This window comes from Typha latifolia, chromosome 9, assembly GCF_019914945.1.
Source record: "Typha latifolia isolate L0001 chromosome 9, TyphaL0001v2, whole genome shotgun sequence".
Taxonomy (NCBI): domain Eukaryota; kingdom Viridiplantae; phylum Streptophyta; class Magnoliopsida; order Poales; family Typhaceae; genus Typha; species Typha latifolia.
In genome coordinates this window covers 6,866,325-6,938,413 of record NC_133094.1, presented here as the reverse complement: position 1 = coordinate 6,938,413, position 72,089 = coordinate 6,866,325, and the positions used below count along the sequence as shown (strand labels likewise).

Here is a 72,089-nt window from a genome sequence, read left to right as displayed (position 1 = left end):
AGAGAAGAGGAAGAGAAGAAGGAGAGAAGGTGAGGGAGGAGCTTATGGACCCGGGCCGGCGGGGAGGGCATCGGCCGCTGCTTGCTAGCCAGCGGCCAACCTCTCGTCGGCGGCTCGGCTTCAACGAGCTCGAGTAGGGCAAGAGAGAGAGAGAGAGAGAGAGAGAGAGGAGAGAGAGAGAGAGAGAGAGAGAGAGAGAGAAAAGAGGGAGAGAGAGCTTCTCATTGGTGGCGGCGGCTTCGAGAAGGTGGCGGCGGGCCGACGTCGGCGACGAGGAGTGCGAAAGATAGTGGAGAGAGAGTGGAGTGAGAGAGAGACTGAGAGAGATAAATAGATAGAGAGAGAGAGAGAGAGAGAGAGAGGAGGCGGTGGAGGGGGTTGCGGCGCGCCGGGGCCCGCCACGGCCAATTGGTACCAGCTCGTTGGCTGCGGCAGCGGCAGCGGGCACGTGGCGCCCCCACCACGCAAGCTGCATGCGCAGCTTGCATGGGCACGAGGCTGGCCACAGTGTGGCCGATCGCGTCGTGCCCATAATTTATTTATTTATTTTTTTTTTTAAGATTGGGTTGTTACAACAATGGTCTAGTATGATGATGATATATAGAGCTGACATTAATGACTCAGATGTTGAGAAATGCATATGATTTTATTATCATTTGATTACCTGATTGTTGAATGGTCAATATACATCATATATGGTTGCATTTGATATCATAGCATGGTCATGGTCGGCATGCATCATGTGACATATTTGAGAGAAAGTTATGATGATAGTATGACATGGAGATTTGTTTACTCATTGTCGAGGATTATATACTTTTATCAGGTATGACATGTTATCTACTTTTAATTTATATATTGTTGAGGATACATTCATATATTCATTCATGACATGATGCTCTTTCTGATTCATATTATTCAGTACATGATTTACTCTTTATTTGACATCACTAATTTGGGGTAAGGTCTATTCACTGAGCCTTTTGCTCATGACTCTCTCTCTCTATTTCTTTTCTTACCCCTCAGATATGTGGTATGTGATAGTGACTGATATCTTGATAAGATATTTGGCTGCCATCCACATACTTATAGATGATAGCCAACAAGTCCTAATAACAATAAGTAACCCTAATTCTAGAGTATTCCCGCCAGTCGCATATGATGGGTTACAGTATCAAAAGATCGGCTATGGAATGATTCCAACTAGATCTGGAGATTGTACAAGAATCAATCCGCGCAATCGTTGGAAAATATTCATCAAATATTCTTCGGTAGTAAGAAAATTATGAAAAGTGGATTAGATTTGTAACTTCCTAATCTACAACTTTTGTATTTACGCCCTTCGCAGATTCGAACTACAATTGGGATGAAAATACGAAATAACATGGGGTGATGTATGGGTATGGAGGTGAAGGTAGATGGTGGATGTGGTTAAGAGATGTAGACGAAGGGAACGAAGTGGTAGAGATCCCAAAGAAGAGGGGTGTCTTGACAAATGAGGGAGACTAGAAGTTAGGAAAAACCTTGCCAACGGTAGAGGTGGAAGGATGGTGAAGAGGGAGAAGGGAGAGAGACTAGAGAGAAGATAGGAGGTAAGAAATTAATAATCCAATTCCATAATGAATTTGGCTGCCATCCACATACTTATAGATGCTAGCCAACAAGTCCTAATAATAATAAGTAATCCTAATTCTAGAAGATTCTCGCCAATCGCGTTTGAACTCACCCGAACGCTTTCGAACGCACAAAAGACGTTCTCCATACATGCGAACGTGATGCAAGCATTCCAAAGCGGCATTCGAACTTGCCCGACCGTGTTCGATTGCACATTATGCATTCTCTATATTTTTGAACTTGATGAAGGCGTTCGCATAGGCGTTCGAACGGGACTCCACCTGCGTTTGAACGCGACCTATAAGAATTTTATTTTAATGAAAATAAACAACCAATGCAATAAGAAAAGATCCTGACAAAGTGTATCAGCATACTTGCTCAATCTGTCAACCACCACAAATATAATGGAATAACTACGTACCAGCAGAAGACCCTTTATGAAATCCATGGAAATGTCTTTCCAATCTGATCCGGTATAGGTAAAGGCTGTAGTAATCTGGTCGGTTTCAATGTTTTGCCTTAGCCCTTTAACAGACTTCGCAAGCACAGACAAAACTCTTCACATGTCACCTCAATCCTAGCCACGTGCAACTCTGAGATATCCTCCTATATGATACGATCTTTGCTCTCATTCTAGCTTGATACGATCTCCCCGTTTGGCCAATGCTCGATCTATCCCAATTTTCAAATCTGGACAGAATTTGACATGAACTTTGGAAATAGATCCCGAAAGGTTCAGCCATCAAATTGATGCAAAAATTTGATATGTTGTAACCCCAGAAAAGAGTTTTCCAACAGATTAAGTTTTAGGCGAATCGGATTTTGGGATCTTAAGATATCATCCGATTAGTGGACGAACATCGGAAAGTCTGTCTTAGGATCCGTGGATGGAGGCACAAAATCCTTGGTGATGGTGGAGGTTGGTGGACCGGCGTTAATTGGGTGGCACCGGTGAATAAATGGTGGTGGAAGGGTTAGGGTAAAGTGATGGATAGATTGGAAGAAGGGGGAGGAGCGGGCCGCCTCTAAGAGACTAGAGTGATTGGCCGATCGAGGGAGGCTAGAAGCACCGACGTCGGACATCGAGAGAATGGGAGAGAAGAAGACGAAGGAGACAAGGCAAAACTCAATTCATTTAATAATGATTCCATGGTTGCCATCCACACCTTTAGAGGCTAACCAAATATTTCAAAAATGGCAATTATTAACCCTAAAATAGAAAATTTTCGCCGATCGCATTCGAACGCGCCCGATCGCGTTCGAACGCATATTTTGCGTTCTCTATATTTGCGAACCTGATGTAAGTGTTCACAAGTGCGTTCGAACGCACTCCATCCGCGTTTGAGTGTGGCATTCGAATGAGCGCGATCGCGTTCGAACGTAAATTTCGCATTCTCTATTTTTGCGAACCTGATACAGGCGTTCATAAGCGCGTTCGGACGCACTCCATCCATGTTCGAATGCGACATACAAAAAACTTATTTTTCTATAAAATAAATACTAAAATAAGAATGAAAGACACCCCTAAAGTTTATCTATGCTCGAGATGTCATCAGTGAAGTCCGAATTATATCAATCCACCACACTTCCATACACCTTGTCCTCAAGGTGACTCGAGTCAAACTTGTTGTGTTCGGTGGGTCATCCTCAGTCGAGCTTGGATACTGGTACTCCTACTGGCCCAAGGTAGAATTCAGGTCCATCTACATTGAGTCCACTTGGTCTCGGGTGGTCGAACCAATTAACTCAATGTCAATTCAGCAATAGAAATCTAGTGCATCCGATTGCGCTCGGGAGGTCGAGTTAGATGTAGTTAGTGGATCCAAATTAGGTCCTCCCAGTAACTCGAGTTAGGTTCAACTAGCCAAACTGACTGTTGGTTGTGCTCATAATCGTTCTACCCACTCCATGAATTAGGATCCAAGTCAAATGTATCCTAGTATAAGCAAACTCGACTTAATTTAAGTAGAGGGTTTTTGATCATGTCCCTTATTTGACTTAACTGAGTCCCAAGTCCAGAGATGACTCACACTTGACTTGACCCCTTTGGCTCTTAGGTCCAACCCAGCTCATGTCTAGCAACTCAACCTGGTCATGCCTAACCATGTAGCCATCTTGAAATTCTAACCACTTAGGGTTTTCAAAATAATTTGAAATCCCTAGTATTTCTCCCATAATTCCATCTCCATTAGTCGTTGCCATAGGAGTTGCCTTGGCACTGGCAGCCTTGGCTGAGTAGCGACCACCTCCAGTAGTTCCTTTGGCAAGGTTCCCGATAGTGTGGCGGCAGTCGGCGGCGATGGAAGGCCGAAGTAAGCCCAAAAATTGAAATCTTCATCTCCTTCTTCTCTTTCCTATTGCAGCCACGGAAAGGAGCCTTCGGCCGTCTAGAATATGAAAATAGCTGCCAGTGATGTCCCTCTTAGGGTGGCGGCAGTTGACTGCTATGGAAGGCTAAGTTTGACAAAAACAAAACCTTCATCACCTTCTTCTTCATTTAGTCGCAGCCATCGCAGGAAGCTTTCGGTCGTCTGGGTGAGAAAAGCAGCAACCCACGAGGTCTTTATGGGGCTATCAGCAGCCGGTGCTGCCATGGGTGGAAGATTGTGACCTTCTTCTTTAAGTTGTAGCTCGGCGGGGACTTGCAACGTCATCGCCAGTGACGACGCTGTCGCGGTCAACTATCGATTGACCGAGAATGGTGGAAGGTTGCTGGAGGCCATACACAATTTCTTCCTGGTTGCCAACTCGTCGTGGTTGCAAAGGGAGGTGGTATAAGGCGGCCCAAGTGCCGGAACTCATGGTTCTAAATCATCTCCCTCACCACTAATGAGGATTCCTAATAAGGGATATTCAGCGGCCATGTGTGGTCTTCCTCCATTCGATAGTGGTTTGTATGATACATTTAGTTAGGATCTTTTCTTACTGCATTAATTGTTTATTTTCACTAAAATAAAATTCCTGTAAGTCGCATTCGAACGCAGGTGGGGTCGTGTTCGAATGCCCTTGCGAAGGCCTGCATCAGGTTCGCAAATACAGAGAACGCATATTGTGCATTCGAACATGGTCGGGTGAGTTCGAACACCCGCGTTCGAATGCCTGCATCGCGCCGCACATACCAGATAACGTCATTTGGTGCGTTCGAACACGATTGGGCGCGTTCGAACACGATCAGGAGCATTCGAACGCGATTGGTGGGAATCCTCTAGAATTAGGGTTACTTATTGTTAGTTGGACTTGTTAAGTAGCATTTATAAGTATGTGGATGGCAGCCAAATTGATTATGGAATTAGTCTATTGATTTCTTGCCTCCTATCTTCTCTCTAGACTCTCTCCTTCCTCCCTCTTCACCATCCTTCCACCTCTAACGTAGGCAAAGTTTCTCGTAACTTCTAACCTCCCTCATCTATCAAGTCACCCCTCTTCCTTGGGTTTGTTCCCTTCGTCTACATCCCTTAACCACATCCACCATCCACCTTCACCTCCATACCCATCCATAACCCTAATATCCACTCCACCCGTCACCACCACCATCACCCATGTTATTCCATGTTTTTATCCCTACTACAATTTGAATCTCTGGAAAATTGTAGATCGGGAAGTTATGAATCCAACTCAATTAGTTTCGTAATTTTCTGAGTACAGGAGAATATCTGACGAATATCTTCCCATGGTTGCGCGGACTAATTCTTGTAATATATTCAGATCTTGAAGGAATAGTTGCGTAATCCTATCAAATGGTATCAGAGCCTATCAAGTGGTATCAGAGCTTAACAATTGGTATCAGAGCAGGCGAACCTCAGACCTTCATTAATGGTTGAAACAAGGAAGATGACATCAACAAGAACATCGATGGAGAGCACATCGACAAGAGAAGACTCAATCCACGATGACCCTAACCGTGAGGCCGATTACTTTGGAGCGACCATGGCAGGACCGAGTCAACCAACTTCAATGAGTGCAAATATGGATGAACTTAGGAGCATGTTCCATACATTGATGTGTAGAGTTGACTCAATTCAAAAGGATCATAATGATTTCAAGAAATATGTCATGAATCGATTTGATTCGTTATCTCCTCGACGATGCTCGGATTTTCAAGAACGACCAGCGGTGGAACCTCATCAAACTGATACCCTACAGGTCCAGGTGTGTCATGTGAGTTTCAATGACCCCCTGTTACCTATGCCTATACATCATTCCCCACATCCATTGCAAAACCTAAGACCGACGGTGGTGGAACCCGAGAGGCGTGCGGCACCGGTGTGCTTCGTCGATGAGGAGGATTGGTACTTTGAGGATGAGGTTGATCCATTTGGAGATGGTGATGGACGTGCTCGAAGATTTAGAGAAGGGGATCAACTTGCACAAAGGTTTAGACCTAAACCAAGGATCTTTCGCGAACCCGACAATGCTATTCAGGGGAGAACCGCATGCTTGGATTTCCCAAAATTCCAAGGCGGTGATCCAACAGATTGGGTGTTTCAAGTTGAACAATATTTTGATGGTCAACGTACTGCAGAAGATGCAATGGTGCAAATGGCAAGCTTTCACCACCAAGTAATGGCATTGCATTGGTATAGATCGGTTATTCGTGGTGGAGGATTTATCGAATGGGCTGATTTTTGTAGGAGGATTACACGCAGATTTGGGACAGCGGCATATGAAGATTTTGCTGCCAAATTAAGCAAGAGAGTTCAAAGGACGACCGTATTGGAGTACCAAGCTGAGTTTGAGAGACTTAGTAGTCGTTGTGAGCCACCTTGGCTCGAACAGACATCGATAAGCACATTTATTTCAGGGCTTACGAGAGGAGATACAAGCGGATGTTCGTGCTTTATGTCCCACTACTCTTGAGGAGGCTTTTGAGAAGGCCGTGAGGATGGAGCAAAAACATAATGCTCTAAAGATGGCAGCGAAAACCAATTGGGGCAACTAAGATAGGCGGTTTGCACCTAGAACGTCGGCTGGAAATTCTGCGGCTTCAAAAACAGCGGCTGCGAGTACTAGACCATGACCACCTTTGAGACCTTCTTCCGATGTTAGAGGAGGCACAAGACCCCCCGTTCGAACTCTCACACCTATTTAGGTGGAGGAGCAAAGAGCGAAGGGCCTTTGTTTTCGATGTGATGAGTGTTTCACCCCCGATCATCAGTGTTCTAAACCGATCGGGAGTGTCATGCTTATAGATGGTCCTGAGGAGGATGATGAGGTTGTTGATGATGGAGAGTGTCCTGAGGAGGTCATTGTGGAAGGCATGGAGGAAGAAATCCAAGCTAAAATATCGATGCATGCATATTCGGGTACTTCCGCGCCGAGGACGTTACGAGTAGACGGACTCGTTAGAAAGCATTGTGTGCACATCATCATTGATTCGGGGAGTACACACAACTTTCTAGACGAGTGGTTAGTGAGGAGATTGGATTTGGATGCCGAACCAACCACGAGATTTGACGTTGCAATTGGAGACGGCATGAAGATTAAGGCGGAGAGTTTGTGTCACCGAGTCAGTATACGGGTCCAAGGGCATGACATCATTGTGGACTTCTATCCATTGATGCTGCGAGGAGTAGACATTATCCTTGGTACTCAGTGGTTACAGAGTTTGGGACCCGTCAAATTTGATTTCCGGAGCATGTGGATGAAATTTAAACAAGGAAACAAAGATGTGCGGCTAGATGGTGTTCGGTCTTTGCTGATTCCTGCGATGCAGCCTATGATGGGGCTGCCTTGTGCATATGATTTGGCCTATCTTCTTTAGTTAGGACTAGTAGGAGATGAGCCTCAAACGAGTTCAGGTACCACCAATGAAATGTCTAATTTATTAGGAGCCAAAGGTGAGGCCATCGCAGAGTGATTATAACCAAGGCTGCACCGTCGAACGTGAGGCCATATCGGTATCCACATGTGCAAAAAGAAGTTATCTCAAAAATGGTAGCCGAGATGTTGGAGCAAGGTCTCATTCAACCAAGTCATAGCTCATACTCATACCCCGTGCTATTGGTATGAAAAAAGGATGGGACGTGGCATTTTTGTGTCGACTATCGGGCACTAAATGCTATTACCGTTAAGGATCGGTGTCCTATTCCGGTTATCGATGAGTTTGATACACTTAGTTAGGAATTTACAGATCTAACCCAATTACGAATATTGTAGATTAGGAATTTACAAATCTAACCCAATTAGTTTTGTAAGTTTCTAACTACGGAGAATATCTTGACGAATATTTTTCCACGGTTGCACGGACTGATTCTTTTAATACATTCAGATCTTGAAGGAATAATTGTGTAGCTTATCTTTGGTTCCAGATCTTATCAAAGTGGTATCAGAGCCTATCAATTAATTTCAGAGATTATCAATTGGTATTAGAGCTTAACAATTGGTATCACAGCTTAACAAATTAGTATCAGAGCAGGCGAACCTCAGACCTCCATTAATGGTTGAAACAAGGAAGATGACATCAACAAGGAGACCTATGGAGAGCACACTGACAAGGGAGGACTTAATCCCTAATGATCCTAACCGTGAGGCTGATTCCTTTGGAGCGACTATGGCAGGACAGAGTCAACCAACGTCTATGAGTGCGAATATGGATGAACTTAGGGGAATGTTCCATACATTGATGCATAGAGTTGACTCAATTCAAAAGGATCACAATGATTTGAAGAAATATGTCATGAACCGATTTGATTCGTTATCTCCTCGATAGTGATCATTTCAAGAAGGACCAGCAAAGGGACCTCATCGAACTGATACCCCACAGGTCCAAGTGCGTCATGCGAGTGTCAATGATCCCATCTTACCTACGCCCACACATCATTCCCCACCTCCGTTGCAAAACCCAAGACCGGCGATGGTGGAACCCGAGAGGCTTGCGGCACCGGTGCACTTCATCGATGAGGAGGATTAGCACTATGAGGATGAGATTGATCCCTATGGAGATGGTGATAGATGTGCTCGAGGATTTAGAGAAGGTGATCAACATGCACAAAGGTTTAGACCTGAACCAAGGATCTTTCGCGAACTCGACAATGCTATTTTGGGGAGAACCACACGCTTGCAATTCTCAAAATTCTAAGGCGGTGATCCAACGGATTGGGTGTTTCAAGTTGAAAAATATTTTGATTGTCAAGGTACAAAGGAAGATGCAAAAGTCCAGATGGCAAGCTTTAACCTCCAAGGAACGGCATTGCATTGGTATAGATCGGTTATTCGTGGTGGTAAATTTATCGGATGGGCTGATTTTTGTAGGAGGATTACATGTAGATTTGGGATAGCGACATATAAAGATTTTGCTGCCACATTAAGAAATATGGTTCAAAGGACGACTGTATTGGTGTACCATGCTGAGTTTGAGAGTGTTAGTAGTCGTTGTGAACCACCTTGGCCCGAACCGACATTAATGAGCACATTTATTTCTGGACTGCGGGCTGAGTTTCAGGCAGATGTTCGTGCTCTTTGTCCTACTACTCTTGAGGAGGCCTTTGAGAAGGCCGTGAGGATAGAGCAAAAACATAAGGCTCTAAAGATGGGAGCAAAAACAAATTGGGGCAATCGAGATAGGCGGTTTGCACCTAGAACTCCGGCTGGAAATTCTGCTGTTTCAAAAACAGCGACTGTAAGTACTAGACCATGATCACCTTTGAGACCTTCTTCCAATGTTGGAGGAGGCACAAGACCCCCCATTCGAATTCTCACAACTACCCAGGTGGAGGAGCGAAGAGCGAAGGGCCTTTGTTATCGATGTGATGAGCGTTTCACCCCCGGTCATCGGTGTTCTAAACTGATCGAGAGTGTGATGCTCATCGATGGTATCGAGGTGGATGATGAGTGTAACACCCATGTTAAAAAACAAATAGCGCATGCACCATGCGCGTGCACTCTAACCGTAAAGCACGCGGTTAGCGCGTGTGCTGACTTCTTCTTCTTCCTTCCTCCACCTCTCGTAGTTAGTTGCGAGAGGTGGGAGAGTGTTAGGTTTTTATTTGTTGGAAATTGTGTACAAAATATTCTAAGTATATTTTTTCATGTATATGAGCTTTACACAAGTCTAGAATATCTCTGGTTTGAAGAATTGCAAGATTATTGGAGAAAAGCCGTCGAGTTCACATCGCGTTCGAACGCGGGTACTGCGTTCACACAGATTGAGAGCTGCGTTCACAAACGTGTTCGAACGCAACCTGAAGAATTCAAGCTGTCGCGTTCGAATGCACTCGAGCCCGTTCGAACGCACCAACAAAGTTTAAGAATATTGGACTTTCGTGAGTACGGATAAGATTAGGATTTGGCTCTATCTTGTACTTTCGTGAGTACGGATAAGATTAGGATTTGGCTTTATCTTGTACTTTCGTGAGTACGGATAAGACTTGGATTTGGCTCTATCTTGGAGATCATATATAAGGATTATGATGCCCTATCTTAAGGGTGGTTGAGGAAGCATTATTGAAGGAGACTTCTTGAGGCTACATCGGTTCTTCAACTAACAAGGCTCTTCTCATCTACAAATCTTAATCTTTCGTCTTAAGGGTTATCTAGACGAAAGATCAATCTCGAGGGTTACTGAGGTTGGACTTCAATCACGAGAAGCGGTGAATCGTGGGTTCTAGCGAGCAAGACTGAGAGGAACAAAGTCGTTTGGATCGACGGGTTGTTTTGTGAGTCAGTCTTGTAACTGCTACTATTCTAGTGATTGGTTTTGATCCGAGTTTGAATCTGTGGTTTTTTTCCCTTTGGGTTTTTCCACGTTAAAATCTTGGCGTTCATCTCTGCTTTCGTTCTTAATATTTCTACGGACTTTTACTTAAGTGAACGAGTGATATCATTGCCTAGTATTTAGATACATACTTGTGTCTAGAGATTTTTTCAATTGGTATCAGAGCAGGTTCTCTCACCTTTGAGAGAGATCAGATAAGCATGGATTTTCATAGAGATGGACCATCATCTATTAGACCTCCTATCCTAGATGGATCAAATTATGGATATTGGAAAGCTAGGATGAGAGCTTACTTGAAGTCTATAGATGAACGAGTATGGTTTGCTGTTGTGAACGGTTGGAGTCCACCAATGTACATGGTGGATGATAAACTTGCTCATAAATCGATAGTCATGGGATAGGTCAGACTATGAAAAAGTTGGATGGAATAGCAAGGCAATAAATGCAATTTTTAGTTGTGTTTCCTCGGAAGAATTTAGAAGAATTTCTACTTGTGAGATAGCAAAAGAAGCTTGGACGATCTTAGAAACTACTCATGAAGGAACTATGGTTGTCAAACTTTCTAAACTTCAGAGGTTGACTACTAGTTTTGAAACTCTACGTATGGAGGAGAATGAGACATTTGATGAGTTCTATGCAAAGCTGAGTGATATAGTCAACTCTAGTTTCAACCTAGGAGAGAAAATTCCTGAAAACAGAATTGTCCGTAAGATCCTTAGGTCTCTTCTTGAGAGGTTTCAAGCGAAAGTTACAGCTATTGAGGAAAGTAAGGACATCGATTCTATGAAAGTTGAACAATTGGTAGGAAATCTACAAACATTTGAGTCCAGCCTTTCAAGACCGAGAAAGTCCAAAGGGATTGCCTTATCCATAGTTGAACAAAGTTTAGAGGAGTCTGATGATGAAGGTGATTTAGATGTTGAGATGTTGACTATGTTTGTCAAAAAGTTTAATAAATTTTTTCGGAAGCCAAATAAGTTGAATACTGAAAAACTTAAGAAAAACAAAGCCTTTGTGAAAAAGAAGAATACTGTGAGTTCAAATACAGGTGGTACCAACAACAATGTCAAACAGAAAAATAAGAGTTATGAGAATAAAGTTCAATGTTTTGAATGTTCTGGTTTTGGTCACATAGCACAAGAATGCCCTAATCGCCTTAATAAGAAGGGTAAAGCTATGAAAGTTACTTGGGATGACTCAGATGAATCTGATGATGATTCTAGAAAAGACAAAAAAAACTTTGTAGCTTTTGCCTCTTCTCTACTTAATATTGATTCCGTTATTGATACTGATAGTACAGATGATCAGGATATGTTACCAGCTGAAGAAGATGAATCTGAAATTCAAAAGGCATATAATGACCTGTACCTGGATTCGTTTAAACTCAAGAAAGCAATCTTAGACTACATCAACGACTCAAGGTAATTGAACCAGAAAGAATTCAATTTGAGGAGAAGTACAAATTGGAGCTTGAACGTGTCAAAGACCTTTCTGAACAACTTGACAATGCGAAAAATAAAATGAAGGCTGATGAAATTAAACTAGAGCGATTGAATAAGGAAGTGACATTTCTAAAAGGGAAGAACAAACTTGATGAGATTCTAAAAGCTCAGATCTCTGGAAAAGACAGGTATGGTGTTGGATACACTGGTAATTCAAATAATAACAAAACTGTCTTTGTTTCTGCAGGTATATAAAAGGAAGAATACCTAAAGCCATCAACCGCATTTAAAAAGCAATCCTGGATGAATGCTTCTAAACTAAAGTTGAATCTACAAACTAGTGAAACTTTGACGGTACCAAAGGTAAACTCTAGTCACACTCCTCGACAAAAGGTGAGTAGAAAAAGGTTTGTTCCGACATGCTATCATTGCGGCATTCTAGGTCATATTCGACCTCATTGCAAACTTTTGCAAAAATCTAGAAGTGCTTTTATTTATGGGATGAAAACAAAGGCCATATGGGTCAAGAAAAGTGATTTGAAATGTTATGTTGTACATACTGCCTTAAAAGCTTTAAATTCTTACTTGTGGTATTTAGACAGTGGCTGTTCAAGACATATGTCAGGCGACAAATCCTTATTTTCTAATCTTGAAGAATATGAAGGGGGAGTTGTGACATTTGGAGATGGTAACTCATCCAAGGTAATAGGTAAAGGAAAGGTAAGTACTCCAGGTATTCCTTGTCTCGAAAATGTTCTTTATGTTAATGGCTTGAAAGCAAATTTATTAAGCATCATTTAATTTTGTGATAAAGGTTATGAGATAAAATTCTCTAAAAATGATTGTACTATTCTAGATCATGATGGTAATGTTATATGTTTTGGATCTAGAACAACTGATAATTGCTATGTTGTTAGAACTTCACATAATTTGAAATGTAACAAGACAAAACAATAGCACTAGAACATGTTGATACGGAGAAACAGTTGGGTGATTTGTTTACAATACCTTTGGATTTACAGAGATTTCAGTATCTTCGTACTTCTTTGGGGATTTGTGCTTTGGATTGATTTGTGTTTCAGTTTGCCAGTTTCTTATCATTTCGTTTCATTTTTTTTAGGTTTTATTTTACTCTGAAATTTTCTTTGGTTTTAGTTTCAGATTTGTCGAGAGTTTTTTTTTTTGGTAATAAAATATAAAAAAAAATCACTCCTAGATTCAATAATATACTCTTGACATATAAATATGATTTTTCTTTTGATTATGAGTTATTATAGTCAATTTTGTCATCTTGTAGTATATTGTATCATTTTTGATTTATTCACACTCTCGACTTCTATGATAATTATACTGAAATTAATGCACCCATAACGTGCGTATATTCTTGTGTGAGTATGACATTATGAAATTTTTTTTAAATAGCTTACTATTGACCTTGATTTGCACAGTTTGACCTCATGCTTAGTCATCACAAACGTGTTTATAAAAGATCAATGAAAAGGGCTACAATGAGTTAGTGTGAAAGCCATCTTGTTGAGAGTCCAGTTTGACTCAGTACATTGATTGCAAATTAAATAAAATTTTTGCTACTTGTGTATATATTCTCGCACATTGTTTGATTTGTACTATAAGAAAAGGGCTACCTACTCATGTGTGAAAGCCATCATTGCACCTATATGGTTTATGTATAAAAAATAATACAGGAAAAATTCCTGTTCGGTTATGGCGAATAAGTCGAAAAGTGCAAATTTAAATACTAAGTCGGTTTGACTACTGTGTTTTATCATTGTTTAAATAGGAAAGTTTATTTAAGAAGAATGTTTCAAATTATCTATGCTCACCTTGCATATGTATATTGTTATGATCAATCAAGATTAATTTAATTTTGAGTGATGCATTAGAATTGATTATAAATGCTCTTGATGATTTGATTGATCTGTGTATGACCTTTTCATTTGATTGTCATATTCTATGTCTTGAATCTATTTTGAATTTTCTAGAAGTGCATCTCCAAAATGATTTTTGATTTGTTTTAGTTTAAATTTAAAAAAAAATCCAAATCCTCAAGATCTTCATCTTTTTCATCAAAATTTTCACTTGAAACCCTTTTAAAGTCTTTTGGCCGAAACTTCAAGATTTTCTTCACTTTTTGCGAGGTATGATCATTCATCAATTTTCTTATTTTTTATTCAATTAAGTCTCTTGATCTTGATTGATTTCGTGCGGTTTCAAGTTTTGATCACGTTAAAGTTAATATCTTGATGTTTTTTGTGCAATTGAATGTGATTCTTAGCGTTTTCAAGTGAAAGATGGGTTTCATTTAGGGCCTTCATGGTTTCTAAAAACCATACTTGACTCTGTGTTGATGATTCTTCATCGTCAGTTCCCTCCGAGTTCCTAGTCTTTGGCATTTGTGTCAAAAAGGGGGAGAGTGTCTAGTGTGTCGTGTGTGGTGCGAGTTTAAAGTTTTAGAGTTTACGTGTGTAGGGGGAGCATGGCAATAGGGGGAGTTTATTAGAGTCTTTGTCTTTCTAATCTTGCTTATAACTTTGCTTGGAGAAATTGTGAACTTTGTCTGTTTAAGTACTTTTGAACTTATGCTCTATTGATAACTTGTGGTTGGATTGTTTATTCATTTCAAGTTATTTTCACTTGATCTTCGATTGGTATATGTTTATTTGCAGGGATTGATGTGAAAATATTCTAGTTTTGTTGATTGCTCATTTGAAGTCTGTGTAATATCTTGTAACCTAGGTGTTTTGTCACAAATTGCCAAAGGGGGAGATTGTTAGGTTTTTATTTGTTGGCAATTGTGTACAAAATATTCTAAGTATATTTTTTCATGTATATGAGCTTTACACAAGTCTAGAATATCTCTGGTTTGAAAAATTGCAAGATTATTGGAGAAAAGCCGTCGAGTTCACACAGACACAGAGCCGCGTTCACAAACGCGTTCGAACGCGGGTACTGCGTTCACACAGATCGAGAGCTGCGTTCACAAATGCGTTCGAACGCAACCTGAAGAATTCAAGCTGTCGCGTTCGAACGCAATCGAGCCCGTTCGAACGCACCAACAAAGTTTAAGAATATTGGACTTTCGTGAGTACGGATAAGATTAGGATTTGGCTCTATCTTGTACTTTCGTGAGTACGGATAAGATTAGGATTTGGCTCTATCTTGTACTTTCGTGAGTCAGGATAAGATTAGGATTTGGCTCTATCTTGTACTTTCGTGAGTACGGATAAAACTTGAATTTGGCTCTATCTTGGAGATCATATATAAGGATTATGATGCCCTATCTTAAGGGTGGTTGAGGAAGCATTATTAAAGGAGATTTCTTGAGGCTACATCGGTTCTTCAACTAACAAAGCTCTTCTCATCTACAAATCTTAATCTTTCGTCTTAAGGGTTATCTAGACGAAAGATCAATCTCGAGGGTTACTGAGGTTGGACTTCAATCACGAGAAGCGGTGAATCGTGGGTTCTAGCGAGCAAGACTGAGAGGAACAAAATCGTTTGGATCGACGGGTTGTTTTGTGAGTCAGTCTTGTAACTGCTACTATTCTAGTGATTGGTTTTGATTCGAGTTTGGATCCGTGGTTTTTCCCGTTTGGGTTTTTCCACGTTAAAATCTTGGCGTTCATCTCTGTTTTCGTTCTTAATATTTCTACGGACTTTTACTTAAGTGAACGAGTGATATCATTGCCTAGTATTTAGATACATACTTGTGTCTAGGGATTTTTTCAGAGAGAAATGCGCTGGAGTGGAGTTGAACTCCACTCCGCTCCCCTCTCCGCCTCATCCCTATTTAAACCCCTTCCCCCTCGAGCTTTTCTACTTTTGGCAATTTCTCTCTGTCGCCCTTCCACCCTTTTCTCTCTTTTCTCCTCCGAGCCACCGAAGCCTTCGTTGCGGATAGCGGGTCACTAGAGCGCCGGCAGCTAACCAAAACCCCCTCATCACAATCCTCGGGTTAGCCTCCATCTCCCTTTTAGTTTAATTTGAATATTGCTTAGTAAATCATGATTAATAATACATTACTATCTTCACTGGAGAATTCGTCGGCCGACGACTTCGGGTCGACTACCCACTAGTCCGGGAAATTTCCCCGCATTAGCCCTTTGCCGTGGGTACCCAATTTGGGTACCCACGGAGTGCGAGAGAGGCGATGCCATATCGCCTCCCACCGCTGGGTTACTTGGACACAAGCCGCCACCACCGGCGGTGGTGGCCTCGCTTGTCAACCTAGATTGACTCACCTCTTCAAATGGCAGAGGTGGGTACTCGAGATGAGGGCTTCGAGCCCATCTTTCATTGAATTAGGAAGCTCCATGGCCGCCAGCCATGGAGTTTCTCAATTCTCACCATCGGCCACACTGGCGATGGTTCAAACTTACCCTGCAACCCAAGTCAACTTCGTCGACTTTGGGGAGCCGATGGAGCTGGGCTGCCGGCGACGAGGACCACCGGCAGCAGCACCACTTTTTTTTCTTCTTTTCTCCTCTGTTTTCTTCTCTAGGAGGAAGACGATGAGAACGGGTGGGGGTTGGACCAACGGGGCACGAGGGAGGCGATGCCATGTCGCCTCCCACCGCTAAGTTACTTAGACACAAGCGGCCACCATCGGCAGTAGTGGCCTCGCTCGTCAGCCTCGATTGACTCACCTCTTCAAATTGAAGAGGTGTGTACTCGAAATGAGGGATTCGAGCCCATCTTTCACTGAATTAGGAAGCTCCATGGCTGCCAGCCATGGAGTTCCTCAATCCACACTAGCCGATAGTTCAAACTTACCTGCAACCCAAGTCGACCTCGTCGACTTTGGGGAGCCGATGGAGCTGGGCTGCCGGCGACGGGGATCACCGGCAGCAGCACCACTTTTTTTCTTCTTTTCTCCTCTCGTTTCTTCTCTAGGAGGAAGACGATGAGAAGGGGTGGGGGTTGGACCAACACCCACCGCGTTCTCAATTAGGCTGTGGGGTGGGCCGCAACCCACACCCACAAGCCTTTACCAAGGCTTTGATGGACTGGGCGAGAGCCCAGTCCACCCCTTTTTTGATTTAGTGCACTGCGGTAGGCCACAGCCCACCTCCTCACAATGTTGGGCTGGGCCCTTGAGCCCACCTCCTCACCTTGCTGGACTAGGCCCTTGAGTCCAGTCCAACACCCCTTAAAAGCCTAGTGGGCGCGGTAGGCCCACAGCCCACCTCCTTAGCTTGATGGACTGGACTCTTGAGCCCAGTCCACCACCTTTAGACTAGTGGGTTGTAGGTAGGTCAGTAGCCCACTTTCTCACCTAAGCTATGCTGGGCCTTGAGCCTAGCCCAACATATGGACCATAGGCTAATCATTATTAGTCTTTTATTTTCTTTAACTTTTGTTAGATATATTTCTTTTATTTATTTTATTTTCTCAACCATGTTATTAATAAAAATTAGGAACAATACATAATTAAAATAGGCATTTGAATTTATTAGTCTTTTCAATTATCTTCGATGCAAATGTGAATGACTCTAATTTTACCATAAAGGACCATTTTAAATTAATATAAAATAGTATATTAATAGGAAAGGATAAATACAAAACCAAGGCAACTACTCGGACCTAGAAAATCAAACTTAATTTATACAACATGGTCGTTAGTCCTATAAGTTCATCATTCTTATGTTTATTGTATCTATAAATTATTAGACCCATTATTGTGCGGGTAAGATCTCAAAATTCAGGAGGAGCGGACTGATTAGGAGAGAGAGATGGATTCCAGAGATATCCCAGGCAAGTAGAATCCTATATTAGTCTACGAATAATGTATGCTTATGTCTTTTCTTACCTGCATTCATTACATGCCATTTCTTACTTGTAATAATTACATGTTATTTCTTACTTGTATTAATTATATGTCAATTCTTACCTGCATTATTTACTACTTATTGCACATGTATGATAGGCTCTATGCATTGTTTATAATACATGTTACTTTGATGATCATGATATAATAAATAATAGAAGTCATGGCACCACATGCGCGTATCATTGTTAGTCGAGTCCCAACTAGGCAGTGCTCCTCTCACCCACTCAACCCGGGGTTAAGGGTAGAGTGTATTATATAGTATTTTATTAGCGTCCTACACCTGAGGTCGATAGTTGGTGGAGCATTTAGGTGATTACACTGCCCTAGTTGGAGACTAGTCTAGTATGATATTAGAAAAGATGATTGAGAGGTAGGGTTATAGTTCTAGCGGTACCCGAGGATGCAGGATTAGGGCATCTATCGATCTGTGTTCTCTTACCCCGTATGCGATGATTCAGCTACAAGTAATGAATCTGCTCTATGCGATGATTTACAAGAGCGGCATTGATGGTCCTACGACTGGGGTCCTTAGTCTAGTGGCCATAGACAACCGGTCATATGCAGCGTCGCCAGGCATGTATGGACGATAATACCGCTAGATGACTAGTCCCCCCCGATACTATGTTGCTTTGTTTGACATATCATGAGTGACTCAATTTTTGTGTGGACTTTTATGTAATTGAGCTGTTATGATGAAAGTTATTGAAAGTTGTACCGTACACATTTCTTTGATATGTTTATGGATTTGCATTTCTATTTATCATGCAATACAATATTCATAGATTACTATTAGGTTATACTTGCTGGGCCCCGTGCTCACCGCCATTTTGGTGGAAATATTTTAGAGCTAAATATGGAGGACGCGGATATTGAGGAGTACCATATTCATTTCCCTATTTAGTATTGTTTATTCTATTATTTCTAGTTGGACTTAGCCCATGCGAGGGTTTTTATGTTTAAAATTTATTTATGGACTTGTATTACTAGAGGCTTGTTGAGGCCTGTGATAATTGTAACTTTGCCTTATTTGTTGGGTTATTATGGTATTTCTAGACTTATCCAGATACTTTGTGAGATTATTTCACTGAAAGGTCACGTGAGAATCACATGGAACTCTCCATGTGAGGAACACGTGATTTTTGAAAGTGGGTGTTTCAATTAGGTTATTGATGATGGAGAGTGTCCAGAAGAGGTCCATGAGGAGACCGTGTGGAGGGCGTGGAGGAAGATATCCAAGTTAAAATATCAATACAACTTGCACCGAGGACGTTACGAGTAGACAGACTCATTAGAAAGCATTGTGTGGACATCCTCATTGATTCGGGCAGTACACACAACTTTCTAGATGAGAAGTTAGTGAGGAGATTGGGTTTAAATGCCGAACCGACCATGGAATTTGATGTTGCTATTGGAGACGGCACAAAGCTTAAGGCGGAGAGCTTGTGTTGCCGGATCAGTACACGGGTGCAAGGACATAGAGCACGAACATCCACTTGTATCTAATCCCGCAGCCGTAAAATAAATGTACTCATCAATGTCCGTTCGGGCCACGGTGGCCCACAACGACTACTAACTTTTTCAAACTCAGCTTGGTACTCCAATATGGTTGTCCTCTGAAACATCTTGCTTAATATGGTAAAAAAATCTTCATATGCTGCTGTCCTAAATCTGCGTGTAATCCTCCTACAAAAATTAGCCCATCCGGTAAATCCACCACCACGAATAACCGATCTATAGCAATGCAATGCCGCTCCTTGGAGGTGAAAGCTTGCTATTTGGACTTTTGCATCTTCCGCTGTACCTTGACAATCAAAATATTGTTCAACTTAAAACACCCAATCCGTTGGATCATCGCCTTGGAATTTTAGAAAGTCCAAGTGTGCGGTTCTCCCCCGAATAGTATTGTTTGGTTCATGAAAGATCCTTGGTTCAGGTCTAAACCTTTATGCAGGTTGATCACCCTCTCTAAATCCTCGAGCACGTCCATCAACATCTCCATAGGGATCAACCTCATCCTCATAGTGCCAATCCTCCTCATCGACGAAGTGCACCGGTGCCGCACGCATCTCGGGTTCCACCACTGCCGGTCTTGGGTTTTCCAACGAATGTGGGGAATGATGTGTGGGCATATGTAAGAGGAGATCATTGACACTCGCATGACGCGCCTGGACCTGTAGGGTCTCAATTCGATGAGGTCCCACGTTAGTCCTTCCAGAAACTCCGATCGCTGTCGAGGAGATAACGAATCAAATCGGTCCATGACATATTCCTTGAAATTATTGTGATCCTTTTGAATTGAGTCAACTCTATGCATCAATGTATGGAACATGCCCCTATGTCTTTCAAATTCAGGTTAGTATGCCAATACGTCATCCTCTGAACCATCTTGCTTAATGTGGCAGCAAAATCTTCATATGTCACTGTCCCAAATCTGCGTGTAATCCTCCTATAAAAGTCAGCCCAACCGGTAAATTCTCCACCACGAATAACTGATCTATAGCAATGCAATGCCGTTTCTTGGAGGTGAAAGCTTGCCATGTGGACCTCTGCATCCTCCGCTATCTCTTGACAATCAAAATATTGTTCAACTTGAAACACCCGATCCGTTGGATCACCGCCTTGGAATTTTGGAAAATCCAAGTGTGCGGTTCTCCCCTGAATAGCAATGTTAGGTTTGCAAAACATCCTTGATTCAGGTCTAAACCTTTGTGCTTGTTGATCACTTTCTCTAAATCCTCAAGCACATTCATCACCATCTCCAAATGGATCAACCTCATCCTCAAAGTGCCAATCCTTCGCATCGACGAAGCACACCAGTGTCGCTCGCCTTTCGGGTTCCACCACCGCCGGTCTAGGGTTTTGTAATGGAGGTGGAGGATGATGTGTCGGCATGAGTAAGAGGGGATCATTGACACTCAAATGTCGCATCTGGACCTGTGGGGTATCGGATCGATAAGATTCCACCGCTAGTTCTTCTTGAGTTACCAATCATCATCGAGGAGAAGACGATGCTGATCGGTTCATGACATATTCCTTAAAATTATTATGATCCTTTTGAATTGCATCAACTCTATGCAACAATGTTTGGAACATGCCCCTAAGTTTATCTGCCAAGCCCATATTCACACCCATGGACGTTGGTTGATAGTCCTGTCATGCTCGCTCCAAAGGAATCAGTCTCATGGTTAGGGTTATCGTGGTTTGAGTCTTCCCTTGTCGGTGTGCTCTCCATTGGTCTCCTTATTGATGTCATCTTCCTTGTTTCCACCATTGATGGATGTCTGAGGTTCACCTGACTCTGATACCAAATTGATGGGGTCTACGGTACCCAAATGATAGGCTTTGTTACCAAATTGATGGGTTCTTGTACCAAAAGGTTGGCTATATAATAATTCTTTTAAGATCTGAATTTATTGTAGAAAGCAGTCCGCATAACTATGCTAAGGGAGTAGATTAGTGATCATGAGGTCATTGGATCAGATATACAGGAGCCATTAGAGGAGATAGAGATCGCAGAGCCAGTTCGAGTACTTGTGTAAAAACCCAATCCCAAAAAAAAAAAATTATGGGCACGACACGACCGGCCACACTATGGCCGGCCTCGTGCCCATGTCAGCTGCTCATGCAGCTTGGTGGGGCGCCACGCGCCTGCGGCCACTGCCGTAGCCAACCGGTTGCGGCCAGCTGGCCGCGGTAGGCCCCGGCGCCACCACTACTCCTCCTCCACCACCTTCTCTCTCTCTCTCTTTAAATCTCTCTCTCTCTCTCTCTCTCTCTCTCTCTCTCTCTCTCTCTCGCCACCCTCTCGCTCTACTCACTCTCTCTATACCGACACCTTCCCTGGAGCCGCCACCGCCGCCGATGAGACCTCTCACTCCCCTCTCTTTCTCTCTCTCTCTCTCTCTCTCTCTCTCTCTCTCTTGCCCGAGGTTGGGCTCGTCGGAGCCGAGCCGCTGGCTGGCCAGCAGCGACCAGTGCCCTCCCTGCCGGCCCGGGTCCGCAACCTCCTCCCTCACCTCCTCTTTTTCTTCTCTTCCTCTTCTCTTCTTCTTCTTCTTCTTCTTCTTTCTTTCTTTCTTTCTTTCTTTCTTTCTTTTTCTCCTTCTTCCTCAGCTCCTTCTCTTTCTTTCTGCACAGTGTTGGGCTCGGCCGCACTGTAGAAGACAATGCTGGGCCGAGCCCAGCACTGATGGTAGACTTAATTAGTTTATTTATGTTATTTATTTAGGTATTTTTCTTCTTAATTAATGCAAATAGATTATTTAGACATTAACTATTTTAATAATATTATATATCCTTCAATATAATTTTATTAATGATAATTTTTATAATTAATGATTAATTAGGTATAAAAATAGGTAATACTTATATTTATTTATTTATTTACATATCTATTAGATTAATAGATAGATTTATAAATTATAATTATTAGATTTATATTCTAATACCCCCATCATATATATTTTAAGTATTCCTATTAATTTTATGATTATTCTGCAACAAATAAAATACTAAGTCTATTTAGTTATTTATTTATTATTTTATCGAGTAAAGACTGCATTGTCCCTAATTAATCAAGATAGTGTATGAATTATAAAATTAATTAAAATTAGACCTTGTCTATACTTATTTAGCCTTTTATTTTATTTATTTTATTTTATAATTATATATTCAGAAATACTCTCATATAAAAAGAAATAGGCCTCTTCTCATTATGTTATAACTAACATTTTATAATAATAAAGAATTATAATATTTTAATCGTATCTATATTATAGACCTAGTTATGTAATCAAAAATAAAGAAAAGTGATTCTAAACCTAATAAACCTTTATATTTTAACTGAATTAATTCTAATTAGATAAACGCCTAACATCATACTACTTAAATAATTCAGATCCTGAACCCACTTATTTGAGACCCCGTGGACCTTGCTAGCGATGAGTGTCACTCGGTTACCTGACGGACGTGAGAGATGCGTGGTTTGTATTTTCTGATCAGACGGTGAGTAGTCTTATCCCTTAGATGCCTTTCTCAAATTAGGTTATATTATATATCTATGTACATGCATGTTTTGGCCTCTAGCATGATTATATGATTTTATCTAGAGATGATTACAGTCGAGCATATTTTATCATGCATTCGATTATGCTGATTTGGGATATGAGTACATTGGTGATATATATAGAGATGATTAGAGATGATTCTACTGTTATAATTGTATACCAAGTTGATCAGTAGCATGAGTATGCATGTAATAGATTAGCATGAGTATGCATGTAATAAATTAGCATGAGTATGCATGTGTTGACGATACAGTTGGAGACTACATTGCATCATTTTCTCTTGATTCCTATTCCACCTAAATTCCTGTTATGCATTGACTTATTATCGTACTGGATATATGCATTTGATCTGACATTTAGAACAAAAGCATGAAATGTGATTGATAGGATAGCTGATAGAAAGCATGAGGATACCCGAGTAGGCGCTAGGGTTTGGGGTGCCTGGAGTGATGATTATGGTCGCTGATATGCGATATCTCATGCCCCATGTCCGAGGTCAGTTGAGTCTGTGCACACAGACAATCGGACACATGCCGTTCGCCAGGGCATATGTGGCGAGTTATCCTCACGAGGTTTCTATCAACTATGTGGGGTGCCCAGTTTGGATGGAGGTTGATACCCTTAGCGGATGGCAGAGTATGGTTATATTTGAGATACTCCTTGCCGATGGCAGAGTATGCTCGGAGCCTTCGGGCATGATGTTGAGACCGGGTACCGGGTATTGACTGTGCACAGTGGTCTAGTATGATGATATTATACCGAGATGTCGGTGATGATTATGATGTTGAGAAATGCATACGATTTCATTATCATTTGATTACCTGATTATCGAGTAGTCAATATTCATCATATATGATTGCATTTGATATCATAACGTGGTCATGGTCGGCATGCATCATGTGTCATATTTGAGAGAGAGTTATAATGATAGTATGATACGGAGATTTATTTACTCATGGTCGAGGATTATATACTTGTATCAGTTATGACATGTTATCTACTTTTCATTTATATATTATTGAGGATACATTCATATACTCATTCATGACATGATACTCTTTCTAATTCATATTATCCAGTACATGATTTACTCTCTACTTGGCATCACTAATTCGGGGTAAGGTCTATTCACTAAGCCTTTTGCTCATGACTCTCTTTATTTCTTTTCTAACCCCTCAGATTTATGGTACGTGATAGCAACCTGAGATATCTTGAGAAGATATTTTAGAGTGATGATGAGGTGAGCTATTGATGCGAGACGGTATAGAAGATAGTTTAACCAGACATTGGACATTGAGTTGTATCATTGTTTGTTATATTTGTACCTTATTGTATCAGATGATGATTTGTATAGTATATGTCAGATTTTATAGTACTCGTGTATCAGTTGTTTAGTTGTATCTTGATGATTTGTTGTGGCCTGTGTGGGCCCTGCTAGATTATGTAATGGTCTAGTGTATATTATTATGGACTTAGATATTCATATGCTAATAAGTTTATTTGGTCAATAGTATGATGTATTTGGTGATGGATTATGTGATCATGGATAGGTTCATAGGTTTTATTTGATTATGTCATGATTATATGTGCACAGGAGAGTATCTGTGCGTGATGGGCCCCGCCCGACCTGTTGCGTGCGCCGCGCGTGCCGTGTGGGCGCATGGGCGTGCACGTGCCGTGCCGGGCGGGGGCATTACAACTTGCTAGGCGCCGACAATATCATGGTACCATATTAGAGATGGAGATTCTAGTTAAGTGGCTTGGAAAGCCATCCGATGAGGCGATATGGGAGTTGGAGACTAATATTTTGAAGAGTTTCCCTGACTTTACGCCTTGAGAGCAAGGGGGGAAGCATGGTGGGCTAATACACTTTGTTAGAGTCTTTTTTATTACATTAGTTGTTTATTTTCATTAAAGTAAAATTCCTGTAGGTCACGTTCGAACGGGAAAAGGGTTGCGTTCGAACGCCCTTGTGAACACCTACATCATGTTCGTAAAAACAGAGAACGCAAAAAGTGCATTCGAACGCGGTCGGACGCATTTGAACGCCATGTTTGAATGCCCGCATCATATTCACATTGACAAATAATGTTTTTTCTATGTTCGAACGTGATCAGGTGCGTTCGAACGTGATCGGGCACGTTCGAACGCCATCGGCGGGATTCCAGTAGGATTAGAGTTAGTTATTGTTATTAGGGATTATTGGCTAGCCTCTATAAAGGTGTGGATGGCAGCCAAATTCATTATGCTATTGCATTATTGATTTTTTGCCTCTTCACTAACCTATCACCTCTACCATTGGCAAGGTCTCTCCTAACTTCTAATCTCACTCATTTGTTAAGTCCTCCCTCTTCTTTGGGATCTCGACCACTTCTTCCCCTTCGTCTTTATCCCTTAAACAACAAAATCCATCCACCTTCATCTCTATTATCATCCATAACCCTAACTTCCACTCCACTCGTCACTACTACCATCATCCGCACTAAATCATACTTTTATCCTAGTTGCAGTTTGAATCTGCGAAGGGAAAAAATACAAAAAACGTAGATCAAGGAGTTGCGGATCAATTCCACTTTGCTTCATAATTTTCTAACTATGAGAGAATATTTGGTGAATAGTTTACCTTTAATTGCGCGAACTACTCCCTACAATAAATTCAAATCTTAAAGGAATCGTTCTGTGACCTATCACGCTGCTAGATATAATCCACATATCTCTCACTATCACAGTCATCCGTCTCAACTCTCAATATCATCCACCATGCCGGACTACGGTATCTGGACCCAAACTCAATACACATTATGCCACAAACTCAAAGCATACCCTATCATAAGCTAAGGGTATCTCTAAAGATAAATCATACCCTACCATACATTAAGGGTATCTTAGGAGATAATCACACCCTGTCATACGCTAAGGGTATATCAATGATAGTTGTACCCTATCATATGCTAAGAGTACAACCATCAGCCATCACCATACTCTGTCATACACTAAGAGTATGTCCAGTACCAGTCCGAACCAAATACCGTTCTAGCCACCACATCACATACACAAGTATTTTCATGATTTTCTAATACATGATAAATCATATGCATATATCTAGTACTACAACAGATCATGCAAGTCAGGAATTTAAGTGGTAAAAAAACCAAAAGGATAATATTGCAATGCATACTCCTGCTAGTCTATCACATGCACACTCATGATAGAGATCATCTCGACATAAAATTATAACAGTATAGTCATCTCCAATCATCTCTATATATCACCAATGTACTCATATCCCAAATCAGCCTAATCAAATGCATGATAAAATATGCTCGACTGAATTCATCTCTAGATAAAGTCATATAGTTATGCTGGAGGTCAAAATATACATATACATAATTACATAATATATCCTAATTTAAGAAAGGCGTCTAGGGGAGATGACTACTCACCATCATTGTAATTACTAAACAACCACTTGTTCATGCTGCTACAACAATGATCAAGCCTCGATAGCTAGGTCCACGGGGTCTTGAATAAGGGGATTGGAATATGAAATTATTTATAATATATAATGTCAATCTTTCCACTAATAAGAACTAACCTGACTAGAAGAAAATTTCTCGTTGTAATCATATACTCTTAATTCCTATATTTGTTTTGTTATTTATTAACCATACTTATATTATCTAATAATGTATATATAAAACATAATTATCTACCTATTATTCTCTTTGATAATTAAGAAAATAAGAATTAAATTAATGCAAATAATTACATATGAATATATGTAAATAACTCTAATAATTACTATACCTAGCTAGGATTGATATAGTAATTTATATTGCAGGTAATTTGCTAAACCTGATATAATTAGATTTATTTACTAACCTGGTACGATCCTTCCTCGGCTATAGGCTCTGATACCAGCTTGATACGAACCCTCTTTTGGTGCTATGGCTCTGATACCAGATTGTTACGATCTTGCACGGAACTTTAAGATAAGATCCCGAAATATCCCGCCGTTGGATCACTGTGAAATTTTGATATGTTGTAGGCCCGGAAAAGAGCTTTCCAACGGATCTAGTTTCAGGCGAATCGGAGTTGGGGATCTCGAGATATCGTTCGTTTAGTAGACGAACGTCAGGATACTCTGTTTTTGGATTCCGTGGATGAAGGCACGAAATCCTGGGTAATGGTGGATTGTGGAGGGCCGGTGTTGATGGGGTGGCACCGGTGTAAAAGTGATGGTGGAAGGGTTATGGATGATGGAAAAGTTAGGGATAGCGATGGATAAATTGGAAGAAGGGGGAGAAGAGGGCCACTCCTAAGGGACTAGGGTGATTGGCCTGTCGAGGGAGATTAGAAGCGGCGTCGCCGGGGAGATTGAGGGAACGGGAGCGAAGAAGATGAAGGAGGCAAGGCAAACTCAATTCTCAATATTCAATTCCTAATTTTGGTTGCCCTACACATACTTTTATAGGCTAACCAACAACTCAATCTTATCCTAAAACACAATCTTATCCTAAAACTCAATCTTATCATAAAACACAATCTTATCCTAAAACTCAATCTTATCCTAAAACTCAATCTTATCCTAAGGTAAATCCAAACTCGAGACGACGTCGGTGAAGTCCGAATCGTATCAATCCACCACGCTTCTGCAACCTTGTCCTCAAGGTTTGAAATTTGGGAAGCAATCTTTGCACCTTGACTCTAGCTCCTCCATGGTATGATCTTCTGCTTTGGTTCTCCACAAATCTTTGTTGGGCTTGGGTGTGCACACGTTGCTCCATGAAGTAGGGCAAGCTACGCTGGTCCGTGCGGATAGTAAACTGCTCCAATGCCTTCACCCGAAGCGTCGCATTCCACCACGAAAGGCTTGCCGAAATCCGGTAGTGCTAGAACAGGAGCTGTAGACATAGCGGTCTTCAAGGCTTCAAAAGCCTCCGTAGCTTTGCCCGTCCATTGAAACCCACCTTTTCTGAGTAAGGAGGTCAGTGGGGCAGCAATTTTGCCGTAGTTGGCAACGAATCGCCGATAGTACCCCGTCAGCCCAAGAAATCCCCTCAATTCCCGCTGATTAGTAGGAATCGGCCAGTCCACCATATTCTTGATCTTGCTTGGATTGTCTTCCACTCCTTTTGCTGAAATTATATGCCCCAGGTACTCCACGCGTGACTCTCCCCATAAACACTTGCTCATCTTGACTTTCAGCTGGTTTTGTCGCAAGATATCTAGTACCTCCCGTACGTGTCGCAAGTGTTCACCCCAATTCCTGCTATACACTAGAATATCGTCAAAGAAGACGAGCACGTACCGACGCAAAAGTGGGCGGAATAGGTCATTCATAAGCCCTTGGAAGGTGGCCGGTGCATTGGTGAGTCCAAACGGCATGACTCGGAACTCGTAGTGGCCATCGTGAGTTCGAAACGCCGTTTTGTGCACATCTCCAGGGTCGACTCGGATTTGATGGTACCCCGCCCTTAAGTCAAGTTTGCTGAAGTAGGCTGACCCGTGAGCTCATCTAGCAACTCCTCGATCACCGGTATTGGGTACCGGTCTTTGACAAGATAATGGTATTCAAGGCTCGTGGTAGTCGACGCAAAACCGCCAACTCCCGTCTTTCTTCCGAACCAGCAGCACCGGAGATGAGTAGGCACTTCTACTCGGTTGAATAATCCCTTGCTCGAGCATTTCCTCCACTAATTTACTGATCTCTTCCTTCTGGACATGCGGGTACCGATAGGGCCGAACATTTGCAGGTTCAGCCCCTGGAACGATCTGGATGCGATGGTCATGGCGACGGTTCGGCAGCCCTCGGGGTTCCTCGAAGAGATCCCGGAACTCATGCAGCAGCTCTTGCAAGTCAGCGGCTATTCTCCTTGGTGAGGGATGTTCTGGTTCAGGAACAGCCATTTGCAATAGTAGAGCTCGGTCCCCTGCACTAGGAAAGCCTACAAGTGGTTGCAATGTTGGTCCTTGCCGCGGTTGATTTCCATCCAGCAGTACCTTTCTTCCATTCCTCCGAAAGGTCAGTGTGAGGTTTGAGAAATCAAATGTTACGGGCCCCAAGCTTTGAAGCCATTGGGTTCCCAAAACAATATCAGCTCCTCGCAAGGCCAATGGATAAAGATCCAATGTGAAACTTTGGCCTTGCACCTTTAATACCACACCTCCACAAATAAAATCTGCTCGCAAGGTGGTGCCATCTCCAATCGTCACATCGAACCCTTCCGTGGGTTCCGACTCGAGCCCAATCTTCCTAAGGAGCCTCTTGTCAATGAAGTTGTGGGTGGACCCGGTGTCAATCAAGATTCTCACCGTGGTCTTCTTGACTACTCCGTTCACCCGCAATGTCTTTGGCGCCGCCGTCCCGAATAAGCGTGGAGGAGATTTCAGCTATCACGTCCTCCACGTTTTGCTCCTCAACTTCTTCTCCTCGATGTCCAGCCACATCTGCGCTTTCAGCTGCAAGCTCATCCTCCGCTTCCTCCAATCCATCGATGAGCATCACCGATCCCATCGGTTTAGCACAACGATGCCCTGGTACAAACTTCTCATCACAACGGAAGCATAAGCCCTTGGCTCTTCTTTCTTCTACTTGGGCAGGTGTGAGTGCTCGCCCCGGACCTCTAGGTGCATACTTCACATCTTGGGATGGCTTCAAGGGTGCTCGAGGAGGTATCAATGCCGTAGCAGCTCTTGGTACTCCGCTAGTGTTTCCTGCCGCTATGTTTGGTAGAGCTTGAGTGCGGCTTCCTTGGCTTGTCCAACTCGCTTCCGAGTGTATCTTCATGGCTCTATGCTTGTCTTCCATAAGCACCGCATCTTGGAAGGCCTCCTTTAAGGTTCTAGGCCTTAAAGCCCTCACATCGGCTTGTATGTCACCCCGCAGCCCGGAGATGAAGGTCTTTGCGAAGTTGCTGATCCGTCCATGGTGGATGACATCGGCTACTAATCCTCTCAAATTCTTCTTGGTATGACCCAACCGTGGTCTTCTGAACCGTCTTTGAGAGGAGAGCATCAAAGTCTTCATAGCCCGATACTCCAAATCGCCGTGTGATATCGGCGCAAAATTCAGCCCAAGTTTCGATGGCCTCAATGGCATTGGCTGATCGAAACCAATGAAGCGCCGCATCCTCAAGGTGGAAGCTTGCAAGCGTCACCTTGTATTCTTCCGCCGTACCTTGGTATGCAAAGAATTGCTCCGCCCTATACAACCAATCAATTGGATCGCCACCTTTGAACTTGGGGAATTCGAGACGCACGACTTGTCCACGAATGCCGTTGTCTCGTTCCGGATCATGCCCAACTCCTTGTCTAACCGGCGGAGGATGCACCATGAAGGGTTGATGATCCCTCCTTCGGTTTAGATCAACTCGCCGTGGTTCCGGATCGTATCGGCCCGCCCATGGATCTTGATCTCCAATGTGGTCTCCATGGTGATTCGCTCGTCGGATGGGTTCACCCGCAACTGGTCCTGGTGTAACCATCCTTGCTTGCCTCTGCCCATAGGGTGGTGGTAGCAGCGGCTCTTGTGGTTGCAAAGGCTGAACCGGTGAGGATTGATTCAAGGGGGTGGACTCGCGTCGTGGGGTCGATGGTGCCTTCCCGTTAGACATTGCTTCCCTTGGCGCCCGTAGTTCCCGCATCATCTCCATCATCATCTGGTGGTTGATGGCCATCTGCTCTGAAATAGACCCCAACATGGATAGAACGCTAGGCTCTTCCGTATTCCGATTAGATCGGATGGTTCCGCGGTGGAAGTCCCCGCAATCGTCTCTTCCTCCTCTATTGGGAGAATCTCTTCTTCATCATCACGCCGTGCAGCCATGGATCTGGTGGTCGTCATTGGAAGCGCTTGTCCGAGGAACGGTGGCTCTGATACCAGATTGGTACGATCCTTCCTCGGCTATAGGCTCTGATACCAGCTTGATACGAACCCTCTTTTGGTGCTATGGCTCTGATACCAGATTGTTACGATCTTGCACGGAACTTTAAGATAAGATCCCGAAATATCCCGCCGTTGGATCACTGTGAAATTTTGATATGTTGTAGGCCCGGAAAAGAGCTTTCCAACGGATCTAGTTTCAGGTGAATCGGAGTTGGGGATCTCGAGATATCGTTCGTTTAGTAGACGAACGTCAGGATACTCTGTTTTTGGATTCCGTGGATGAAGGCACGAAATCCTGGGTAATGGTGGATTGTGGAGGGCCGGTGTTGATGGGGTGGCACCGGTGTAAAAGTGATGGTGGAAGGGTTATGGATGATGGAAAAGTTAGGGATAGCGATGGATAAATTGGAAGAAGGGGGAGAAGAGGGCCACTCCTAAGGGACTAGGGTGATTGGCCCGTCGAGGGAGATTAGAAGCGGCGTCGCCGGGAGATTGAGGGAACGGGAGCGAAGAAGATGAAGGAGGCAAGGCAAACTCAATTCTCAATATTCAATTCCTAATTTTGGTTGCCCTACACATACTTTTATAGGCTAACCAACAACTCAATCTTATCCTAAAACACAATCTTATCATAAAACTCAATCTTATCATAAAACACAATCTTATCCTAAAACTCAATCTTATCCTAAAACTCAATCTTATCCTAAGGTAAATCCAAACTCGAGACGACGTCGGTGAAGTCCGAATCGTATCATAACCATGATATAATTAAATTTAATTCATATAAATTAAATACATTAGATTAACTATAATAATTAAATAACTAATAACACAATCAATTATAATTTAAATAGTCCTTAATCATATTTTAAAAATAACTATACACAATGCTGGGCTCAGCCCAGCACCTCAACATAGTAGGTGCTGGGCCGAGGGGAGAAAAGAAGGGGAGGAGGAGGAGAAGAAGAAGAAGAAGAAGAAAAAGAAGGAAAGGGGTAGGGGGCTGGACCGTAGGGGAGGGGTACAGCTGCTGGTGGCCACTCAACAGCCGGCCTCTCGTTGGCGGCTCAAACCGCCGGCGGCCCCGAAAGAAAATGATAAGAACTAAAGAAAGAGAGAGAGAGAAACTCACTAGCGGGTAGAAGGCTGACGGTGGTCTTCCCAGTGGTCAGTGGCTGCTGGGGATCTATCTTCTCTCTAGACTTCTCCATCCTCCCTCTTCACTATCCTTCCACCTTTATCCTTAGCAAGGTTTCTCCTAACTTCTAATCTCCCTCGACTGTTGAGCCATCCCTCTTCTTTGAGATCTCGACCACTTCGTTCCCTTCGTCTATATCCTTTAATCACATCCACCATCCACCTTTACCTTCATACCCATCCATAACCTTGAAGGAATCGTTGCGTAGCCTATCTTTGATATCAGAGCCTATCAAATTAGTATCAGAGCTTAACAATTGGTATCAGAGCATAACACCATTCATGGTGCATCCTCCTCATGTTAGACAAGGAGTTGGACATGATCCAGACCAAGACAATAGTACCCGTGGGCGAACCATGCATCTCGAATTTCCCAAGTTCAAAAGTGGTGACCCGATCGATTGGTTGTACAGGGCGGAACAATTCTTCATGTACCAAGGTATAGCGAAAGAATATAAGGTGACGCTTGCGAGCTTCCACCTTGAAGATGCGGCACTTCATTGATTAACTAGGTTATAAAATATTATGCATAAATATAGATAATAATTATTTTGATGTAACTATGTATTTATATTTCTATTAGATTAATAGATAGTGTTGTAAATTATAATTATTAGATTTATGTACTGATATTCATAATATATGCAATTTCAGTAATCTTAACAATTTATTATATACTATTGTGTGTAGAATAAGATGCTAGTCTTATTAATTAATTAATTATTTTACATAATTAAGTAAATACTATATAACTTCTAATTAATCAAAATAGACTAAGAAATATAAATTTATTATAAATAGATCTTATCTATACTTATATCCCATTTATAATTGTTTAGCTTTTACTTTATAATTATATATTTAGAATATTAAATAAAAAGAAACGAATCTTTTTCCGTATATTATAACTACCATTTTATAATAATAGTATGTCATAATATTTGAATCGTACCTATAATATGAATCTAGTTATGTGCAAAGTAAAAGAAGTGTTTTTAAACCAAATAAACATTTATATTTTATTTAAACTAATTTTAATTGGATAAACGACTAATTAATATTACTTGAATATTTTCAAATCCCGTGGACCTTGCTAGTGATGAGTGTCACTCGATTATCTAACGGACGTGAGAGATGCGTGGTTTGTGTCTTCTGATCAAACTGTAAGTAGTCTTATCCCCTAGACGCCTTTCTCAAATTAGGATATATTATATCTTATGTACACGCATGTTTTGGCCTCTAGCATGATTATATGATTTTATCTAGAGATGATTTCAGTCAAGCATATTTTATCATGTATTTAATTAGGCTGATATGAAATATGAGTACATTGGTGATATATAGAGATGATTATACTGTTATGGTTTTTATGTCAGGATGATCTCTATCATGAGTATGCATGTGATAGACTAGCAAAAGTATATATGTATTAGATACATGGTTAGAGTCGGCATTGCATCATTTTTCTCTTGGCTTCTTTACCACCTAAATTCCTGAGTTGCATGATCTGTTGTTGTACTGGATATATGAATATGATTTATCATGTATAGGAAATAATAAAAGTACATGTGTATGTGATGTGATGTGATGGCTGGAATAGTATCTGGTCCGGACTGGTATTGGACATACTCTTAGCGTATGGTAGAGTATGGTGATGGCTGATGGTTGTACTCTTAGCGTATGACAGGGTACAACTATCATTGATATACTCTTAGTGTATGATAGGGTATGATTACTTACTTCTGAGATACCCTTAGCGTATGGCAGGGTATGATTTATCTATAGAGATACCCTTAGCGTATGGCAAGGTATGATTCGTCTACAGAGATACTCAGCATATGATAGGGTATGCTCTGAGCTTGTGTCATGATGTGTATCGAGTTTGGGGCCGAGTACCATAGTCCAGCATGGTGGATGATATTCATAGTTGAGACGATTGATTGTAATAGTGAGAGATATGTGGATTATATCTGACTCAGACATATACGATTATCTAGTGGTTGGCATGCATCATGCATCATCATTAATGTGACCAGTTTCATTATTGTTATACATGATATGTCGTTATATTCAGTGATGTTATATGATAATTTTATTATGTGATATATTTTTGGTTGAGGATATAATATGCTCATTCATGAGAATTAATTTCATTCATATATATGTCATTGAGGATACATATATACATGTTCATACATGGCATCATGCTATTTTCTGATTCATATTATCTAGTAAATGATTTACTTTCTGTTTGGCATCACTGATTCGGGGTAAGGTCTATTCACTGAGCCTTCTGCTCATGACTCTCTTTATTTCTTTTCTAACCCTCTCAGATATGTGGTATGTGATAGCGACTAGAGATATCTTGAGAAGATATTTTAGAACGTTGATGAGGTGAACTATAAATGCGAGACGATATAGATAATAGTTTAACCAGATATTGAGTTGTACTAGTATTTGATATTTGTACTCTTTTGTATTAGACGATGATTTGGATATTACAGGTCGAATCATAATGTACTCTTGTATTAGTTATTTTAGTTGTATCTTGATGGTTTATTGTGGCTGTGTGGGGTTTTGTTAGATTATTTGGTGGTCTAATGTATATTATTGTGGACTGGGATATTCATATATTAACCGGTTTATTTGGTTAATAGTATGATTTATTTGGTGATGGATTATGTGATCATGGATAGGTTACTAGGTTTTATTTGATGATGTCATGATTATATGTGTAAAGGAGAGTATCTATGTGTGATGGGATCCGCCCAACCTATCGCGTGCGCCATGCGTGCCGTGTGTGCGTATAGGCGTGCACGTGCCCTTGCCCGGCGGGGGCGTTACAATTCAGGTGGTATGAGAGCAGGCAGTGCTGGGCCGAGCCCAGCACTGTAGCAGTGTTTTAATTATTTATTTATTTGATGTTATTTTATTTAGGTTTTTCCTTCTTAATTAATGCAAATAGATTATTTAGACATTAATTATTTTAATAATAATATATCCTTCAATATGTTTAGTATTAATTGTAATTTGTATAATCAATGATTAATTAGGTATAAATATAAGTAATACTCATATTTATTTATTTATATCTCTATTAGATTAATATATAGATTTGTAAATTATAATTATCAAATTTATATACCAATATTTTTATGAGATATAATTTATTATACATTATTATTTTGTAACAAATAAGATAATGACTACATAGTCCCTAATTAATCAAGATATAATTTAATTATAATTAGGTTTTTATCTATATTTATATTTTATTTATAATTAAAAATCTAGCCAATTATAAAAATAAGTGGAAATTCTAAAATCTAATAAATCATCATATTTTACTCGAACGGATTATATTGGGATAAACAACTAACTTTATGTTACTTAAATATTTTCAGATCCCGAACCTCTTATTTGAGACCCCGTGGACTTTGCTAGCGATGAGTGTCACTCGGTTAACTGACACGCGTGAGAGATGCGTGGTTTGTGTTTTCTGATTAGACTATGAGTAGTCTTATCCCTTAGACACCTTTCTCAAATTAGGTTATATTATATATTTATGTACATGCATGTTTTGGCCTCCAGCATGATTATATGATTTTATCTAGAGATGATTATAGTCGAGCATATTTTATCATGCATTCCATTATGCTGATTTGGAATATGAGTACATTGATGATATATATATATATAGATGATTAGAGATGATTCTACTGTTATGATTGTTTACCGAGTTAATTTGTAGCATGAGTATGCATGTAATAGATTAGTATGAGTATGCATGTGTTGACGATATAGTTGGAGACTACATTGCATCATTTTCTCTTGATTCCTGTTCCACCTAAATTTCTATTATACATTGACTCATTATCGTACTGGATATATGCATGTGATCTAATATTTAGAAGAAAAACATGAAATGCGATTGATAGGCTAATTGATAAAAAGCATGAGGATACCCAAATAGGCGCCAGGGTTAGGGGTGTCTGGAGTGATGATTATGGTCGCTGATGTGAGATATCTCGTGGCTCATGCCCGAGGTCAGTTGAGTCTGTGCGCACAGACAATCGGACACATGCCGTTCGCTAGGGCATATGTGGCGAGTTATCCTCACGAGGTTTCTATCAACTATGTGGGGTGCCCGGTCTAGATGGAGGTTGATACCCTTAGCGGATGGCAGGGTATGGTTATATTTGAGATACTCCTTGCCGATGGCAGAGTATGCCCGGAGCCTTCAGGCATGATGTTGAGACCGGATACCGGGTGTTGACTGTGCACGGTAGTCTAGTATGATGATGACATATAGAGATGGCATTGATGATTGAGATATTGAGAAATGCATATAATTTCATTATCATCTGATTACCTGATTATCGAGTGGTCAATATATATCATATATGGTTGCATTTGATATCATAGCATGGTCATGGTCATCATGCATCATGTGTCATATTTGATAGAGAGTTATGATGATCATATGACATGGAGATCTGTTTATTCATTGTCGATGATTGTATACTTTTATCAATATGACATATTATCTACTTTTCATTTATGTATTATTGAGGATACATTCATATACTCATTCATGACATGATACTCTTTCTGATTCATATTATCCAATACTTGATTTACTCTCTGTTTGGCATCACTAATTCGGGGTAAGGTCTATTCACTAAGCCTTTTGCTCATGACTCTCTTTATTTCTTTTCTAACCCCTCAGATTTATGGTACGTGATAGCGACCTGATATATCTTGAGAAGATATTTTAGAGTGATGATTAGGTGAGCTATTGATGCGAGACGGTATAGAAGATAGTTTAACCAGACATTGAGTTGTATCGTTGTTTGTTATATTTGTACCTTATTATATTAGATGATGATTTATATAGTATATGTCAGATTTTATAGCACTCGTGTATCAGCTGTTTAGTTGTATCTTGATGGTTTGTTATGGCCTGTGTGGGTCCTGCTAGATTTTGTAGCGGTCTAGTGTTTATTATTGTGGACTTGGATATTCATATGTTAACAGGTTTATTTGGTTAAGAGTATGACTTATTTGGTGATAGATTATCATATATGGATAGGTTAGCAAGTTTTATTTAATGATGTCATGATTGTATGTGCATAGGAGTGTATCTGTGCGTGACGGGCCCCGCCCGTCCTGTCGCGTGCGCCGTACGTGCCGTGTGGGCGTGCACGTGCCCGTGCCGGGTGGGGGCGTTACAGTTCAGGTAGTATCAGAGCTTAGGTTTAAGGATGATCTGGCAAGCCATCAAGTATAGTAGTTGTCAGTTTATTTTAAGGCTACCCTAGTAGTCAATCTCGATGAGTTTGATATTAAATGGTTGAGATAGGAATCTAGGTTGTGATGTTAAGATTATTAAGTTTTGATACTTTTCGATATTGATAGAAATAATTTGTGATATTGGTATATTGAGAATTTATCTGAGCGACTAATGAATAGGAAGATGTATTATTAAAAATCATGCATTGATATTGATATTGAGGTGTCAAGTCTGTGGAGCATAATATTGGATATATAGAGTTGTTCATATGTTGTGATAAAGTGTAAAAATTTGTAGAAATGTGGAGATATTTATTTTGTACAGAAGAATTATTATAAGTAGATTTGAAGTTATTCTGAGCAGATATAGCATATTTTTGGATTTTTGATCTTTTATGGATATATTTGATATTAGGAGATTGATGTAAAGAGATATATGTGCAGAGAGACTATTTTGATCTTTATGAGGGTTATAATTATGGATTGTGGATGGATGAGTAAAACATATGATGATTTTGTATAGTGGAAAAGAAATTATGTGTTGTGATATAGATGATTGTAGATTGTATATAGAAAAAAAATTTCGGATAACTAGTATGATAAATTATGTTTGCAAGATATTTGTGTTAGTAGATATGAAATTTTGATTGTATCGATAAGATGGGTGATTTAGTAGGGATATGTGTAGCTAACAATATTGTTAGAGGATTAACATCTCATTTAAACCTTTGAGTTGATTACCAAATAGGGTAATGGGTATGAGAAATATGACATGGATATAGTTATTGGTTTGTGAGTGATGTCAGTAATTGAAAAGTAATGTATATCTTTCTAGATGACATGATAGTAGGTTTAGTTTAGAAGTTGCTGATTGTGTGAATTTGATTAGATAGAAAGAATGATAATGAAAGGAATTATATAGGGTGATGATAGTTGCTAAAGTTGATAGTCTTAGGATATATCTTGTATGACAGTGAAAATATATTATGGTTATTAGTTTAATTTTGAAAATAGATTTAGAGGATAAGAATATTATAGCCTAAAGATCGTGTATGTTGGGTGATGAATTTTAACTACAAGTATATAGACTTATTTTATTATGAGTATTAGGTGATATTAATGATGTTGTAGAAGGATGTTGATGATACTATACGATTAAATTGTGCAGTATATAATGTACTTTGTATAAAGGATGTGATAGAATATTAAATTGAGACTTTTGAAGAAATAAGAGGTTTAAGTGATTTAATTAGGAATGAGATATGTTGGTATAGATGTTAAATTGAGATTTATGTGTTTTGACGTGTTAGTTGTTTTGATGATACTAATTGGAGGGATAATTTGATAGAGTTATTCATAGAGCCTATAGACTTGATTATTTGTTATGACTGAGAGATGGTTTGGAAGTTGAACTAATTGCTTCATAGGATAGCAATGAAAGGAATATAGAGGACTATGATCTTTCATATTTAGTGCATCGATGGATGTTTATTATACTGCTAGATGATAAACGGATAATAATGTATAGGAAAATGATTATATTAGCATTTGTTTAACCGTTAACTTATATGTTCAATTATTACTAGAGGTTATTGAGCGAGCCTTTTAGACTAATGAGAGTGATCTTAATGATTGTAAAGACTTACAGATTTACATTTAAGTCTTAAGATAAAGATATTTGATTGGGGGATAATGATTTCATAATTGGAAGATAATGACCTCATGATTGGTTCCATTATAGTTTGTGAGAGTTTGATCTTTCAGTAAATTGCAAAGTTAAGGTTGCGAGAATGTTATAATTTATATTTTTGGATGTCTTCTAATCTATATGAATTAGTTAGTGCTAGTTATTTTATTAGCATATCATAATAGCATTACCAATTCGGGAGATTAATCTTAGTAACTTTAGTTCATGTACAATGACTTTGTAGATTTGTCTAAGATATGTTTAGGTATTCTTAAAGATCAAGTATGATGGATTAACAAATATTTGTGTGGTAATGGATTAATATTATGAATTGAATATTATATCTGTCGAGATATTGAAGAGATTATTGGATTACTTCGTAGAACTCAGTAGATAGTCTCTGGATATGAATATCATTATCATTAAGTGATATTTTGGTAGATATATTAGTAGTGATAGTAATTAAATAGATAATGATCAAACTGGAATTATGTGAATCGAGGAATGAATAGTTTGGATACATAAAATGATTAATAGAAAGATCATTATAAAGTTTATCATGTATGTTTCTTTTTGAGATAGTTTGGATTTAACCTTTTAGATATTGCAGATTAAGAAGGAAGATAATGTGGAGAATCAGAAGAGGATATAAATTTTGGTTGAGGTTGCATTAGAATTTACATTGATAGGTTGGATTTGATACACTGTATGTTATTCTGAATAATGTATTATGAATACACGTTGATATTGTAGTCTTATATTGATAGGTATGATCGCTTATATTGATTTATCTAGTAATTTGTATAATAGTTTAAGCATATGAGCAGTGCACTTTAAATAAGAGAGTTTGTGCTATCGCCTAAATTTGATGAGGATATCGGATGATGCTGAGTATGTTTAGATTAGTGAGATTATTTGTTTAGGAAGAGGAGCATGAGTTAAAGTATTTCGGATGTTTTTGAAATAACTTGTATTTATCATTCTACTTAGTATTAGTGATAGTATTGAGGAATAATTCATTTAGTATGTTTGGGATCAGAGTATATATTCAGCAGATTGGAGATAATTTACTTAAATAGGTTGTATCGTATAATCATAGGTGATTATGGCATTACGACGTGTATTATTGTAGTTAGCAATAAGAGTGATAAATTAGGACAGTTTGAGGTACCTTGGAGTAAAATATGATTCAATTAATAGGTGACGACACTTTTTATATTGTAGAATGAATGTACGCTTTCCTGTATACCAGTAGTATTATTGATGTTTATGTGATTACCTGACCGACCTAGATTTAGGAATTTTAAATTTTGTAAGTGAGTTACTTGTGGTTGTCTAATGTTAGGAGTTAATGAGTAAACTAATAAGTGAAGTATAAGTTATAAATATGCACAGTAGTCGATTTGATTAGAAAGTAGTGGAACTAGATATGTGGATTTTCTTACAATACTTGTGTGATTTAAATTTCGGGGTCGAAATTTTTTTATAAGGGGGGAACGAAAATATAACAATACAATCCCAAAAAAAAAAAATTTCTTTACATGGGCACGACGTGCCCATGCATTGGGGCAGCGTGGGGGAGGAGCCACGCACCCCCCCTCGCGTCGCCACAGCCAACCGGCTGCGCCCAGCTGGCTGCGACGGGCCCCAGCGCCGCCGCAGCCACCGCTAACCCCCCACCCACCGCCTTCTCTCTCTCTTTAAATCTCTCTCTCTCTCTCTCTCTCCCCCACTACCGAACCGCCGCCGCTATCGTCGTGCTGCCGCAGGTGAGCCTCCTCCTCCTTCCTCCTCCTCCTCTCTCTCTCTATCACTATCTCTCTCTCTCTCTCTCTCTTTTCCTTCTTTGGGCTCGGGCTCATCGGAGCCGAGCCGCCGGCGAGAGGCCGGCAGCTGGCTGGCCACCAGCTGTCGGTGCCCTCCTCGCAGGCCGGGTCCGCACCTCCGTCCCCTCATCCCTTCTTCTTCTTCTTCTTCCTTTCTTTCTTTCTTTTTCTCTTCCCTCCTCAGCTTCCACTTCTTCTTTTTTTTCACGTCTTGGCTGGCCGAGCCCAAAGACCTTTGTGCTTGTGTTTTAATTATTTATTTATTTATTTATTTGATGTTATTTATTTAGGTTTTTCCTTCTTAATTAATGCAAATAGATTATTTAGACATTAATTATTTTAATAATAATATATCCTTCAATATGTTTAGTATTAATTGTAATTTGTATAATCAATGATTAATAAGGTATAAATATAAGTAATACTCATATTTATTTATTTATATCTCTATTAGATTAATATATAGATTTGTAAATTATAATTATCAAATTTATATACCAATATTTTTATGAGATACATTTTAAATAATTCTAATAATTTATTATACATTATTATTTTGTAACAAATAAGATAATGACTACATAGTCCCTAATTAATCAAGATATAATTTAATTATAATTAGGTTTTTATCTATATTTATATTTTATTTATAATTAAAAATCTAGCCAATTATAAAAATAAGTGGAAATTCTAAAATCTAATAAATCATCATATTTTACTCAAACGGATTATATTGGGATAAACAACTAACTTTATGTTACTTAAATATTTTCAGATCCCGAACCCCTTATTTGAGACCCCGTGGACTTTGCTAGCGATGAGTGTTACTCGGTTAACTGACGGGCATGAGAGATGCGTAGTTTGTGTCTTCTGATTAGACTGTGAGTAGTCTTATCCTTTAGACACCTTTCTCAAATTAGGTTATATTATATATTTATGTACATGCATGTTTTGGCCTCCAGCATGATTACATGATTTTATCTAGAGATGATTATAGTCGAGCCTATTTTATCATGCATTCGATTATGCTGATTTGGAATATGAGTACATTGGTGATATATATATAGATGATTAGAGATGATTCTACTGTTATGATTGTTTACCGAGTTGATCTGTAGCATGAGTATAGATGTAATAGATTAGCATGAGTATACATGTGTTGACGATACAGTTGGAGATTATATTGCATCATTTTCTCTTGATTCCTGTTCCACCTAAATTTCTGTTATACATTGACTCGTTATCGTTCTTGATATATGCATGTGATCTGACATTTAGAAGAAAAACATAAAATGTGATTGATAGGCTAGTTGATAGAAAGCATGAGGATACCCGAGTAGGCGCCAGGGTTAGAGGTGCCTAGAGTGATGATTATAGTCGCTGATATGCGATATCTCGTGGCCCATGCCGAGGCCAGTTGAGTCTGTGCCACACGACAATCGGACACATGACATTCGCTAGGGCATATGTGGTGAGTTATCCTCGCGAGGTTTCTATCAACTATGTGGGGTGCCCGGTCTAGATAGAGGTTGATATCCTTAGCGGATGGCAGGGTATGGTTATATTTGAGATACTTCTTGTCGATGGCAGAGTATGCTCGGAGCCTTCGGGCATGATGTTGAGACCGGGTACCGGGTATTGACTGTGCACAAGTATGTATCTAAATACTAGGCAATGATATCACTCGTTCGCTTAAGTAAAAGTCTGTAGAAATATTAAGAACGAAAGCAGAGATGAACACCAAGATTTTAACGTGGAAAAACCCAAATGGGAAAAAACCACGGATCCAAACTCGGATCAAAACCAATCACTAGAATAGTAGCAGTTACAAGACTGACTCACAAAACAACCCGTCAATCCAAACGACTTTGTTCCTCTCAGTCTTGCTCGCTAGAACCCACGATTCACTGCTTCTCGTGATTGAAGTTCAACCTCAGTAACCCTCGAGATTGATCTTTCGTCTAGATAGCCCTAAAGACGAAAGATTAAATTCTTGTAGATGAGTAGAACCTTGTTCATTGAAGAACTGATGTAGCATCAAGAAGTCTCCTTCAATAATGCTTCTTCAACCACCCTAGAGATAGGGCATCACAATCCTTATATATGATCTCAAGATAGAGTCAAATCCAAGTCTTATCCGTACTCACGAAAGTACAAGATAAAACCAAATCCAAGTCTTATCCGTACTCACAAAAGTCCAAGATAGAGCCAAATCCAAGTCTTATCCGTACTCACGAAAGTCCAAGATTTTCCTTGGTGCGTTCGAACGCGGCCTGGATGCGTTCGAACGGCATGACTTAAACTCAGGTGCGTTCGAACGGGCCTGAGTGCGTTCGAACGCGACAACTTGAATTCTTTAGGTTGCGTTCGAACGCGTTTGTGAACGCGGCTCTCTGTCTGTGTGAACGCAGTACCCGCGTTCGAACGCGTTTGTGAACGCGGTATGAACTCGACGGCTTTTCTCCAATAATCTTGCAATTCTTCAGATCACAGATATTCTAGACTTGTGTAAAGCTCATATTCATGAAAAAATACACTTAGAATATTTTGTACACAATTGCCAACAAATAAAAAGCTAACAAGTATAATTGATAATTAACTAGGTTATAAAATATTATGCATAAATATAGATAATAATTATTTTGATGTAACTATGTATTTATATTTCTACTAGATTAATAGATAGTGTTGTAAATTATAATTATTAGATTTATGTACTGATATTCATAATATATGCAATTTCAGTAATCTTAACAATTTATTATATACTATTGTGTGTAGAATAAGATACTAATCTTAACAATCTAGTTATGTGCAAAGTAAAAGAAGTGTTTTTAAACCAAATAAACCTTTATATTCTATTTAAACTAATTTTAGTTGGATAAACGACTAATTAATATTACTTGAATATTTTTCAGATCCCGAACCCCCTTATTTGAGACCCCGTGGACCTTGCTAGCTATGAGTGTCACTCGGTTATCTAACGGACGTGAGAGATGCGTGGTTTGTGTCTTCTGATCAAACTGTAAGTAGTCTTATCCCCTAGACGCTTTTCTCAAATTAGGATATATTATATCTTATGTACAATCATATTTTGGCCTCTAGCATGATTATATAATTTTATCTAGAGATGATTTCAGTCAAGCATATTTTATCATGTATTTAATTAGGCTGATATGAGATATGAGTACATTGGTGATATATAGAGATGATTATACTGTTATGGTTTTTATGTCAGGATGATCTCTATCATGAGTATGCATGTGATAGACTAGCAAAAGTATACATGTATTAGATACATGGTTAGAGTCGGCATTGCATCATTTTTCTCTTGGCTTCTTTACCACCTAAATTCCCGAGTTGCATGATCTGTTGTCGTACTGGATATATGAATATGATTTATCATGTATAGGAAATAATAAAAGTACATGTGTATGTGATGTGATGTGATGTGATGGCTGGAACAGTATCTGGTCCGGACTGGTATTGGACATACTCTTAGCATATGGTAGAGTATGGTGATGGCTGATGGTTATACTCTTAGCGTATGACAGGGTACAACTATCATTGATATACTCTTAGCATATGGTAGGGTATGATTACTTTCTTCTGAGATACCCTTAGCGTATGGCAGGGTATGATTTATCTACAGAGATACTCAGCGTATGACAGGGTATGCTCTGAGCTTGTGTCATGATGTGTATCGAGTTTGAGGCTAGATACCGTAGTCCAGCATATTTTATCATGTATTTAATTAGGTTGATATGAGATATGAGTACATTGGTGATATATAGAGATGATTATATTGTTATGGTTTTTATGTCGGGATGATCTCTATCATGAGTATGCACGTGATAGACTAGCAAAAGTATACATGTGTTAGATACATAGTTAGAGTCGGCATTGCATCAATTTTCTCTTGACTTCTTTACCACCTAAATTCCTGAGTTGCATGATCTTTTGTCGTACTGGATATATGCATATGATTTATCATATATAGGAAATCATAAAAGTATATGTGTATGTGATGTGATGTGATGTGATATGATGGTTGAAACAGTATCTGGTCCGTATTGGTACTAGACATACTCTTAGCGTATGGCAGAGTATGGTGATGGCTGATGGTTGTACTCTTAGCGTATGACAGGGTACAACTATCATTGATATACCCCTTAGTGTATGGCATGGTATGATTACTTTCTTCTGAAATACCTTAGCGTATGGCAGGGTATGATTTATCTACAGAGATACCCTTAACGTATGGCAGGGTATGATTCATCTACAGAGATACTCAACGTATGACATGGTATGTTCTGAGCTTGTGTCATGATGTGTATCGAGTTTGGGGCCGGGTACCGTAGTTCAGGTGCATCATGCGAGTGTCAATAATCCCTTATTACCTACGCCCACAAATCATTCCCCACCTCGGTTGCAAAACCCAAGACTGGCGGTGGTGGAACCCGAGAGGCGTGCGGCACCGGTGCGCTTCGTCGATGAGGAGGATTAGCACTATTAGGAGGAAGTTGATCCCTATGGAGATGGTGATAGACGTGCTCGAGGATTTAGAGAAGGTGATCAACATGCACACAGGTTTAGACCTGAACCAAAGATCTTATGCGAACCCGGCAATGCTATTTTGGAGAGAACCGCATGCATTGGGTGTTTTAAGTTGAAAAATATTTTGATTGTCAAGGTACAGAGGAAGATGCAAAAATCCAAATTGCAAGCTTTCACCTCCAAGGTACGGCATTGCGTTGGTATAGATCGGTTATTCATGGTGGTGAATTTATCGGATGGGCTAATTTTTGTATGAGAATTACATGTAGATTTGGGACAACGACATATAAAGATTTTGCTACCACATTAAGCAAGATGGTTCAAAGGACGACTATATTGGTGTACCAAATCATCACATATCTTACTCATCCATCCAAAATCAATAATTATGACTCTCATAAATAATCAAAATAGTTTCTCTCCACATATACCTTTTTACGTCAATCTCCTAATCTCAAATATATCCATAAAAGATCAAAAATCTGAAAATATGCTATATTGCTCAGAATAATCTCAAATCTATTAATTAGGGTTACTTATTATTATTAAGACTTGCTCACTAGCATCTATAAGTATGTGGATGGCAGCTAAATTCATTATGCTATTGGATTATTGATTTCTTGCCTCTTATCTTCTCTCTAATCCCTCTCCCTCTTCTCTCTTCACCAACCTACTACCTCTACCGTTGGTAAGTTCTCTCCTAACTTCTAATCTCCCTCGATTGTCGAGTCCTCCCTCTTCTTTGAGATCTCGACCACTTCTTTCCCTTCATCTATATACCTTAACCACATCCACCCTCCACCTTCATCTCCATAATCATCCATAACCCTAACATCCACTCCACCCATCACCACCACCATCACCCACGTTATTTCATATTTTCGTCCCAGTTTTAGTTTGAATCTGTGAAGGGCATAAGTATGAAAGTAGTAGATCAGCAAGTTACAAATCTAATCCACTGAGTTTCATAATTTTCTGACTAAATGAAAATATTTGAAGATTATTTTCCCATAGTTGTGCGGACTAGATTATTTTCCCATAGTTGTGCGGACTGCTTTCTACAATAAATTCAGATCTTAAAAGAATTATTCCGTAGCTAATCTTTTGGTACAAGAACCCATCAATTTGGTATCAGAGCCTATCATTTGGTACCATAGACCCCATCAATTTGGTATCAGAGCCAGGTGAACCTCAGACGTCCATCAATGGTGGAAACAAGGAAGATGACATCAAGGAGTTGCGGATCGATTCCACTTGGCTTTGTAATTTTCTGACTACAACAGAATATTTGGTAAATATTTTTCCTTTGATTGCACAGACTACTTCCTGCAATAAATTCAGATCTTAAAGGAATCATTATGTGACCTATCATGCTGCAACATTGGATATTTACTATTCTACCATATTTCGACCTTCTTTCACTGTTTCATTTATAACTTTTCATCTAGTGATACGATCTCCCCTTTTAGCCAAGGCTCGATCTATCCTGATTTTCAAATTTGGATAGGATTTGATACGGAACTTTGTAAACAGATCTCGAAAGATTCAGCCGTCGAATCGACGTGAAATTTTAATATGTTGTAGCCCTAAAAAAGAGCTTTCCAAAAAATTAAGTTTCAGGATCTCGAGATATCATCCGATTAGTGGATGAACATCAGGAAGTCCGTCTTAGGATCCGCAACAAGGGTCGACTCTAATCTATTTGTAATAATTTGGTATTAGAGTAGACTCTTGTTTCGGGCTGACTTAAACAGTCTATAATAATTTAGTTTCAGAGCAGACCCTTGTTGCGGGCCGACTTAATCAGTCCATAACAAATTGAGTGGTAAAGTTTGGCTAAAAAATAAAATAAAAAAGTAGTACATAAAGTCATAGTAATTCATGCTGAATTAGCCCTAGTAATGAATAAATGTACATTTTTCAAGAAAAACAAAATTGGCACGAAATGTACCAAGATGATCCCATACCTTTATAAAAATGAGTGGTACAATTTAGACAAAAAAAAAGAGATGATGAAATTGTAACACCCGTTAAAAAATTATATATATTTATTTAGTGCACGCGCCATGCGCATGCACCCTAACCACAGCGCGCACGCGCTGCCTCCTTCTTCCCCCTCCCCCCACCTCTCGCAGTCAGTTGTGAGAGGTGGGAGAGGAGTGCGCCGGAGTGGAGTTAACTCCACTCCGTTGCCCTCTCCACCCTTTTCTCTATTTAATCCCCACTCCTTCCCCTCGAGTTTCTTTTCTTTCGCAACTTCCTCTTCTTCGCTCTTCTCTTCTCTATTTTCTCTCCTGAGCTGCCAAAGTTCTCATCGCGGGCAGCAAGTCACCGGAGCGCCGACAATCAACTAAAACCCCCTAACCTCGATCCTCAGGTTAGCCTTCATCCCCTCTTTAGTTCAATTTGAAAATAGTCTAGTTAATCATGCGTAATTAGGATTTTATTTTCGTATGCTTTCGCCGGAGAAATTCGCCGACCGACGACCTCGGGTCGACCACCCACCAGTCCGGGAAGTTTCCCCGCTTCATCCCCTTGCTGTGGGTACCCAAATTGGGTACCCATGGGGCGCGAGGGAGGCGATGCCATGTCGCCTCCCACCGCCGGGTTTCTTTGGCACAAGCGGCCACCACCGGCGGTGGTAGCCTCACTTGTCAACCTCGACTGACCCACCTCTTCACTTGGAAGAGGTAGGTACCCGAGAAGAGGGCTTCGAGCCCACCTAGCACTGAGTTGAAAACTCCATGTCCGCCGGCCATGGAGTTCCTCAACTCTCACCCTCCGGCCGCACTAGCCGGAGGTTCTGACCACTCTCACCGGCAGTAACACCCCTCTCCTCTGTTTCTTCTTCTCTGGCAAGGAATCGAGGAGAAGGTGGGGTTGGGCCAACCCCCCCCCACTGCTCTCTCACTCTCTCTAGGCTGTGGCGTGGGCTGCGCTGCAGCCCAGGTCCTCAGTTTCTCTAAGGCCCCAGTCCACCACCTGGCTGCAGGTAGGTCTGCAGCCCACTCTCTCTCTCTCTCTCACCTAATTTGCTGGGCCTTAAGCCTAGCCCAATCATTAACCCTAGGACTAATTTATTTATTTAGTCTGTTATTTTTAGAAATTCTATTAGCTACATAAATTGTAATTAATTAAATTTCTCAACCATGTTATTAATAAAATTAGGATTTATACATAATTAAATTAGATATTTGAATTCATTAGTCTTTTCATTTATCTTCGACACTTACATTGTAAACGACTCTAAATGACCGTTATTTTTTTTAAATTAAGACAAATAATATTTCAGACCTAGAAAAATCAAACTTAAATTCATACAACCAGATAGTTAGTCTATAAGTCCATTAATCTTATGTTTATTTTATTTATAAATTATTAGATCTATTATTGTGCGGGAAGGATCTCGAAAATCAAGAAGAGTCGACTGATTAGGAGAGTAAGACGGATTCCAGAAATAACTCAGGTGGATTTCTATGTAAAACGAGCTATAATGATGAAAGCTAATTAAAGTCATAATGTACATTTTTTCCCTAACATGTTATGAGTTGCATTTTTATTTATCATGTAATATTCTTAGATTATTATTATTAGATTTTACTTGCTGGGCTCCATGTTCATCGCCATTTTTAGTGGAAATATTCAGAGATGATTATAGAGGATGCGGACATCGAGGAGTAGCAGATTCATTTCTCATTTTTAGCTTTTGTTTATTCTATTATTTCAGTTGGACTTAGCCCCTGCGAGGGTATTTATGTTATAACAAATTTGTGATGGACTTGTATTCCTAGAGGCTTGTTGAGGCCTGTGATATTATAATTCTGGATTTTTTTTGTTGGATTATTATGGTATTACTTGACTTATTCAGATACTTTGTGAGATTATTTTACTAACAGATCACGTGGGAATCACGTGGACATGCTCCACGTGAGGAACACGTGAATTTTTGGAAGTGGGTGTTTCAGAAATAGTGAATAAACTCATAGTAGTTCATATTGAATCAACTTGGCGAGGAATGAACCAACTATTTTGTAGAAACCAAAACTATCTCAAAACCTATCGAGATGATCCCACACCTCTGCAAAAATGAGTAGTAAAATTTGAATGAATATACTGAAATAGTGCATGAACACAAAGTAGTTCACACTTAATGAGCCCAGACTTGGAATGAACAAATATTTTTGAGAAAAATAAAACTAGCTCAAAACACCTCTTTAAAAATGACTAGCAAAGTTTGGATTAAAATTAAGATAATAAAGTAGCGAACAAATTCATAAAAATTCAAGTTAGATAAGCCTAATGAAGATTGAACAAGCTTTCTCGAAGAAAATAAAACTGTTTCAAAATTTACCAAAAGGATGTGTAAAAATAAGTGGTAAAGTTTGAATTAAAAAAAATAAGATCATAAAATAGCTTATAAACTCATAGCAAATCACACTTAATCAATCCCAATATAGTATGAAAGAACTTTATTGAGGATAACGAAACTGGCTCAAAATTTACCATGACCCCACGCTTCTCTTAAAATGAGTGATAAAGTTTGGATGAAAAATATGATAATAAAATAGCGTACAAACTCATAATAAACTGAGATGATTGCACACCTCTTTAAAAATGAGTGGTTAGATTAGAAATTCGAAAATTCAAAAAAGTGCACAAATTAAGTTCTCACTGATTTAGCCCGGCGATGTACGAACTTTTTTGAAGAAAACAAAACCTACTCAAAATTGACTAGAGTAATCCCATACCTCTATTAGAATGAGTGGTAAATAAGATTATGAAATTGTATACGCACTCATAGTAGTTCACGATGAATTACAATGAACGAAATTTTTTGAGAAAAATAAAATTGCCTTGAAATGTACCAAGATGATTCCACATCTCTATAAAAATGAGTAGCAAAGGATGGATAAAAAAATCATTAAATAGCACATGAACTCATAGTAATTCATACTAAATCAAGGAAAGAATGAACTTTTTCGAGGAAAAATGACACCGGCTCAAAATGGACGAAGATGAACCCACACCTAGTGGTGGCAACAGTTGACCCGACCTGATAACTCAACACGGTAACCTGTCTTTTAAACGGGGTTGGATTTATTCTAATCGAATTCGGGTCATAAATGGGTCAACCCGTCTAACCCGATTATTAAATAAATCATATTTATGTTTATTACCTCAACTCTATTAACCCGTTTATGACCTGACTAATCCGTTTATGATCCGACTAACTCATTTATAACCCGACTAACCCTATTATATTATAAAAAAATAAAATATTCTATCAATTTTGAATAATGTTTTTATATTTTCTAAATTACTCTTATCTCACTGACTTTTAATATTGAAAAGATATAGTCCTAGATCTATTGATCATATTTTGTTAGAAATTGATATTTTGATTTATCTCAGAACTGCTAGGTTTTATAATTAAGTTAACTGAATTGTCTAGTTAAATTAGGGTGTGGTTTGGTACATTTTAGTAAACAGAGGTTGTAAACAATGAAAAGGGAGCACTTTATTTTTAATATAATTGAGATGTTGGTTGTTATTTGTGGTTTTCTCCTATAAGACCACACCTTGTAATTGTTAAAGAGCTGCACGTACGGACTGAGTATTATTACAATTCTTGACTAGAGTTTGGATGGAATCTAACTAACTCGGTATGGGACAGTGCTAGTTAACCCAAGACGGATCTTAGATTAAGCAACACCCTGATCCTATTTAGCGTACAAATTAGGCCAGGTTAGATTCGGTTGGACCCAGCTCAAAAAAACGGGGCTCACAGATTGAGTTTGTCCCTTATCCTTCCGTCTCAAGACCGGGATACTTTCCATCACAGCGCTGCTTCACGCAGATTATAAACCTGATGTTGTGTATTAATGTGCTGCGCTCGAAGAAGAAGTCGACTTTTCTTTGTTGTCACGTAGGAAGACAGCGCATCAGGAGTTCCGAACTTATCGGATACTGAAAGCATTACTACTGAGTAAAGTTTTTAGGAAATTTATAAAGATCACCCTATCCTTTGTTTTTATTATTAGTTACATCCTGCTGTATGAATATTTAGCAGTTAATTTTACTCTTAACAACGGCTTTTGAAATTGAGAATATTCTGTTACCTTTAAAATAAAATATAAAAAACGTTATTCAAAATATTTTCATAGTACTAAAGTTAATTTGTATTTACAGTTAAGAAAACTAATAAGTAATAAAACAGGTTATTTTTATGACATTTAAAGTAAAGTGCAGGTTAAATGATAAATTTTTATAAGGTTAATTACGCAGACACTCCTTGAACTATACCCGATTTTCACGAAGACCCCCTAAACTTTTCTAGGTTACAGTGTCACCCCTAAACTTTCGGGCAAAGTGAAATGGTTAACGGCGGTGACAAAAAATGCGTAATGATCAACTATACCCCTAATAAGTTAATTATTAATTTAACTAGCAAAAAGAAATTATTTATGAAATTACATATATACCCTCAACGAACTAATAGTTTTTTAAGGCCCCACTTTCCCCTTTTCATGTACTTGTCTTTCCTCCTTCATGAAACCGATGAGAAATCAAACCCAGTGAACCCTAACATACGATCTCGGCCAACAAACCTACTCTCCAATGTAGCGATCTTCCCACATTGTGATCGTAAAGGAATTCTCTGACTATTGGCAAGTGATTTCATCCTTGTAAGAGCCAGAGAAGATTTGGTTGTTAAGGTAAGAAAAAGCAAAGAGATCTCATCATATTTTTTTATCTCTGAGATGTATTTTGTATCGTATATGCATGGTAGTGATCTCAGGCAACTTTTCATCTTGGAAATCCTACAATGTATAGTTAAATCTTGTTCGTCTTGATATGGGCACTTTGTATGTCATGGATTTCTGGGGATTGGAATTTGTATAAAGGAGATTAATTTTGGCATGCATTTGTAATCTCTAGATGTCCTTAAGGGAGTAAAAAAATAGTTTTGGAACTTTATAATCTATACTCATATTGGGTATAATGTTTGAGTTGAAAGTTTATACTGTTCCATTTTTTATTAGGTTACCGATTTAGGGTATAATCTTATAATGGTCATTTCTTTATGGTATTGTCAATATATATGTGATCTTACTCATACTTTGGCTATACATTATGGTAGAAGATTTGTAGAGGAACCAAGCATTATCTATATAGTGAAATTAAGTATATAGATGTTGATCCTGATATGATGTTATATATTGAAATGATGGACATTTTAGAAAAGATAGAATTACCAACTACAAACAAATTTATTATATAGAAAAGATAGAATTACCAACTACAAACAAGATTTATTATATGTACCCTAGGACAGATTTCTTTGGATTTGTCCAAGTAAAAACAAATGATGATGTGCTGCTGATGTTTAGCCAACATAGTCCCTCAACTATTTTTCAAGTTTATATTGAGGGGCCTATAGTTAAGGGACTTATAGTTGAGGGACCTGATATACTTTACTGGAGTCTTTTCTTATTGTACTAGTTATTTATTTCAGGAAAGAAATAAAGTTTATATATGTCGCGTTCGAACGCGGGAGTGGGCGCATTCAAACGCTCTTGCGAACGTCTGTAGGCGTTCACATCAATAGAGAACGCATATTGTGCGTTAGAATGCCTACATACGTTCGCATTGACCGAGAACGCAATTTGTGTGTTCGAATGCGGTCAACCTCGTTCGAACGTGGTCGGCGAGAATCCACTATTTCTACGGTTAATAATTGTCATTTTTGGCCTGTTTGGTTAGCTTCTTAAGGTGCGGATGGCAACCAAAAATAGAATGATGAATGAATTTTGATATCTATCTCCTTCTATCCTCTCTACCATAATCTCCCTACCCCTTCCTTCAAGCCCTGTCGTGCGCCATCTCGACGTCGGTGTTCTTCTAACCTCTCTCGTCTATCGAGTCCTCCCTCCTCCTTGGGATCTCGGCTACTTCTCCCCCTTCATCCTTATCCTTTAAACTCCACAAACCATCCACCATCATCTCTACTATCATCCCTAATCCTATCATCACCTCCACCCGTCACCACCACCATCACCCCACTTTTGCATATTTTTGTCTTAGTTGCAATCCGAATTTCCGAAGGGCATAAATACCAAAAACTGGTTTAATATTATTTAGATATTAATAAAATATTCTATAAATATTTTTTTGAAACTGCACATAGTTGGATTTAGCTAATTAAATAAAATCCTAACATACGAAGACTTTGACTAAACCATATAAGAATAATAAATAAGATAACTAAACTTGATCTATCAATCCCAATGTCTTTTGAGGTGATCCGATCTAGTCTGAATACATCAAGACCTATAGTTGAAGATGAGGGACCTATAGCTAAAGATGAGGGACCTACAGCTGACAATGAAATGAGCGTAAAGAAAAGGCAAAAAAATAGATTGAGGAAGAAGAACTGTCAGATAGTTAAATGAGTGGTGAACATTTAGATGATAATTTTGAAGATAGCTATAAATAGATTGATAGCTCATCTGATGAAGATGAAGAAGTTGTTCATAGACAAAAGAAAAAACCTTCAATGGAAAAAGGAGATTCACCTCATGGTGCAGATTTTTTGGATAATGATCAACAGTCAGATAGTAGTAATGACAAACAAACCATTCCTCACTTTTGAAATGATGAAAAAACACAACTACTTGAAGAATATCATGACAAGGTATTGGAAACTCCCAAATTGAAGCTAGGAATGATTTTCCCAATTATGACAGCCTTAAGAAAGTTGTTAAAGGAGTATCACATAAAAAATGGCTATGAATTCAAGTATTTAAAGAATGAAAGCTCAAGGGTGACTATTATTTGTAAAAAAGAATGTGGGTTTAGTTTACATGCCTCTCCAATGCAAGATAGCTCATCTTTCCAAATCAAGAGATTATCTGCACCTCATAGCTGTGGGAGAGTTTATCAGAATAAGATTGTGACATCTGAATGGCTGTCTAATAAGTATTTGAACAGATTGAGTGATAATCCTAATTGGAGTGTTAAATCTATGCATAAAGCAATTAGAAGAGAATGGATGTTGAATGTTTCTAGTATGCCGGTGTATAGGGCTAAGAAGAAAGCATTGGAGATTATAGAGGGCAATCATAGAGAGCAATATTCAAGGGTGAGGGATTATTACTTCATGGTGATGAAGACTAATCCTCGTAGCACAGCACTGGTAAAGGTTGAAAGACTACCCAAGGGTGGTTTAATAATTTTTCAAAGATTATTCATCACATTTGCTGCCTAGGTAAAAGGATTTGTGCAAGGGTGCAAACCTATAATTGATCTTGATGCTTGCCATCTAAAAGGGTCATTTGGAGGTCAATTTATCCATGTTGTTGGAAGAGATGTCAATAATCAAATGTACCCTTTAGTGATTGCTGCTATAGAGAGTGAATGCACAAGTAGCTGGACATGGTTCCTGGAAATTTTAATTCAAGCAATTAGCAATGATGATCAAAATAGATAGACTTTTATATCTGATAGGCAGAAGGTAATACAATTAGAAACATATGTTTAATTTTGTTAGCTACAATTATATATGATATGTATCTACAATTTTTTTTTTGTTATTGCAGGGCTTGGTTCAAATATTTAAAATTTTTTTGCCTAATGTTGAACACCGATATTGTATGAGGCATATGTATGCCAATTTCAGTAAAGTTTTTAAAGGAAAGCAATATAAAGATTTGATACGGAAGATTGCTAATTTATACACTATTCAAGACTTTGAAAAGAGAATGGATGAAATAAAATCTCTCAATCATGTTGCCTATGATTGGATTATGAAAGAAAACCCTAAATATTGGGCAAGATGCATGTTTAGCCAACATAGTAAATGCAATAAATTAGCCAACAATATGATTGAGAGTTTTAATAACTCAATTAGGGATACAAGAGACAAACCAATTATAACAATGCTTGAGATGATAAGGAGACAGATCATGACTAGATATCAAGATATAAAGCAGTTTGGTTTGAAGCAACATGGCACTTTGACACCTAAAGCCAAGAGTAAGCTAGAGAAAAATAAGAAAAAAGCAAGAAGATTTGAAGTTATATATGCTCGAAGGAGAATATTTGAGGTCACTACAGCTTTGAATACATTTATAGTTGACCTTGGAGAACAAAAATGCAGTTGTAAAAAATGGGATCTAATAGATATACCTTGCCCACGTGCAGTTACATCTATATTTTTTCATAGAGGAGAACTAGAAAATTATGTCCATGAATGCTTCCATTTGTCAACTTATCTGAGGTTGTATGATCATATGATAAATCATATACTAGATCAGAAGATGTGGGACCATTACAATTATGACCCTATACAACCACCTTTCCTAAGAAGACAACCAGGCAGGCCTAAAAAAGTGAGAAGGAAAGGTATAGATGAGCCAAAAACCCCCCTTAGAGTTAGAAAATATTTTACAACATTAAGATGTAAGAAATGCAATCAACATTGACATAATGTAAGGACATGTGGACAATCAACAAAGAGACAAGTAATCACTTTCACTTATTTCTGTACAATAATTACCTTTTTCCTATACCGTCATATTTTTCACTTACTGGGTTATGCTCAGAAATTTAGTGGTCTACCAGCTAGTGCATCTGTCAGTGGTGGAGTAGCTAGTGTTCCAGCAGCTAGTGGTGGACCAGCTAGTGGTCCACCAGGTAGTGTTCCAGTAGCTACTGGTCCACCAAGTAGTGTTCCTACATCTGTAAATGTGCCAAAAGTAAAGAGAAAGATGATTCTTCATCTAGTAAGATCTACTACTCTTCAATTTTTAGTAAAACTATTACTGGTTCAACTTTTTTAGTAAATTGTTACTGGTTCAATATTTTTAGGAGGATAAAAAATTCAGAAGAATTAGAGATGGAGTATTTTCATCACAACGAGGCAGAACTTCTTCAGCTTCTACTATTTCAAGAGTTCCTCCCACAAAAAGCAGCCAGACAGGATTTCCTCCAACACAAAGCAACCAAACAGGACTTCCTCCCACACAAGCAGCCATACAAAACTTTAGAAATTATTTGTGCTATTTTGTCTGAGTTTGAGACTAGATTGTTTGAGACTGCTTGTCTGTGTTAAGTGAACTCAGCAACTTGTTGATACGATCTCCTCTAGATTAAGGTTTGATCTATCCCAATTTCAGATCTTGACAAGATCTTGCACGGAACTTTAAAAGAGGATTCCTAGAAATATAGTAATCGGATCAATGAGAAATTTTGATAGGTCGTAGCTCTGGAAAAGTGTTTTCCAACGAATCTAATTTTAGCTGAATCGAACGGCGAGATCTAGAGATATCTTTGGATAAGTGGATGGACATCAGGGAGTTCATTCTTTAGATCCATGGATGGGGCCATGAAACCTTAGGTGGATTATGGAGATGGTAGGTCTACAATAATGGGGTGGCACCGGTAATGAAGGTGGTGGTGGAAGGACTATGGATGGTGGAAGGGTTAGGGCGAAGATAGAGAGATTTGAAGAAGGGGGAGGAGTGGGCCACCCTAAGGGACTAAGGTGAGTGGCCGGTCGAGGGAGACTAGAGACGGCGGAGCTATGGGATGAGGGAACAGGAGAGAAGGAGATGAAGAAGATTAGGGCAAAAACTCAATTCTTTGATATCCACTTTTTGGTTACTATCTACACCTTAAGAGGCTAACCAAATAATTCAAAATTGACAATTATTAACCCTAGAAATAGTGGATTTTTGCTGACCACATTCGAACGGGATCGAACACTTTCGAACGCACCAAATACGTTCTCTGTATTTATGAACGCCTATAGGCGTTCACAAGCGCATTCGAACACGGGTGGGTGCGTTCGAACGCAACCTACAGAAATCTTATTTTTCTCTAAATAAAATACTAAAATAATAATAAAAGACACCCATAAGGTGTTCATGCTCGAGACGACATCGATGAAGTCTGAATCATATCACTTATTTATACTAAGTTAACTCAGCAATTTGTTTATATTAAATTAACTCATGAGGTATTTTGGTCAATCACGAGCATTTTTGAATGCATCATGTGTTTAGAGTATTATTATATGAAGCTTGTTTGGTGGTTTAATTGGATTATGCACTTGTTTATCTATGACTATATTAGTTGTTCATGGATTTGTCATGGTCTATTAGTTGTGCAATGCTTTAGACATTTGCTTATCAGTTGTACTGCGTATTGATTGTTGTAGCAATCTGAACAAATGAATTTCATCACAGCCCCATCGTATTGGTTGTTGTAGTAATTGTAAAATTCATCCATCATTCAAATTTTAATTACTATTCTTCAAGAAAGCTATACAGCAAGCTTCACATAAAATTCATTCATTTAGATTTTAACAACAGAGTCATCAATAGAGCTATACAATGTAACTATTATTCTTACTTAACAAACATTACTAAAACTAATGTAACCAAAATAAGACACAAATATTTTAATTTCATTTCTCTCTTCTTTTCGGCCTCTATTTTCTTTAACAAATTATCATTTTTCTTGCAGATCTTCTCGTATCCCTCTTCCATGTGCACAAGCATTCTCTCTAGATCTATTTTGTCTGCCCGTAGGATCTCAACCTATTTAATTAACTCAGCATTCCCATAGCAAGCGATCTCAGCATTCCCAATGTCTTTACCCCTCGAAGAAGTAGGAGGATCAATCCAACAAAAAAAACCACATGAGGAAGAGCTCTGCAAAAAAAAAAAAAAAAAAAAAAAAAAAAAAATAAAACGAAAAAAAAGAAAAAGAAAAAAAAGGGTACTGTAGCAGCCTATAAATTAACACATAAGAGAAGAGAATGTAGAAGAAAATGTCGAAGAGAAGAGAAGTGTTATCTTGAAATTAACACAACCCATAAATCTTCTTCCAAGATTATGCTTTGTAAATGAGATTTTAATTGCTACCCTTAAGCTGCAGTAGCATGTAATCGACCAATTATTCACGATTTGGTGGCATCTGCTGTTGCTACTATTGAAGAATGCCATAATTGCACGGGAGGAAGAACATAAAATGGAGGCAAGGAGAGAGGGAAGAATGGAGGCAAGGAGGGAGGGAGAGAACGAGAGGGCGAAGGAGGGAGGTAGAGAGCAAGAGGCTTACTCTTGGCTCTGCTTGACAATAATGGTGGGAAGAAGGATTTTGGGAAATATATTGGAGGAAAGTGGAGAGGTAAAATGATCTATTATTGTTGCACTAAGATGAAATTTAGTTCTTTTCCCTCTAACGAGAGCATTTAAGTCATTTCGTAGGATGTATCTAACATGACTGCCACGTAAGCCGATTTGTTTAATTTTCGTAACAACAAACTAATGGAAGGGTAACATTGTAACTCTTCCAAAGTTTAAGAGTAATATTGTAATCTAAAAACGTTCAGGGATCTTCATGAAAATTAGGCATAGTTGCGGGGTGTCCACGTTATATTATTGGGTGTGAATAATAATAATAAAAAGGAAAGGTACGGTGCTTTTATAACTTTGTGAAGAAACTTAAATTAGGGCACCGTCTTCTTTATAAAGAAGGCAGAAACTTCGAGCGCCTTAGGGTTTTGCTTTTCCCAAAGAGGCGACACGATAAGGTCGTTGATTTCTCCACTTCGAGTCAATAGTCTCTTCTTAGGTATATCTTGATCTCAGGTGACGTTTCCAATCTTCTCCCTATGGTGCTTTCTGGTGTTTTGTTGCTTTTATTTGGTTTTTCAGCTATTTATTTTCTCCAGTAGCGTCAGGTGGATTCAAACGTCTCTCCCTCTCTTAATCTGATATGGATCTTTCGATTCTGTTGAATTTTCTTTTATCGCCTTCGCGAATCAACATTTTTCTGTTCTTCATCGATGTGGAATCTTTAGTTAGTGCTTAGATCTGAATGTCTGATACTTGCACTTCTACGGGTGTAGCTCGTATGACTTGATTCAGGTCGATCTATGAATACAGAAGCATTGAGCCATGATCTGTGTTGATTATCAACTTCCTTGTATTATATCGGCCAACTTGCTTCCTCCTTTACTAGCTTTGCAAATCTGCTAGATTTAGTGATTGTTGTTGGTAATTATGGTTTTATCTATATCTGTAAGAAATAATTATACTTTATGTTACATAGAAAAATGGACGACAGAGAGAAATGAAATTACTTGCGGCAGATCGAGACAGTGGATAGAAATATTCACTGGATTTCTTTCTCTAGCGATTAATCTTAGTTCATGTACTTCTGAAGGAGTAAAACTAGTGAGGAATACGGTGCACTTTAAGTTGGCGGATTTTTTTTTGGCAACTTTTCACTCAACACTTGTATGTTAGATTCTTTATGGAGAATTCTTCTGTCACGAAGAAATGTTTAGCATGTAGTTCTCTTCAGATGTTTACTAATACTTGAGCGCTTTGGACTATTTTCTAGTACCTTTGAGGCTTTGACAGTCTGAGCAATTGATTTGTTGTGTTTAATGTGATTTATTTGATTGTTTAATGGCTTATTTTCCACATGCCTGATACCTCACCTTGTAAGCTGTTTTATGATAGTTCCTCCTGGTAATTGTGGTGAGACCTCTTGAGCTTTCCTGTGAAGACTGAGTCTTGTATCTTATAATTAAATACTTGAATTTGCAACCTCTCGGCTACTCCTGTGTTATCTTCTTATATGGTTAAAATTTTCACATATTGTCCTTATTATCACTTGTTCTCTGCAATTAGTTGAGATATGTCGGATGTGGAGGAGTACCGCTGTTTTATTGGTGGCCTTTCCTGGTCAACAACTGATGGAGGCCTGAAGGATGCATTTGGCAAATTTGGCCGCCTCACCGAGGCAAAGGTAATATTCTACATGGATTTTCGCTATAACATTCCTTTTTCAATTTTAGAAGTTTAATGTCTGTCCTTTCTTATGTATGTGTACTGAAACACAGAAATTTAACATTTCATAGCACTCATCTATTACTTATATTTAAATACATGGTCAATATGTTTGTATTACGTAATCTTTGATTGAAGTAGAATGCAGAACATTGCTAGTAAAGTTTTGTTTACCTTTTATAGCCAAGCTTGGAATATTTAGATTTATACTTTCTATGCTTGCTTTGTTTTGCATGCCTAGTGAGGATTCTCTCTCTCTCTCTTTTGTATCTACACGGGGCAATATCTTAATTCATGCAGACTTTATTGTTCGAAAATAAGTGTGGCCAGGAAAATTATGGCTGTTGGTAAGCAGAGGAAGACATGATGCCTATTGCTAACAATGTCAGAAGAAAGTCAAATGCTCAACAGCTTTTGTTTCTCCCTTAAGGCCATAATTTGAATGTACTACAAGAAAACAATGACATCTGAGACTAAATTTCTTTATTTTTCCAAATGCTTCAAAGTTCTATAAATTGGAACACAAGAACCCTTTAGTATTTGAAAGGCACAAAATCAGGTGATTGTTTTGTTTTTGTTTCTGGTTTTTTATCTCATTTTTTGTTATAATTCAAGATATTTGCTTTGTCATTTTGCAGGTTGTTGTCGACAGGTTTTCTGGTCGATCTCGTGGTTTTGGTTTTGTGACTTTTGATGACAAGAAAGCTATGGAAGAAGCCATCGAAGCAATGAATGGAATGGATCTGGATGGAAGAGCTATAACAGTAGATAGAGCTCAACCCCAAGGGTCTGGTAGGGATCGTGACGGAGATCGTGAGTATGATCGTGATCGTGATCGTGGTCGTGGTCGTGATCGTGGTCGTGAATTTGGAGGTGGGCGTGGTTCAAATGGTGGAGAGTGCTTCAAATGTGGCAAGCCTGGGCATTTTGCTAGGGAGTGCCCATCTGGAGATGGTGCAAGAGGTGATAGATATGGTGGGAGGGATGATAGATATGGTGGTGGTGGTGGTGGTGGTGGTAATAGTCGTTATGGACCTGACCGTGGTGGGGAACGATATAATGGACGCAACAGGGATGGTGGAAGCCGTGGTGGGGCAGGGAATGATCGATACAGTCGTGATAGATCTGGTCCATATGAACGTCCAAGTGGAGGAGGCTACCGATCTTGAAATTGCTAAATGTCCAGGTATGTAAGATCCATGCTCTAGTGTCATGTGTTTTTGCCTTAATATGCAAGTCTATTTATTTGCCTTTATGCAGCCAAGGTACTAATGGTGCACTTTCAAACGATGCACCCCTGTTCTGGACCTTGTTACTGACTTTTGGTGGTGGTGTTCTGCTTTTTCTGTTTTCCTGTGGATCTACCGGGCACATTGTTCTCTTTGGCCTAGGGGCTTGGTTGGATTCCACTTGTTCAGATACGATTGTTATCTCGGATCCTTTTATGTTGTTTATTTGGTGCCGTAAACCTGCCTGACATGCTACTGGGTTTTGGTCTTTAAATCTGAGTGCCATTGGTGTTGGATTTTTGATCGTCTGATAGTATCTTTGGTTCATTGTATGTTCTTGGTCTGGATGTCTCTTAAGTACTCTATGGAGTGATACCAACTCACTGAGTAGATAGGTTGCTACTGGGATTATCCTTTGAGTGTCTCTCTTAGAGACTTGGAAAAATGGCTAACCAATCCAGAGAACTGCCTGAATAGAAAGGGAGCAGATATCTCTCTGGCGGGGTCTATCGACTTCAAAATGCATTGAACTTAATCATTGGGGAGAGAAAGCCGGGTAAATCTTAATTTTTTTAACCATAATTTTTGTTTATTTATCATCCTTTAACTACGATGGTTGTGCTAACATTTTGGCAGGCTATGGTTTGGCCTTTGTGATCATTCCTGGATGCATGCTTGGCTTACTTAGTGCTAATTTTTTACTGGTTGGGCATGGGTTTGCACAATAGCGCTTGAGCTTCTCTAAAAGTGATGCTTTGCTAGTCAAGGATTTGTTATCTGGACCTTTAACCATCTAATGAAGGTGGAGACCCTCCTGCCAATGCAGGCTATGCATTTACAAGATCCTTGGGCTTCTGAGAACATTTTTGTAGTGTTACAGTTCCTTCTATTTCGCCCTTAAAAGTTCTTATTCTTGGTTTGCTTGCCTGATGTTCGGTGGCCTGAGTTCTATTTTAACTCAATCTTGGCTCTTGTTAGCGGGTATATTACATCCAATTGTCCTATTGCTAGTTTTAGTCCTTTGAAATCAAGAGCATCTTTACACTGTCCCAACTCTGAAAATTTGAAACAATGCTTACTGCTGCCTCTGCAAGTCTATGAAGCTGATGCTTCCAATCAATGGTCCTTGGGTGGGTGGCTAGACTAAGAGTCTCTTGTTAAACAACAGTATGAACTTCTTCAACATTGTGTTGGTTCAATTCCTAATGCTCTGAGTTCCTTGATGTCCTTATCTATATGGATGTTCTTGTAATTTTTGGTGCGACTTGATCTCTTAGCTGCTCTATGTGCATGCTTGCAATGCACAACTACTACCTGGGCTGCAAGTATATATACACAAGGTCTGGTTCATTCTCTACTGTTGTACTTATGTTGATACAAACAGGTGCAATTTGTATAACATTTTTAACCTTATCCCTTGTGAAGCCTCTTCTTTTCTTATCTCAGAGTGCCATTAGCTTTGCCAGTGAGGGTGTAGTTTTGCTATTTTGGTAGAGCAATGAAGCAATGAATTTGCATGCTATTGCCATCTTATTTAATTAGCATTCGTTCATTCTTCTGCCCATAGATTTTGAATATTTCTCTAGCAATACAAATTGTAAGAGTTTTCTCAGAGTTCGAGTTCTGCTTGTAACTTGCATATGCATATCTTTCAGTTGCCCGTTGGGCTGTGGTTGCATTACACGTAATGCAACTCCTGCATTTGCTCATTGTGTAATACTTTGTGCTGATCTCGTTTTTCTGTGCTGCTATTGATGTAAGGCGTCATGAATCTTGACTGGCTAATTTTCCCTGATCATATTGCTGAGGGTTCTTTGTGAAATGAAGCTAATACTTTTTAGATACTCTTAGGTTTTATTATGTCGTCAAGTCTAAATTGAACTGTTTCTCTAAATTACTGTTGAGCTATCAATCGAACTGAGATAAGTTACTAAATCATCAAATAATTTTTTTATAATAATTATGTGAGATTAGAGTACCTCTGGTTTTGCAGCGAGGTGAAGCCAAAGGTATCATGGTTGATAGTTGGCATCATTTTTGGATATATAGTATTTGTTATCTTGCTAACGTTTCTTTCATGATAATTTGTAAGACAGTATGTACAAAAATTGATAACTGCAGCTAGGGGTGAAAACCTTGTAATAAAATATAAAATCATGTTTAACTAAATAGATATAGATATAAATTAGTTCCAATCATATGTTTAACTAAATAGATATAGATATAAATTAGTTCCAATCATATGTTTAACTAAATAGATATAGATATAAATTAGTTCCCAATCGGATTTTAAACGAAGGCATATACAAAATACATAGATGAATTGGGGATTGATCAGAGTTTTAACCGGATATGAATATGGACCGTGCTCAGAAAGTTAACGTATTTTTTGGGGAATACTATAAATGAACTTTCACATGTTCGAGAGGACTAAAATTTGTGAATACAAGTATAAATGAATTTGCATCAATGAAACTTATGTATAAATGAACTTAGCACCACGAAAACCAATCAGGTAGCTTACGTTCTTCCCTTTATAGAGCTTACCAATTTCCTGGATCTTGGACGCAATGGATCAGATGTCTTATTTCCAAAATTCAGGAAAGACCATACCTGTACTGTACGGAGTCTGGATGCAATGCTGCTTAATCTAAAAGCATAATCTTAATTAAAATCTAAGTACCTTGGTAAGATGCCGGCATTACACATGCACAAGATCAATAGAACCATAATATTAGCTAACTTATAATGTAACTGCATATTTATCATCACTTTTTTTATCAAATAAGAGATCAAATAAGCTGACATGCAAATTTATGTTATGAATAGATTTGGGGTCAATTCGAATTGCAGACAGTTCTGCACAGTTGAGGGATAATATTCGTCAAATATTCTCTGGATGTCAGAAAATTACGAAACTAATTGGAATAGTTTCATAACTTTCAGATCTAGGTTTTTGATATTAAGACCCTTGTCAGATAAGGATAATATCTAGGTCTAATCTGGATGAAATGTCGACAGTGGTGTTGGTGGCGGGTGTGGTGGTGATTGCAGTTTAGAAGTGGAGATGGCCTGGTTGGATGATGGTGGTGGTTAGGTAGATTGATACTGTAGGAGAGAAGAAGGGGGAGAAATAGGCCTGCCTATGGGACTAGGGGGATCGGCGGACGAGAGAGATTAGAAGCAAGATGATACCGTTCTAATAAAAGAGACAATATTAGTTGGTAAAGAGGGAAGAGGGAGATTGAGGCCGATGACCAAGTTGAGAGGGGAGATATTATGATGCAAGATAAAAGTCAATTAATCTTTCATTCATGCATACCTAAGATACAGACCATAAGGCCTTATTTATAGAGAATAAAATATTAAGAGTCCTAAACAAACTTAACTAAACAAGTCTTCCTTATCCTTTTCGGATTAGCCCCTCATTTTGCCACAGATAGATTCTGAATCACGAGAAACCTTGAAACGAAAATTATAGATCATGACGTCGTCGATCTTATACAAATAGATTCATGATATTCCGAGACTTGACGAATATCTTCTGAATATTTTTTCAAAGCTGCGCAGAGCTAGATTTAACTAATTAAATAAAGTTCTAACATACTAAAACTCTAACTAAATTATAAAAATCAGATAAGATAAATAAATTCAACCCATTGAGCCCAATGTCCCTTTGATATGATCCGAGGTAATCCTGTTCGCATCAATTTATCATCACATTGTTACAATGTAAGCTTTGATTTTTCATTGTTTACAATAGAACTCCATAAACAAATTCAGTTACAAAATCAAAACTTATATTAAGTATAAGTATGATAATTAAGTGCAGCCAGCTAACCAAGTGTCTCTTTAACAACATCACTGTCTTTCTGCATTTAAAAAAGAGAAAGGTCATTGTCAGAGAATCAAATTCTTTTCAATTGTAAATTGATTATTCAAATTGATGCAATCCTGAAATGGTGCATGCAATTGATTTATCTTAAATGCCTATAGTTCAAGAAAATTACCATACTTTGACTTGTATTATAAGAGACAATTAAACAGTAGACATGATATTAAGGATGTGAAATTACAAAATAATAGAGATGAATTGGACTTGGAACTTTTACATTCCATTAGATAATAACATTTAAATAGAGCCCTTGAACAATTGTGCACAAATTATCCAGTTTTTATTCTCATTGACAGTGGAAGTATCCTAATGAGAAGATGGTAAGGAGAATATGATTGGAGGTGGAGCCTTCCGCTCGTTTTGATATCGCCAATGGAGATGTCACGGAACTGAGAGCCGAACGAATTTATTGTTGCATGATATTTAGAGTCCAAGGACATGCCTTTCTCTTGGTCTTGCAATTGTTGGACCTTTGAGGAGCTGACCTAGCCCTTAGCATTTAGTGGCTTCAAGGGCTCAATAAGGTATGCTTCGACAAGAAGTGCATTTGGAAGTACAATAGTGGATTCCATGCTTATGCCGGATCCACTGGAACAACTACTCTCCGGGTTGATGACACCATTAAAGGCTATGTTGTGTGAATACTCATCGACATCGAAAGCACCCATAACTATGTGATGAATGGAGACGGCATGGCCCTTCGAGCAAATAGCGTGTGTCGACAGGTTACCTTGAAGGTCCAAGAACATACCTTGGAATTGGAACTTCACCTGTTGGCTTTTCGAGGAGGGGATGTTGTGTTAGGTACTCAACAACTTTATGGCTTGGGTGCCGTTACATATAACTTCAAGGATATGCGACTGTAATTCAAGTTTAAAGGGCAACATGTGCGATGGAATGAAATTCGGCAAAGTACGGGCGCCAATTTACAATCGATGGTTGGGCTGCCCCAAATTGGGTATCATGAAGACTTATTACAAATGTTTAGGCTGTCAAAACCTCCTTGGGCTGAGGGAGACACTCTTGATTTGCCTCGACCATTGGCAGCTCCACTCGAGACCATGGTAAGCGCGACATTACGACAAGTCAAGTCGAATTCGTGTCAAATTGATTTGACCGACTTAGCCCCTTTTTTGAGTCTAGATCCTTCCAATAAATCAAAGCTTAAGGGAGTTTGCTATGATGGATCAAGGGCGATTGAGCTCAACTTCAAGGGAACGCAAATGACTCGAGTTAAACTATCAACGACGTTTGGATCGATCCGCCCGAACTGAGTCAAGCAAGATTGAAAGAGCAACTCATCCAACCATCACTTTTAGGACAAAGTGAGCAGAAGTATGGTGGAATGATGTCATTCGGACTAGATCAGATCATCTCAAAAGACATTGCACTTGATGAATCGAGTCTAATTATCTTAATTATTATATTTATGTAATTTAGTCAAGTCTTAGTAGGTTATGGTTTCTTAATTTTCTTAAAGAATAAGAATTCTGGCTATCGCATTCGAATGCCTACATACGTTGACAAATATAGAGAACTCTATTTACTTATTCAAACAGGGGGGGGGGGCCTTTGAATGAGCCGTTCGAACGCCTGACCCCATTCGAACGCACATACAGAGAATGTAAATTGCTTATTTGCTTATTTGAATGTGCTCGACCCTATTCAAATGCACCCAGCGAGAAAGCTTGTATTAGGCCTAGTTTCTTCAATTATTCGGTGGATAGGCTAGCCTCTAAATATGTAGAAGGCAGCCTTATTATGGAATTATAGAATGAATAATTGAGTTAACCTATCTTCTCCTCTCTAATTTGAAACTTCTCCCTCACTCAAACCCTAGCTGTGTGCCACCTCGATGCCAGTTACTTTAGCCTTCATCAATTGTCAGACCCTCTCTCCTCCTTGGGATATCGACCACCTTCTCCCCCCTCTTCTTTCACCTAAAAGCACCTTGTGCAAACCCTACCTATAACCTACGTCCACTCCATCACCACCTTCATCATCACCATCATCACCACCATCGATCATCTTCATTTGCACCGTAACTCTGCCTATCTTTTTCCTAGCTACAGTCCGAATAAGTGGAGGGGGAAAATACCAAAAATATAGATCGAGAAGATACGGAATAAACCCATTTGGTTTTATAAGTTTTGGGCTATGGAAGAATATTTAATGAATATTTTTCTCTGACTACGTGGACTACTTCCCTACACCCAAGCTTGGTTGAGTTGCTGAGATTGGGCCAAAACAATTTCCCGCAGCAACTTGTGAATTTCTGGATCAGTAGCACATTTCTGAGCTCATCAAGGAAGGGAAATATGGGCGCCGATAAAGCCACAAATTTTGCGGCATTGGGTTGACACGATAAGGCATCTGTCGCTCAGTTTTCATTTCCTTTTTGTATTGCATCTCATAGTCATATCCCAGGAGTACTTGTACTCGGGTTTGGCTCATGATGTGACTCGGACCACATTGAGTTATCTTGTGCATGGATACAACCTATGGGTCCTATTTCTTATTTTGTTTTAGTTGTTTTCTTCATAAAATAAGAATTCTGGATGTTGCATTCGATCACAGCTCCTTGCGAACGCCTGCATACATTCGCACGGACAGAGAATACGAATTGTGCATTCGAACGCACTCAACCCCATTTGAATGTATTCGACAAGAATGCAATGTTTCTAGGTTTACCATTTGTTAGTCTGGCTTGTTAGGTTAGCCTCTTAAGATGTGGATGGCAACCTAATGGAAGATTATGAATAAATATTGAATTTTCTTCCCTTTCTCCTCTACCATAACTCTTCTCCCTCCTTGTTCAAGCCTTAGCCGTGTGTTATCTCAACGCCGGTTACTTCTAATCACCCTCGACTATTTAGTCCTCCCTCCTCCTTGGGATCTTGACCATTTTTTGCCCCTTCATCCTTATCCCTTCAACATCACGTGCCACCAAATCCATCACCATTATCACCACCTTTATCACCATCATCACCATCACCCGTCATCTCCAACTTCACCGCAATATTGCATATTTTCACTCCAGGGCCAGTCAAAATCTAAGAAGGGCGTGATATCATAGATCAAGAAGATACATAACGATAACCACTGGTTTTGTAATTTTTTGTCTACAGAAAAATATTTTGAGAATATTCTCCTCCGACTACGTGGACTGCTTCCCTACATCCGAGCTTGATCAGGAACGGCCGCACAATCCAAAAGAGGTCAAGTTCAATTGGTCCCATCTCTAAAAGGTAGGCCTCATCACGTGCACCCAGCAGCGCCACCATGGGTTGCAATGTCAGGGTTGGTTGGGACTTGACTCAGTCAAAACACACAGCCTTGTTGTTTCTCCAGAAAGTCTACATATTGTTGAAATTGAGCATGAAAGGGCCCAAATCTAATAGCAATTGCATGCCTAGGACCACATCAGCACCTCATAATGCAAGAGGATACAAATCCATGGTCAACTCGTGACCTTGGACTCAGATACCGACTCGGCGGCATAAGTTGTCCGCCCTCAACTTAGTGCCATCTCCAATGGTGACGTTGAAACCAATCATCAATTCTGCTTCCAATCCAATGACTATAACTAGCCGCTCATCTAGAAAATTATGTGTGCTCTTGGAGTAGATTAAGATATGCCCACAATGTTTTCTAATAAGGTCATCCGCTCGTAGGGTCTTCGGTGCGACGATTCCCGAATACGCATGTAAGAAAATCTCTGCTTGCACATCCTCCTCCGTGCAATCATCTAAGGCTTTCTCTTGAGGCTCCTCTATGGTCTCTTCACCAGCAATCTCATCCTCAGCATCCTCGAAACCGTCAATGAGTACTCCCGATTGGTTTCGAGCATCAATGCCCTAGGGTGAAACGTTCATCTCAATGAAAGCACAACCCTTTCACCCTTCCTCCTCCACTTGGGCAGGTGTAAGAGTTTGTATAGGGGGTCGTGTGCCTCATCTAACATTTGAAGATAGTCTAAAAGGGATCCTCAAACTAGATGCAGCAGCTGCTGCCCTTGAACCTGCAACAGAACCACCGGTTGCTCGTGGCGCAAAATGATCCTCTCTGCTTGCCCAATTTGCTCTTGACACATTCGTAATGCCTTGTGCTTTTGCTCCATCCATATGGTTTCTCGAAGGCCTCTTCCAAGGTGAGAGAATTGAGTGCATGGACATCTGCTCAAATCTCTACCTGTAGCCCTGAAATAAAGGTGCTTTTCAAGGTGATCTTGGGCCATGGCAGTATGTAGTGACTCTGTACTCTTTCAAACTCCACTTTGTACTTCGACTGTTACAATCGCTTTTGCTGAAGATGAGTTTCTATGCGATTTAATAATCTGGACAAAAATTAGCACGAAACTTGCGAAGGTAACTAGGATCGATCTAACCGTTGAATTGATCTTCGATTTGGTTATGTTGTTGCTCTATGAGTTAGGAATCAAACGTAACTAGAATCATGATAAAACAATGACCAAAGTTCAGGGGATAGCGGGATGGACGTGGAATACGTGGTTAGGGTTATGGAAGATGATTATGGTATGGTGGATGGATTAGTGCTTGGAACTAGATGAGAGGGGAGAAGGGAGCTTCCAGATATGACTAGTTTCTAGAGAGAGGAGGGAGAAGTGACAGAGGATTAACATCGGCCGTAGACAAGAACTTGGGTTGGATACCAAGGGGGAGGAAAGAGGATGGAGAAGATGGCTCAAGCCTAAATAAAAACCAATTCCAATGATCAATAATCAATAGAGGCTGCTCTTCCACATATATAGAGGCTAGCCCAACATCCAAAACCCTAAACAAATCCTATTACAACTCAACTTAACCCTAAACAACTTAACTAAACTAATCTTCCTTATCTATCTCAGATTAGTCCTTCATTTCGCCTTAGATAGATTCTGAATCTGGAGAAGTCATGAATACAACAATTGTGGATTTGGAGATTCGCGATCTTAGCTAACTAGTTTGATATTATTTGGACGTCTGTGGAATATCCTACAAATATTTTTTCCAAAATTGTGTAACGTTAGATTTAGCTAATTAAATAAAATCCTAATCTACTAAGACTCAAACTAAACTAAATAAGTAGATAAGATAATTAGACTAAATCCATTGAGCCCAATGTCCCCTTTTACCAATTTGTGCACTTAGAGTGGGGTGCAAGTGGATATCTTAGAAGCTTCGCCTGCTTCTCAAAAATCGTTGGATCAGATAACTCTTAAGCGGAGTCAAGCTCATGATCAGTCGTCTCCTCTCAAGCCGTCCTCCTCTTTCGCCGCTGGACGTTCATCACACCTCGACATTTCTGATGACAGTTCTGACGATGATTCATCTCATACTGAGGGGGGGGGGGTTACCACAGTTCTCTGACCATTTTGATCAGCTTAGCACTCAGGTGCAGAACCTCCATTCGGTCATGAATGATTTACGAGATGAGCAAGCTCGTCAGGGGACCGTACTCGACTCCGTGTTGTCGATTCTTCATCATCAATTCCCTCCGAGGTCCTAGTCTTTGGCATTTGTGTCAAAAAGGGGGAGAGTGTGTGTGAGTTTAGATGTGTGTTTAGAGTTTAGGAGTTTACTGGTGTAGGGGGAGTTTACTGGTTTGAATTTACTAGCTTATGTTTACTGCATAATAACTTTGCATGAGTATTTGTGAACTGCTTGCTTGATAGCTTGTGTTTGGATTGTTATTCAATTCTAGTTATTTACACTTGAACTTGGATTGGTATATTTTTATTTGCAGGAACTGATGTGCTAAATCTTCTAGACTTGTTGAGTGCTCATTTTGAATTCTCTGTAATATCTTGTAATCTAGTTGTTTTGTCACAAATTGCCAAAGGGGGAGATTATTAGGTTTTTAATTATTGGCAATTGTGTACAAAATATTCTAAGTGTATTTATAGATGTATATGAGCTTTATACAAGTCTAGAAAATCTCTGGTTTAAAGAATTGCAAGATTATTGGAGAAAAGCTGTTGAGTTCACATCGCGTTCACAAACGTGTTCGAATGCGGTGCGTTCACAAATGCGTTCTAACGCATGTACTTGCGTTCACATAGACAGAGAGCTGCGTTCACAAATGCGTTCGAACGCGGGTACTTGCTTTCGCACAGATAGAGAGTTGCATTCACAAATGCGTTTGAACACGGGTACTTGCGTTCACACAGATCGAGAGCTGCGTTCACAAACGCGTTCGAACGTAGGTACTACGTTCGCATAGACGGAGAGCAGCATTCACAAAGGCGTTCGAACGCAACCTGAAAAGTTCAAGCTGTCGCATTCAAACGCACTTGGGCCCGTTCGAACGCACTTGAGATTAAGTCAGGCCGTTCGAACGCACCCGGGCCGCGTTCGAACGCACCAACGAAGTTTGAAAATCTTGGACTTTCGTGAGTTCGGATAAGACTTGGATTTGGCTTTATCTTGGAGATCATATATAAGGATTGTGATGCCCTAACTCGAGGGTGGTTGAAGAAGCATTATTGAAGGAGACTTCTTGAGGCTACATCGGTTCTTCAACTAACAAGGTTCTACTCATCTATAAAACTTAATCTTTCGTCTTAAGGGCTATCTAGACGAAAGATCAATCTCATTAACTTTTTCTCGAGGAGTGTGACTAAAGTTTACCTTTGGTGCCGTTGACGATTCACCAGTTTGTAGATTCACCTTCAGTTTAGAAGCATTCATCCAGGATTGCTTTGTAAATGCGGTTGATAACTTCAGATATTCTTCCTTTTGTATACCTGCAGAAACGAAGACAGTTTTATTATTATTTGAATTACTAGTGTATCCAACAACATACCTGTCTTTTCCAGAGATCTGAGCCTTTAGGATCTCGTCAAGTTTGTTCTTCCCTTTTAAAAATGTCACTTCCTTATTCAGTCGCTCTAGTTCAATTTCATCAGCCTTCATTTTATTTTTTGCATTGTCAAGTTGTTCAGAAAGGTCTTTGACACGTTCAAGTTC

General features: G+C 39.3%; 1 protein-coding gene and 1 pseudogene across 4 annotated transcripts; both read left to right on the top strand.

The window, feature by feature from the left end:
- Positions 1–53,870: 53,870 nt before the first annotated feature.
- Positions 53,871–56,203, top strand: LOC140795072 (uncharacterized; annotated as a pseudogene).
- Positions 56,204–58,610: 2,407 nt separating this feature from the next.
- Positions 58,611–61,534, top strand: LOC140795081 (glycine-rich RNA-binding protein RZ1A). Of its 4 annotated transcripts, none has more exons than XM_073147451.1 (4): positions 58,611–58,771; positions 59,839–59,956; positions 60,636–61,183; positions 61,258–61,534. In XM_073147451.1, exons 2-3 carry the CDS (start codon positions 59,846–59,848, stop codon positions 61,164–61,166), a joined length of 642 nt encoding a protein of 213 aa, XP_073003552.1. In that variant the 5' UTR covers positions 58,611–58,771; positions 59,839–59,845; the 3' UTR covers positions 61,167–61,183; positions 61,258–61,534. The 4 variants fall into 4 exon arrangements, with proteins under 4 accessions (XP_073003552.1, XP_073003550.1, XP_073003554.1 ...); XM_073147449.1 differs by having other exon boundaries at positions 58,618–58,788; XM_073147453.1 differs by having other exon boundaries at positions 58,632–58,730.
- Positions 61,535–72,089: the final 10,555 nt, after the last annotated feature.

Bases quoted from the DNA above. Each gene is read 5' to 3' on its own strand.
- LOC140795081 (XM_073147451.1), top strand. From the start codon at position 59,846: ATGTCGGATGTGGAGGAGTACCGCTGTTTTATTGGTGGCCTTTCCTGG. The intron at 59,957-60,635 runs GTAATATTCTAC...GTCATTTTGCAG, and splicing joins GCCGCCTCACCGAGGCAAAG to GTTGTTGTCGACAGGTTTTC.